Source organism: Pistacia vera, unplaced genomic scaffold (assembly GCF_008641045.1).
Source record: "Pistacia vera cultivar Batoury unplaced genomic scaffold, PisVer_v2 Contig754, whole genome shotgun sequence".
NCBI lineage: Eukaryota > Viridiplantae > Streptophyta > Magnoliopsida > Sapindales > Anacardiaceae > Pistacia > Pistacia vera.
The window spans coordinates 674456-746544 of record NW_022196617.1 but is presented as its reverse complement, the minus strand read 5'-3'; the positions used below and the strand labels follow the sequence as shown (position 1 = coordinate 746544).

The 72089-nt window shown below is 35.1% G+C and overlaps 3 protein-coding genes and 1 pseudogene across 3 annotated transcripts; all 4 read right to left on the bottom strand.

Moving 5' to 3' along the window:
* Positions 1-1820: 1820 nt before the first annotated feature.
* Positions 1821-5227, bottom strand: LOC116115827. Its single transcript, XM_031401960.1, has 2 exons — positions 4830-5227; positions 1821-2000 (listed from the first exon to the last, which is right to left on the bottom strand). Exons 1-2 carry the CDS (start codon positions 5187-5189, stop codon positions 1821-1823), a joined length of 540 nt encoding a protein of 179 aa, XP_031257820.1. The 5' UTR covers positions 5190-5227.
* Positions 5228-8616: 3389 nt separating this feature from the next.
* Positions 8617-10764, bottom strand: LOC116115826. The gene has a single exon (XM_031401959.1). It carries the CDS (start codon positions 10762-10764, stop codon positions 8617-8619), a length of 2148 nt encoding a protein of 715 aa, XP_031257819.1.
* An 8416-nt stretch (positions 10765-19180) lies between these two features.
* LOC116115825 (putative disease resistance protein RGA1) lies at positions 19181-22309 on the bottom strand. The gene has a single exon (XM_031401958.1). The coding sequence runs from the start codon at positions 22307-22309 to the stop codon at positions 19181-19183; it is 3129 nt and encodes a 1042-aa protein (XP_031257818.1).
* A 13777-nt stretch (positions 22310-36086) lies between these two features.
* Positions 36087-41935, bottom strand: LOC116115856 (annotated as a pseudogene).
* Between the last annotated feature and the right edge of the window lie 30154 nt (positions 41936-72089).

Sequence of the window (72089 nt, the reverse complement as noted above, 5' to 3'; positions counted from 1 at the left end):
AATGCAAAGCATGAAGTACAAAATTACAAGTAAACTTCAACTAAACCTATATAGAAATACATGCCAAACATGATGGTGGAGTTCCTTGGAAATAGATGAAGGGGGATTATCCCACCATTGCAAGCTCGAAAATGAAAAATCCAATCGCCATAACATTTCCTTCTTGTAAAATCTGGGAACAATGAACTTGCATACTCTTCATTAGAGAACAATAATGATACCAACTATTATGTAAAGACCAAGGTGTCTGAAAAATCGCAGTAAGATTCATTCAAAAGCATAATAATGATAACCAACAATATCACTATCATTCAATTATATATTTGATTGAATGATCTTACCTCCTCTAGACAGTTAAGTGACTTCTTCCTTCTGGTTGAATAAGAATATTGATAATCCTTTCCCTTGTAAACAACAAAACTGATCAGTTCAAAGACTACAATATTAAACCAAATAATACAAATCTTCTGTGTTTTGTGATTTGTTTCAAATGTAACCTTGATATGTAAGGTGCTCTTTGATTACACAAATTACAAGAGCTTTACCACATCTGGTGCCTCTGGTGATAAAGATGACTCTTCAGAAGAGATACCACATGTATATGACTGTTTTTGTTGATATAATCATTTGATGGAAGGAAGTTGACTCCTCTGGCTATAAGATACCACAAGAAAAAACACATTTAAATAAGATGACGATATTTATGATGGTAGAATCATAACATGTTGTATGAAGCAATACTCCATTTGCTTAAGTTACAAACCACGATGAGTTAAGCAACTCTCTTGTTCTGTTCTGCAGTTATCCATCAAACATCAGAAACAGGATGAATGATTTTCTACTTTAAAATTACAAAATGATAAATGTATTTTTTACAAACTCTCCTTGTTGAATTACAAATAACAACTATAATGAGGGGTGAAAGATTAAAGAAAGGAAAAAAACTAGGTTATATGAGAATGCAATGAAAGTATCTTTGCACATATAAAGATAACAATGAAAACTGGAAATGTTTGCTTTCTCTTTCTACGAATTGCCACTTGCCTCCACTGATTCTCGTCTCAGATGCTTTACCATTATGCTAGCATATTGTAAGTTATCTTGCGAAAAGCATTAACAAAGGCAACAAATTAAAGACACAATTGTAAGTTAGAGATTTACTTAAAGGCACAGTCAATCTGAGTTAGAGATCATCATGCAATTGCAATGCAGCCAGATCTCATTGATGATACTGACCTGAAATTCAAGGCTAATATGCTTGGAAAACACCTGATTGCTTGTATCCAATGCACGCGAGGATTGATGCCTACAAACACTTCGATAAATGTCTGCATTCAAATCGTATTATAGAGCTTGCAACATTAAGAAAACGAGAAAATCTTTTGCAATACTTTAAAGCAATAGCTAAAGAAAAGAAAAACAACTCACTAGAAACTTCCCCATAAAGCCATCTGCAATTCTGCCGAAACTCTCCATTTCACATGAGAGCAAGCACCTATTTCCCCTGAATTACAAACCCTCTTTTCTCCTCACAATCTCCATTCACCAAATCTCAGCTGTCCTCAGCACACGTTTAATAACAATATCTATATGATCCCTTGAGAACCACCCTTGGGTCAGCGAAAACAACCGGTTCATTATCAAGCATTTCTAGCTAAGCTGTCAAAATAAATCTTCATCAATCAAAAGGAACCACACACGGTTCCACTTATGATTTAAAGATGTTAAATACATTTCTATTTTTATACCTCAACACCATACTATAATTACCAAAGAAAACCGTTGCATGTTTTTTTGAACTTCAACAACTAATGAAACAACTAAAAAGAAGAGAAGAAATTACCAGTAGCTGATGAAAATGACTGCTGCCCAGGATATTGCACATGTTCATTACCAATTATGATGTGAGGAATGTGAGAGATTTTGGGCCAATCTCTTTCTTTCTCTTTCTCCTTCTTGTAATGTTCTTCAAGAATAGAGCACCAACTGATGTCCAATTTCTGTAGTGTTGTCGGTTTAGAAAGGATGTGATCTGGCAAGGCTTTTAATTTGTTGCAATCACTAATTTTCAAGGTATGAAGATATGGCATGATACTAATTATATTATCTTCCTTGGTGATATCCCACTCTTCCCATTGTTTCATACGACAGAATTCAAGAGACTTCAACTTGGGGAAGACAGCAGCATTTGTGCCACCGTTTTCTATTCCCAGAAATTCATTACCGACTTTTTTCACACCCTTCATATCCAATAACCTAAGTGATTCAAGGGAGGCTAATTTTCCCAAAGGAGGTAAATGCTCAAACCCTTTCATGTAATTGCAAAGAGTTAAGTTGGTGACATTGGGGAACACAATGTTTTTCGGACGTGAAAATATATTGTGTTCCCTACATGAAAATAAGCAATTCCTAATATCCAATTGCTTGAGCGTTGTTGACTGAAGAATGTAGTCTGGTATTGCCGTTAATTTCTCACAGTATCGAATGGACAATGAAGTAAGACATGTCATGTTTCTATCCCCACTCCTTGTAACCCCAGAATTCCACTCTTCCCATTTTTCCATTTTCCAAATCATAAGAGAATCTAGTTTGGAAAAGGCAATAGATGATGATGATGGTGATGATAGAGAGTCATTCTCTATTCTCAAAAATTCTTTACTTACTGTTTTCACATTACTCATTTGACTTATCTTGAGTGATGCAAGGGATGGTAATTCACCCAGAGTAGGTAATTTCTCACAGTTTATGCAAGTAGAGAATGTTAACGCTCTCAACATGGTTAATGAGACCATCCACGGGGGGGATATAGTTTTGCCTTTGTAGTTATCTATCTTTAATTTCTCTAGATTTTGGGGTGGTTGTAAGGCTTCAAGACCTAATTCATGACGCTCATTTGACCTGGTTTGATTGAATTTTAAACTCAAATCGATGAGGTTTTTCTTATTGTGGAATTCTGCTAATTTGACTTCACTAGCATCTCTCACATTTCTCACATTTCCCAACCCTTCTAACTGAAAAGATCCTTTAGGGTGGTTCAACTTTTTTAAAAATTCAAGACTGGTACATGCTCTCTTACTGTGACCTCCATCACTAATAACAAACTTACTCAGTGTACGAAGATTACTTAATCTCTCAATTCCTTTTGGCATGTAACTCAATGATTTATTATCATAATTTATTAAGTGCCTCAAGTTGATTAACTTTCCTATCCCCTGTGGTAGTTTTTCAAGTCTAATGCAACCATAAAGATTCAAGGTCTGCAAATTATACAAATCACACACCATCTCAGGCAACTGTCTTAATTTTTTATTTTGAGATAAGTTAAGATATCTCAAATGTATTAACTTTTTTATTCCTCCTGGAAGTTTTGTAATTGAACAGTCACTCAAATCTAATGTCCTCAGACAAGTCAATTGATCAAATAATTTGATCAGATCTACTTCAAACACAACATCAAATGTACGGTTAACAGCAAGAAGAAGGCTACGCAATTTTTTCTCACTGCAAATAGCAATAGGAATTGAGTCTCCTAATATCATTAAATGATGAGTTCTTTTGTAAGAAAACTCTAATTGAGACTCTTCATGATCATCAACATTCATGGTAAAACATTCATTTTGCGTTAGAAATTGAGCAAAGTTGTGCACAATATCATGCATCATGTAACTTACTGTGCTACCATCATGTCCACTTCTTTCAGGATCTTGAAAAAAAGAGTGCCTCACTAAGTTTTGAAAATACCCTTCACCAGTTAACTCTCCATCTACCTTAATGTAACCTTGGGCTATCCACAACTTAATTAACTTGTCTTTCTCTATCTTATAATCCTTGGGGAAAATGGCACAATATGAGAAACATTTTCTCAATTCAGCAGGCAAATCATAATAACTCAACATTAAAGCTGGAAAAAATCTTTTTTCTATCTCTTCTAATTTCCAAAGCTCACTATCTAAAACACTTTGCCATTGTTTAGCTTGTGCTTTCAAACTCAATAAACCCCCTAATATCTTTATAGCAAGAGGCAAGCCTTTGCACTTACTTACAATATCTCTACCAATGTCTTCTAAATTTTTAGGCACTTCACTAGTCCTTCCACTAAACGCAATTTGACTAAATAATGACCAAGATTCTTGGTAAGATAACTTTTCTAAACGAAACCTTTGGGTGGTTCCTATCATTTCTGCCGTACTCTCTTCACGTGTGGTCAAGACAATTCTACTTCCTTGACAACCACAACTAAGAGAGTACTTTAAGTTTTTCCAATTGATGGAATTTTTTGTGCAGACATTATCTAGGACAAGAAGAAACTTCTTTCCCTCTAAAGATTGATGTATCTGTTTTAACAAAGTGTCTAATCTCCCTAGACTTAGCTTAGCATGCGTACTTTTCAGAGATTCAAGAATTGCTTTGGCAATCTTAATCTCATTAACACAATCAGACGCAGACACCCAAATTTTAACATCAAAATGGGTATTCATCTCTTTCTCATTAAAAGCAAGTCGAGCAAGAGACGTTTTTCCAATTCCTCCTATTCCTATAATTGAAAGGATAGGAATAATTGGCCCTTCACTACTCTCGCTTAGCAAGAAGGCTACAATTTCTTTCTTAGCATCATCTCTTCCATATATTTTTGTTTCATAACAAAAAGAGGCAGCAGTCCTTGGTGATTCTAGCTCTCTAGTGTCTTTCTTAGAGCTAAAGTTGAACTTATTTTTCTCTGTAGCTAAATTATCTAGCCTTTGATTCAGAATTTTTATCTTAATAGCAATATCACGACGCAAGACAATTTTCTCAGTAGAAAAACAATGAGAAAGGATTTGGAAACACACCTTCTCAAACGTGGAAGCATTTTCAACTTCCATCTTCAACTTATGAATGGCAGTGCTCCACTCATCCAACACGTCATCAATCTCATAGGAAGTGTCGGTAAGCTTATCCAGCCAATGCTTCACATCCATTTCCTTCACTTGTCTGTCTTCTGCATCTTGAAGCACATGCCGGATGCCCTCAAAATTGGTTTTGAGCGTTTTCACTTCTGCATCAGCACCCACGTCCAGTCTCGCGGCTCTCGCCTTGAGCGTTTCGCCTTCGTCTTCAGAATGCACGACGGGTCTCGCCTTGTCATGATCAGTTGGATTCAGGACAAAATCCAATTGCTTCAGGATTGCGGAGACAATCACTTCAGCCATTGTCTAATATCGCAGTTGAGTAAGGGAAGATGAGTTGTTTTATGATAAATTTGGTATGGTTGTGTTGTGGCGATGGCGCCCCTTAAATACTTAAATATAGATATCCAGAGGGGTCAGGTGCCCCCTTAAAATGTAAAATTCATTTTTACCCCTAGTATTTTACTTTTTTAGGCCCCTCTAAAATTTTAAAATTTATTTTTTAACTTAATATTTTAGCCCATTACAAATATGCCCCTCCTGCTTTATTCTATTAATTTTTAAGTTTCTCTCATGTCTAACTCTAAAATATTAATTAGCCTAAATCTTTTATATGTGGTTTTATATTATGTGAATTTATCTTTATTTTATTTTATTATTTATTGCATTTTTTTGTATTATTCTTCAAATTTGATTTAAATTCTGTTACGTTTAATTTGACCAAAAAAAAAAAAAAAAATTTAACTTACTTCCACATCAGTAATGAATCACTTTTACGTTTAATTACATTATAAAATTTAGAACATAATATTTGTATAGTATTATATATAGCTTTGGAGAAAATTTCAAGGAATATTTCAATAGATGGATTAAAGAATTAAACATTTAGCTTTGATACTTGTGAATAAGAAGTTAATGCAGTTTTCTCCAAGCAATTTCCATATTCTTTTCTGCATGTACACTCTTGTTTTGGCCAAAATTAACTTTGATATATGCTAGTTGAAGAAAGAATGTAGTTTTCTCCAAGCAATTCCCATATTCTTATCCTTTATGCATGCTCTTTTTCTTTTGCCAAATTTTGCTTTGATGTTAGTTAAGGAATGTACTTCTCTATCTCCAACTCTCAAAGCAATTCCTATATTCTTGTTTTCCTTTATGCATTCACTACTTTTTCTTTTCAAAATTTGCTTTGATTCGTGAAGTGATGAAGGAGCCATTGCAATGCTTTACAAAGTTGTTTCGGTAATATAAATATTAAGAAGTCAAATTCTAGTGATTTTAGTGGTTTTTGTCCTTCTATTTATTATTATTATATATATATTTTAACCAAGAATGTTCGGACCAGCTTAAGTGCACATCAACTAATCATTTGGACCCTAAAACTATTGACTGAGTAAGAGCTCCAACAGTCACTCCTATTAGGAGCCGAAGTGAATCAAACTTATGACTTTTTAAACAATACACCCAAAAGTCCTAATTGATCAATCGACTATTTAGTGGTGGTTCTGTACCTCTATTTTTTGTTAAGGCAGAAATGGAATTGCAAATATGAAACATACATGCCAAACAGGCTCTTCTTCCAAGGTCGAAAAAGCAAAAGTGGATAGTGGAAATTATTCCCAATGTCCCCAAAAGGTTTGAACAGAATTTTGTTTTAGGGTTTTTCAAAGCATTCCTTTGCGGGCTTTGCCCAATAATTTAAGTACTTTGAATAGTAAAAGCAATTAATTTATAGGTGGTTCCAAGTTCCAACATTCTCCTTTAAGGAATGAATTTATAGTGGTTATAAACTCCTTTGTTAAAGATGCCATTTTTTCTTTGTTAAAGAGCCATTTTTTCTTTGTTAAAGATGATCTAATTAGTTATTCCTCTGGGAAGACATCCATAAAGTTCAGCAAATAATCCTTGTCAAATCATAATAACATAACAAAACCCATAAAAATACCAATTTTTTAGAACTAAATTAAACAAACCAATTAGAAGACTATTTCTATGGTAATAATATATTTTCCCTACATTAAAACCATAATTATCAAGTTTAGGGGAAAAAAATAAAAACTTCATAATTTTTTTTACATATAACGAGTTAAATTAAATTTGTATAAGACAGACCTTATTTACTTATAATCTGAGTATTCTATTTATCTTGTTTTTGAGTTTGATAATTACATTAATAATTTAGAAATTACATAAATTGATTAGGGTATAATTGCAAACTTATAAAACCTTGTGGATTTTTTAAACTTTCAGGGAGGGCGCTGGCCCACCCTGGGCCAGTGCTGGCTCCGCCACTGAATTATAGAAACGATAGAAGCTAAGAGATTTCACAAAATACGGCTGTACCAGAATGGAATGAATCAAATTGATATCTCAATCATTGAATTGGTATCATGTACCAGAATGGAATGTAAGACAATGCATGTTTACATTTTCTTGTTTTCACATATCAGGCGCAACATACCATAAATAATTGAGTAATATGTTTTTTGTATAGTATTATAGATAGCCTTGGAGAAAATTTCAATGAACCTTTATTAGATGCACTAAAGAATTAAACATTTAGCTTTGATACTAATCAAGGAATGCAGTTTTCTGCAAGCAAATCCCATGTTCTTTTCTTCACGCACCCTCTCTTGTTATTGCCGAATTTATATACCTTTGATATATGCTAGTTGAAGAATGTAGTTTCTCCAAGCAATTCCCATATTCTGTTCCTTTATGCATGCTCTTTTTCTTTTTCCAAATTTTGCTTTCATGTTAGTTAAGGAATTGAATGTACTTCCCTCCAATTCTCCAAGCAATTCCCATATTCTTATTTTCCTTTATCCATACATTACTTTTTCGTTTCAAAATTTTGCTTTGACGTTGGTGAAGCAATCGTAGTTTTTCTCCAAGCAGTGGAGTGTTGGTAATATAAATTAAAATAGGTTGAAACTTGATGGGTAATAAATGAGGTTAAAACATTGTTGAAAATAATAATATAATTAAATGTGATTTAAGTGTTTTTTGATCCCTTTATTATTATTTTTTTTATCACCAGGAGTGTTCGAGCTAATTTATATACACGTTACTCAATTAATCTTCTAAGACCTTGAAAGTCCGACTAGGTAATCCTCCGATGACCACTCTTATAAGGTATTCCTTATTTTTGGTTAACGTAGAAATGAAATTGCAAATATGAAATATACATGCCAAACAAGCTGTTCTTCCAAGATGGAAAAAGCAAAAGTGGACAGTGGAATGTTCCTTAAAGGTTTGAGCAGAACTTTGCTTTAGGGTTGCCCATAATTCATCCGGTGTTTTAAAATACTAGAATTTACCCACTCTGAATTTAATAAACATTTACATAATCGGTTAAGTAGGAGGATTTTTCTATTTAAAAGTAAGAGTACCCCTCATTTTGATATTGTTCTAGTTTAGCCCAAATTCTGCTTCCGAACCGTGTCTGTTAAATTCAAAGGATGTATATCCTAGTACTTTAAACTGCATACTGACCTTAAACTAGTAGACCTAAACTCGAGGAGTTAAATACATTTAACTCAGTATAAAAAGATAAAATTTTAATTGATATGTACACCCTTAAAATAGCTAGCAGCAGTTGTTTTTCTGTTTTGCAACAATTCAATCAGTACATGATACAACAACATAACATGAACTGAATACAACAATCAATACATGAAACATAGAAAATTAAGATGTTGAGAACAACACCATAACATGAATTGACATTTTATACCATGAATCTTTCCTTTTCATTGTATTGTTCACTTAAACCCAAATGAGCCATGAGAAGCCAAACATGAGTGACCAACTCTCCTCCTTTCCAAAGCTGTTGAGCATGATCTTTCCATCCACAGCTATTTGCAGCATATGTTAACATTTCAATCCACACTTCACTTATCATCCTCCATTTATCTTCACATTTCCAATGTTTTTCAGATTCCAACGAATTCAATTTTTTAGCTAGCTTGCATCCATCAGATAGCACCGATTGACTTATGGACCTTCTATACACCATTTCAAGCAACTTTCTGCTAATAACATCCATGGAGGCACTCTCTTTCTGATTGTCTTTTTCGAAAAATTGCTTCACATGGGCACATGTATCTCTATATCTTATCTCACCAATCCCTTTCGGCATCATAAATGGACATAAGACTAGAAGATACATCATGTAATTTGATAAGCATTTGCTAATTTTGCCCACTTGGTGACCTTCCTTTGCATCTCCAGGTTTCTCAGCACCTCCAGATTTCTGAGGATCTGCAGGTTTCTGAGCTTCTCTACTTCCCTCAGCATCTCCAGGTTTCTCAGCACCTCCAGATTTCTGAGGTTCTGCAGGTTTCTCAGGAAAGTCAACTTCGTAACAAACAGTAGTAGCAATATGCCAAATCAGAAGGCTGTGATCAAAATCTAAATCAACTGTGCTCCACTTGAATTCTTCAAGCTCATACTTTTCTTCAAGCACGTAATCACCTCTCTGAGCCAAAAATTCCTTGCAGGAATTTATAGTATAGCTGTCTTTCATTTTTTCAGCCTTTTCTTTTATCTGCCCGAAGATTGCTTCTCGCAAATCATCATCGATCTTTTCCCAATTCAAATGGTTGTACTCTTGAAAAAATTGTCTGATGTAAGGCAATTTCTGAAAATCAGCAAACAGGCCTTTTGCTTGCATCTCTTTAAGGCAAAAACTTATCAAGTTGTACTGTGCCATGGATTCCGACCACCTCTTTCGATAGATCAAAACTGACTCCTGTGCTGTGGATTCAGACGATCTCTTTGTATTGATCGGAAGTAACTCCTGTGCCTGTGATTCAGTCCACGCCTTTCGATGGATCAAACGTGATTCAATATAAAAGATAGCCTCAAGAATTCGCTTAGTGAGTGGTTTTTGGTTCTTGATCAGCCAGAGTTTTGTCCAATCAGAGAAAACAAGTTTAACAGACGAGTAAAGCTCAAGAAAAACAACCCCGGCCAGAAGAGTGTAAGTAATCGAGACGTCATTTAGATCAGGATAATCACGCAAATCAATCAAAATTCTGAAGAGAATGAATGCAGCAAGACAAGAAAGGAAACTGATGCAGCGGAGAAGAATCCCCAATCGAGAATAAACAAAGGAGGCCTTTGTGTACAGCACATCATACATAAAACCGAGCTCAATTGCCACCAACGTGAAGGCATCTCTAGCTGACTTGCTGTGAATGATGTTGTAGCAATCCGCCCGTTCACTGAGGCCGAGAAGTAAGTTTGAGAAGAGATACTCCAATCTCTTGAACAAAAAATGAGCGTCAAGATAATGCTGAAGTTCTTTTCTTTCTGAATGTCCGGCTCGGAACTTCCGGATATTCTCGATCTGTATTTTTCTCTCGAAACCTTCGGTTTCCATTCTCATCAAAGCATTTTCTGCAATTGGATTAGCAGAAAGCAAGGCCTCCTTAAACTGCTGGGAGCTTGCAGACCTGAGCGCATAAGTCCTTTCTCCATACTTGACAATTCCAGTAACGAATACCGGAATGGATAAAAATGTAAGGGCTGTAAAGCTCCAAGACCGGAAGGAGACGTAAACTGCAACTCCAACTTGAACAACAAGACTGAGAAAGTGCCTTGACCACAACTCATTGTCTTCTAAAGAGTAAGCCGTGATACTATCTGGACCACCGAGGTTTATGAGCAGAAACGGCGCCCAAAATGCTTGGAGTATGTTATTTGCTTTAGTGACATTATTGTTATTGTCTTCTTGGATGCTTGCCAGGTTGCCCAGGGCAACAGTTGCCACCCAATCTGCTGACAAGTATGCTGACCAAACAGCAAACTTGATCAGAATCCTTGGATCGCGTTTTCGCCGTGTGCCAAATACTACGAGGATGATTTGTACCATAAGGCTAAGTTGAATCAGTACTCGAACTTCCCATCCATTCCAAATTTTGCTAATTCTATCAGAAAATAGACGTGTGATCTTCATATCTTACTCTATGCTGAAACTGCAAGCATGAAAATATTATGAAAAACACGAAACAAAACAAAACCCGAAAATCTGATGTTAGTGTTTAATAACAATATAAAACTCATAATTATGTAACACCCTATAGCAGCATATATAGAAATCAGAGCAGAATATATAGAAATCAAGACACTGGTACCTGGTAAGAAAAAAGGAAAAATTAAAGAAGTTAAAGAAAAACAATAGCTGCAATTAAGGCTTAATCTGCGGTTGCTACATAACTAATGAAATAATCACCGACTCCATAATCTTGTATTTCCCAAAAATGTTTGATAAGCCTCTTCTAACTCTGACATTAACTACAAGCTCAATATTTTGATCTACCTACAAAACAAGAAATTATTACAACATAGCAAAGCTACCAAGTATTACTAAGCTACATTTTACCTTTTTTTTTAATTTGTATTATTAATTCTTAACCATATTGGTTCAATGCCATATTCAATAATGAATTTAAAAGAGATATCAGAGGTGATTATTTTTTATGTCAATTCAGTAGTTTCTAAATCATTGGATTATCAACTCTGTACGTGATATATAGTGCAAAAGAGCAAGTCTTTTTGCATTATTTTCGTAAATAAAACAACCAACTAACCTGGAAATGATTGAAGATACCACAGGTATGTTGAGCTATCCCTGAAGTTGCTTCAGCTAACAACTGAGGCAATTCAATTCTTAAGGCCATTTATAATAATAGAAAAGCAAAAGAAGAAGGAAAAAAAGGCTAACAAACAAGTATTAGAAATAGTACATGCATGGAGCATGGATTATTCTCATTAAAGAATAACTTGTGCTCTGGGGTTGGAACAAAAAATGAAGTGTGGACTTGAGTTTCGAATTAATTTCTACTTCATGTCGTCCAATAATTTTGCCTAGAAGTATCATCATTTTTGGAGTATTTACTGATTTAGTTTTCAAAATACAGTTTTCAGAAAATGCTAGTGGACTATTTGTTGAATATGATCCATACTTTGTATCGGCTTGACATATTATCGACCTAATTAGTAATTGAGTTTATAATTGATTTGTAAAAATTTGGGCCTAGAACGGGTTAACCCAAATAGGATTATGGCTACTATTATATAATATTGTAATAGTAGAAAAAATGTAGTGTGAGAAAAGAAGGGAGAGAAGTGTGAACTGTCGTCATATATATTATATTACTATAGCTTTTTAAAACTTTTATAAAAATTTGGGCCGAGAACGGGTTAGCCCAAATAAGATTAGGGTTACTATTATATAATATTGTCATAGAGGGAAATCTGTAGTGTGAGTAAAGAAGAGAGAGAAAAGTGAATTACCGTTATATATATAGTTCCTTAGTCAGAAATGAACTAAGGTAAATCATGTGTTCTCTTTACTTATATGCTTTAATTGTTCTGTGTTTTTTTGACCCTTTTTCAACAATATTCTTGTTTTGTTGTTTTAAGAGTGTCCATCTTTAACTTTTCCGGATTACAGTTTTATCTTTTTGGGATTCCAGGGTACAAAGAAGTGTTAATTAAAACTTGGAGGAGCTGCTTTAGCTTATGCAGGAATTGAATATTAAACTTCTTACTTTAAAGCTGGATTCTGGTGTTTGAGCAGTGAAAGAACTTGTACTTATGATAAACAAGAAAACAAGAAAGGAATTTCCTTTATCCTTTTTTCTCACTTGTTTTCCCTCGCTTCTCACACAAGTTGATCTCTTTTCACTGCATTTTTCTTTTTCTTTTATTTTTTTTCTCCCTTTCATATTTTATTCCTGTCCATTGGCTTTCCAAAGAGTATGTTATCTTGAACAGTACCTCCTGGATCCAAGGTGTTTGAGAAACTTAGATAATAGTTCAACTACATTTCCCTGTATGCGACATTAGAGTCTCATTTTAAGAATGAATAATTTGGATTTTTTTATTACTTAATGGTCCTGAAATTTTGGATTCTTCTTCAAGGATAATTGATTTCTAAGCACCAACCTTGCCACAAACTACAATTTGTAGTCCCATTTTGACTTTCAAGTTGATATCTCTCAGAACTGGAACAGCTGATTCTGGTTCCCAACTGAATTTCCCTTTGTATTTCAACACATGTGAATTAAGCTCCAAATGCTTTCATGTTTTGTCAGATTCTTCATTACTAAGCTCATTTAACTTGAATAAGCATAGGCATGCTTCTTAATGTTGTTGGGACGGTGAACATAGTCGCGGCATTCCGGGGAGCTCATCTGATTAGCAAACTTCCTAAGAAATCCACAGTGGAGATGATTACTGGACATATCAGATGCATAACACATTTTCTTGGCTTTATTTTATATTGCTTTTTATAGGATTTTGATCCCCTTGTTTATGGTAAAAAATCTCTGGCCCATATCTTCGTTTTTTTCCCCTTCAATAAAAAGCAAAAAGACTAAAGCTGCAAGAGCCCAGTAACACCTAGAAAACTTCAGAGTAGTAATTCAACCTTAAATCTGTGCAAACAATTGTCGCATATCTAAGCTTTTAGTAATTTATTTTGCATCAATACAACAAATACACAAGCTTATTTTCAAACGTCAACTGAAGTAACAAAAGCAGGCAACTAGTATCATTACTTTATTCAATCCTAAACCTGATCTTTGATAATCTTAAACATGATCCACTGTCTTATAGATACGGGTTTTTGGAGCTCATTAAGATGATGATTGAGTGCATCCTTAAAACCCATTTCAACTGCATTTCTTTTCCATGAATCAAAATCCAATAAGCACTGCAATATGGTTTCACCCTTGGCCCAAGGGCTGACCTCCTGTAAAATACAGCCCAACCTTCATCACTTGGACCAAAGCTAAGCATAGTATCAATTTCCTGCATTATAGGATCATTTTCAATTTTGCAACTCAGTTGCGACTTAGAGCTCCACATGCTCTCTAACCGCTCCCAGAAGAACCAAACCATAATGAGGTCTTCCCATGCGTGACTAAGCTTCTCCAAAACAATAATGGCGATTTTTCTGCCAGTTTGCTCTTCATCAGGGTTGCTGTGCCCAATGTAAGTGAGCTCCAATGGAAACTTTGCTGCTTGTGCGACTGCCCGTGCAGCGGTTGAGAATTTCCTAATCCAATCTATGTTTTTTCCTCCATAAAAGCATATGTATTTTCGTTCTCTTACCTGAAATTGCAAAAAATGTACAATCATGGTCTATCATGCACTTTTTTATTCTGTCTAACAAGTTATTCATATGCTTTAATCAGAATTTTGATAAGTACGCATACCCAATTAAGAATGACTGGATCTATACCGTCTATAAACAACTCAATTCACAGGGGAATTTCTGCCGTAGGTGAGTGAAAGGGAATGCATTGCTTCCCCAAACCCAGGCCAAGGGGAAACCATTTTGCAATGCTTAAGAGATTTTGATTTATGGAGAACACATTTGGAGGATAAGGATTTTTGTGACTACACTCAATCATCATCTCAACCAGCTCCAAAGACAGACAATTCATATTTAATATTATCAAAGCTCGGATTTAGGATTGAATAAAGTCTTGAAGCTTTTGTTACTTTGGTTGAGATGTGAAATTATGCTTCTGTATGTTGTAATATGCAATATAAGTTATTAATGCATGTGCTAATACTTTTTCTGAGTAACAAAGTATTTTCTTTGCGACTCTCTGTCCCTTCATTTTCAGATCAGTAGAACAAAGGTCATGTGATTGTTGTACATGATGCCATGTTTCTCGAACATCTTGGATCCAAAGTGATTCTATTCCGGATAACATATTCTTCCGAAAGCCAGTGGAAAGGACTAAGTATGAGATGGTTATAAAAGCATGTGTTTTGGACAAATAGGACTGAATTTAAGTGGTGGACAAAACAGAGGATTCACATTCAGCTTGCCAATACCACCATAGAGAGAGTCGTTTGATCCTTGAGTAAAGCAACTAAAACTTGAATAATGTTATTGGTGGATCAGTTCATGATTACTTTCAACAAAGAAAAAACTGTCATCCCAGTGACTCACCAAGTTGAGTTTCTCACAGAAGCTGATAAATTCTGGTATAAGCCTACTAGTCTTTCCTCGTGCAACTGGATGTTTGGTTATAAATATGAATGTTGAAACCATTTTACAGCGTTTGACTTTAAGCAACTTGTTGCATTCCGAAACTTCCATTGTGCTTGATTGAAGTTGTATGAATGTGAAAATATGGGCTTAGGGGTCCAATATATCTGGGGCTTTGAAGGCTCTCTATGGAGGCCTTACTTAAGTTTTATAGCTCAGTGTTAAGGAAAGAACTTCAAGGTACATTATAAAGTTAGACATACCCAAATCTAATCCATCAAATTAAGATACAAATCAAGCTAGTTGCTCTTGTTGTTGATCTACCTTCTCCATTTGCATGCTAGTTTTTTTTCTAAGTAGTAAGTATTTTCTTTGCGGCTCTCTGTCCCTTCATTTTCGAAGGATACTTGTTCAGATACATAGAACAAAAATCATTTGATTTTTGTATATGATGCCGTACTCTTTGGAAAGCCAACAAAAAGGACTAAATATGAAATGATTATAAAAGCATTTGTTTTGGGTAAGGATAATAAAAAGTTTCAACCATGGTGTCCTTACAAAGATTGGACAAAGTGGTGAACAGAAACAGGGGATTCAGCTTGCCAGGGCACTGGGCAGAGGATGCACATACTGCTTCAATACTTTTCAATGTAAGGTAAATAGTTTCATAAAAAGCACAATACCAACATAAAGAAATTCGTTTGATCCCTATTGTAGAAATTAAAACTTTAATAATGTTATTGCAGGACTGTTTCATGATCATTTTCAAAGATAAAAACTGTCATTCTAGTGATTTATCAAGTTGAGTTTCTCACAGAAGCTGATAAAAATCTGGTAGAAGAATATGGGTCTTTGCTCAAGTTGAGTTCTCGATTATCTCCATGTATCAAAGGGATCATATATTTGCAGCTTGAATGTACTATTTTACATTGAGTGATGCTATGGGTACTAATGGATGAGTACTAATATGTGTACTAACTAAAGCATAGTACATATTAGTACTCATCCATTAGTACCCAAAGTATTATTGTTTTACATTTGCTCTTATAGCTCTTCAGGCTTTGCAATTTACCAGCTGGCCATAGGCCATAGCTATTGGATGTCCACTCCCAATCTTTTGCAAAGCCGAGCCCAAGGATCCACTGGCCCAAATATGCAATGGCTTTTTATTTGTTGGGACTCAAATCTTTTCTATGGAAAACTTCCAATGCCCTCTCAATTGCCTCTAATGTATCAATTCATCTACTTCCAAACGATGCTGTGTCACTATATGTAGCCTTACTAGAAAATGTATATTCACATGAAAAAATTATTTGATGCCAAGAATTTATCAGATTATGGATGCATGTTTAACTAACCCCAAGAAAAAGGTAAATTGGGTTAAAAGATGTTCTTTGCGCAACTATTTCCCTTTTTTTTTTTTTTTTTTTTTTTGAAATTAACTCAAATTTATGTCAAAATGAGTGTGAAAAATGCTAGATAAATTATAATAAAATAAGTGAGTAAGAGAATATAAGAGTAAACACGATATTTTATCTGTGGTTCATTTACAAACTTGACTTATGTCCACACCTCTAAACATTATTATCTTTAAGGATACTATGAAACTTTCAACCCTCTAAATTAATAGTTTTGTGACAGATGTATTTATGATTATTGAATGCAAATTAATGTCTTAAATTGTTGAGTTTACAAAGAAGTGTTAATTGAAGCTTCGAGATGATGCTTAAGTACTTATGAAGGAAGCGCTCTTTAAATGACTTTTTATAAAGCTGGATACTGGTGCTTGAGAAGTGAAACAATTTATATTGGGACCAGTGGTAAAGCAATGAATTGATGCAAAGAAAAAAGAAATGGATTCGGAATGAAGATATGCCAAATCCTATCAACATACATACACATACTAGCCCTTCATGGCATCAGCCAGTGTTTTAAGGAAACAATTCTACTAGAAATTTGCCATATTCTGATGAAAAAATTGTGTCAAAAAAATCATCAAATTGCGTCTTCAAGGTGACGTGGATTATAATTTATAAACTTAAACATACCCAGATCTAATCCCATAAAATTAATTAAGATACAAATCAAGCTAGCTAGTTGCTCTACTAATTATAAGGGTCACCATTTTATTGACTTAGTTTCTCCATTTGCACGCTAGCTTTTTTTCCATCCTGTTCGTTTGCTTGTCTTGGACGAGGCATATCGATTTTCAAAAATGCCTCATCTGGCTCAAAAGAAAATGCCATTTTCAACAATTTTTTTTTTTTTTCCTAAGGTAAATTTAGTACTAAAGATACAATCTGATGCAAAATTTGTTTAATGTTAGTTACGATAATGATCTATAGCTAATTCATTTTAGAAAATCCTAATTAATGACAAAAGATAGAGGGTCAAATGCTTTACAAAGCTTGATCATTATTCTCTCTTTGTATAGTCATAATATGCAGCCTTGTTTGAAGGACATTCACAATAAGATAATTGTGTTATTTCAGAAAGCCTTGTGATGTTATGGATGTTAATTAACTAATCATTGGGCATTTTGAATTGCTTATTTAACCATCTTTTGTTATTAAGTCAAGTTTACCCTGAAATGAGGGTGGATGTATAGAAAAGAAATTATAATGACTAAAAAAGTTAGAGAAAAAAAGTGTAGACACCATATTTTTATCGTGGTTCAGCCATAAACCTGGCCTACATCCACGCCTCAAAGCTTTAAAGCTTTGAGGATTCTACTATGGACCTTCGACCCCCTAAAGGGTCTTTGAATACAACTTACATGAAGCTACACACTCCTAAACCTTTCAACTCTCTCAAAGCAAATAATATTTACCTTTTACACACATTAAAAAAAGAAAAAGAAAAAGAAAAAGAAAAAGAAAAAGAAAAAGAAAAAGAAAAAGGAAAAAAAAAAAGGGAGAAACGAAAAAGCATATTTCTGTCCCACAAAGATTGGGAAATCAGGGCTCAAAGAATGATAACAAGTTTAATGCACTAAGTTTTGAAAACATTTTGAAAATCATTAACGAAGCATTAATCTTATTATCATCTTTTTTAGCCCGAGATTCAGCCAATTTTTACAACTAAGATCAATAAGAAATTTCCTAGGCTAATCTTTACATCCATGCATTTTGCTTTCTTCCAATGCAGCTGAATATCTTCAAGGTCCCTGTTTTTGTTATTGAAATGCAAGTCTAATGAAGAAAGAAAGAAAAAAACAAAAAACATATTCTTGCTCATTCAAACAATCAAACTTTAGTTATTAGCAAATTCCAAGATTGACGTCGGTAAAGTTTAATTATAGATATAGTAGAAGCTCACCGGGCGAATGTCAACTCAAGGAATGACCACTACAAATAATTTTGATTGAATGCATTTCCTTTGTTCTGTGACAGATTTCAAAATTCTTTCTGTTAGTTGGCATAAGACTAGTAAATAAATTGTACATAATTTGAACATTGACAATGCGATGATGCATTTTTAGAACTGAGAAATCAAGAACTGGAAAAGAAATTAGATAGCACTAACAGGGCAGATTGAAGCAACCAAATTGATCTTGAGGGCATGAGATCCATTTGAATTCTATCTAAAGGAGCTGAGCTATGAAAAGATTCTGCGCAGAGCAACTTTAGGGGTCAAATTATTGCTAATTGTATGGTAAAGAACTTGAAAGAGTATATAACAGTTGTAGGGCATATATCAGTAACCAAATTGATTTATTGAATTAGCATCAATCAATAAATCGTTGCAGATTGATGGGGTTTCTCACACCTTAATGATTGTTGCCTAATAGTAAAAAGCACCTTCAAATGATATGTTGTCTGCCTGCTGGATGCTGCAAAAGAAAACACATTGTTTCACTAGAGATGATTTTAAAGGGAGAATAAACACATTACTCATATAGCAAAATAATATTACATTATTATAACTCAAAAACGAAACTCAAAACTAATTATTTATCTTTCCTGTGGAACATAACATACAAAGCAAAACGAGTATTTCTTATAAAAGATGAATAGTGATACGGCGCTTAAATGACATATCAATTAATGAGTTGACTTATTATACTCTACCATTTATATCTTACTGCATCATTTTGTATATATATTTTTGTATGTGCACTTTATAAGTATAGTATTGCTCAAGTAGAAGCAAAAATACATAAACAAGCTGAAATCATTAACTACAAAATTATTGGTATAACTACCATAATAATTGTACTGAAAGATAGTGGAAATATTATTACTGATTGTAAATTAAGCTGGAGGAGATCAAGAAATTACCTCTGACTCTCTGAGTCGGTGGCGGTATTCTTTATTAGATTTCCGTGCACGTATTCAGAAGAATCAATTTGAATGTAAGAGATGTGGGAGATCCTCGACCATTTCGTTCCTGTCTCCTTTACGTAATTTTCTCTTAGAATCCTGCAATCACTAATGAGTAGTTTCTGCAGCGCTGGCCTTTGAAGAAGGTCGTTAGGCAATTTCACCAATTCGGGGCATTTATGAAATCTCAAAGAAAGAAGATTTGGCATAAATCTTCCGTCCAATTTAACATCCCACTCTTCCCATTCTTTGATATCCTCAAACTCCAGATTTATCAACACTGGAAAGGTATACACCGTGGACGAAGAAGCAGATGATATTGTTTCCCAAAATTCATTATTTGCTATTTTCATACCGTTCATTCTTTTTATAATGAGTGACTCTAGGGATGGTAATTCTCCCAAAAGAGATAATGATTTCAATTTTGGGCATGAATCAAGTTCCAAGTAACGAAGACACGGCAAGATTTTAACACTCGTATTAGTACTCCGACCCCACGCCAACTCCTCCCATTCTATCATGTTCCAGAACTTGAGATACCTCAATTTCGGAAACGCAATTGAGGTACCTGATGAAGATGAGCTAGCACCATCAGTATTTATTCCCAAAAATCCATTATCCACCTTTTTCAGACTCCTCATATTGCAGATAATTAGTGATTCAAGTGACGATAATTTTCCTAAACCGGGAAATTCCATTAATTCAAAGCAAGACATTAGCTTTAACATCCTCAACTTGGCTAAATTCTCAATCCAATCCAGGGCCATAGTTTCGCCTGTGTAGCGTTGTATAACTAATTCCTCTAAATTTGGAGGTGGATTAAAACTTTTAAAAACCTTTTCATCGTCAACAATGGTCCACCCATCGAATCTTAGACTTAAACCACAAATATTTTCTTTTTCTTCAAGTTTTCCTTCATTTATCTTTTCTACCTCACTCACATTTCCCAATCCTGTTATACTAACAAGCCCTTTAAGCTGCTTCAGATATTTCAAACACTCCAAGCTACCTTTTTTCTCTTTACTGTTATCATTCCCCACAACGAATTTCATTAATGTTTGAAGACAAGTTAATTCCTTAATTCCTATTGGCATGCAACTTAGACAAGTTCTGTGGTTTAGTAAGTGCCTAAGGGTTCTTAAATTCCCAATCCTGTGTGGTAGCTTTTCCAGACGGTAACAATTACTGAGATCTAAAGTTTGCAGATAATCTAACTCACACAATGTGTCAGGTAATTCTTTAATTTTCTCATTATCAGATAAATTTATGTATCTCAAATATATCAACTTTTTTATATTACTTGGAATTTCTTCAATTGAGCAACAACTCAGATCTAATGTCCTTAAACATGTCAGTTGGTCAAATAATGAGGATAACTCTCCTAGAATCTTTGTGTTGTTTACAACAAGGCTACGCAACTTTTTCTTATTAGGATTAGAAGAGTCGGGAATTGAGACATCTATCCTCATTTCATGTAGAGCTTCTAAATCTTCAGGTTCCGGACGACAACCACCTATTATAGTTAAACATTCTTTCTCCGTAAGAAATTTAGCAAAATCATGCACTTTATCGGGCATTTTGCATCTTATTATGCTTCCATCATATACACTTCTTTCAAAATCTTGAAAGAAATGACGCATTGCTAAAATTGAAAAATACTCTTCGCCCACTAACTCTATGTCATTCCTTTCTGGTACCTTAAGATAACCTTGAGCCATCCATAACTTAATTAGATTATCTTTATTTATCACACAACGTTTTGGAAAGATGGCACAATATAAAAAACATTTCTTTAATTTGGAAGGCAATTCATAATAACTCAATAGTAAAGCTCTGGGAAATGATGTTTTCACTTTTTCTAATTCTAATAGGTCACTGTGAACACTTTGCCACTCTTCACTAGTTTTTGAGTTCAATAGACTTCCTAAAATCTTTACAACAGAAGGCGAGCCATTGCATGTGCTTACTATCTTTTTATACAGATGACGTGTACTTTTACGCTCTTCATGGGTTAGTGTAGAAAACACAAATTTGCTAAATAATGACCAACAATCCACATTCAATATTTTATCTTCACTAGTCTTACTAGAAAACCCAAATGTTCTAAATAATGACAATGAAGATTGCCAATCACTCCCTAGTACGACCATGTTGGTGGTTTCTATCATTTTTGCAGTTATAATTGTAGACGTTGTCACCAAGATCCTGCTTTCTTGAGAATCACCCAAATTCTTCTTAAATTGTTTCCAAATTATGGGAATGTTTATCCACACATCATCTAAAACAAGAAGAAATTTTTTTCCCTCCAGACATTGATGTATCTTTCCTAACAAAGTTTCTAATTTATCTAGATTTGGTGCAACCTCCTGTCCTAGAGATTTAAGAATTGCTTTAGCAATCAGAATCTCATCAAAATATTTATGGAGATACACCGTTATTATAGTTTTGAAATTTTCTTTCACCCTATTATCTTCAACAACTAATTTAGAAAGAGTTGTTTTTTCAGTTCCTATCATCTCTACTATGGAAATGATAGGAAAAGTTGTTGTTTGTCTACTCTTAATCAACAATTCTATTATTGTATTCTTATCGTAATCTTTTCGAGCAACCTTTGGTAAATAAATAACAGGGCTACTTGGTTGTTTTTCTACTCCTATGCCCGTTGTCAAGCTAAAACCGAAATCATCTTTTTTCTTAACAATTTTATCAAGAGTTTCAATCATTGCTTTTATCCTAGTAGCAATATTGTTTCGATGCAGAAAATCTTGCCAACCAAAGATATGAGAAGAGATGAGACAATTACGTACCCTTTTCCAAAGGTTGGGAGCGTTTACAATTTGTGATTTTCTTGTCGTGTTCCACTCGTCCAACACATCGTCTATGTCATAGGAGGCGCATTCAAGGTTACGTAACCAATCCCTGACTCTGCTGTCCTCCACTTGTTTTTTCTCCACATCTTCAAACCTCTGTTGAATGGCCGAAAGATTTGTACGCAGCTTTTCTACTTCTTTCATGTCCACCATGGATTTCATTTGTTCAGAGTCCAATTGCTCCAAGATTTTAGTGACAAGCGCTTCAGCCATAGTGAAAGTTAGTTAATGATGAAAGGAAGATGACGATTTGAAATATTTTGTGTGTGCTTAATTGTTTTTTTTCTTTTCTTTTTTATACACAACCCATAGAATCTGTCACCCTGAAGGCTCAAAACAAAATTTTACTTTGGTGTTACTCAAGGTACATAGTTTTCTCCAAGCAATTCCCATATTCTTTTCTGCTGACGTATTCAATTGCTTTGATGCTAGTTAAAGTAAGTAGTTCTCCAAGCAATTCCCAGATTCTTTTCTTTGGGCATATTAATAAACATTTTTCTTTGACCAATATTTCAAGTCATCATCTTCCTTTCATCATTAACTATCTTCCAATATGGGGGAAGCGCTTGTCTCTAAAATCTTTTCAAACGCAACCCATAGAATCTTTCACCTTGAAGACTCAAAATTTTTTTTTACTTTGGTGTTACTCAAGGTACATGGGCTTCGTTTGGTTCAAAATTTGGGGGTTTTGAGAAAAGTTTTTTGAAAAAAGTTAAAAAAAATTGAATTGGGCGGGTATTACGATATAAGATTTATAAATTAATAAAATGTCTCCTATGTTTATTTTTTTACAAAATACCCCCTATAATAAAACATTAAAAGTTAACAAAAACACTCCCAATCCACCCTCAAATATCCCCAGCCGGGCACTGCCACCGGAGGTGGCCGGAGTCACCTTATCGGCGTATGACCGGCTGGATCTTGCCGGTCATGCGCCGATATGGCCTTTTCCGACCAGATCCACAGTGGAACTGGCCGGCAAAGGCCAAATCTACGGCCAGATCTGGTCGTCAACGGCCAGATCTGGTCGTCAACGGCCAGATCTGGCCGTATTTGCTCTCAACGACGACCGTTTGATTGATTTGATCGAAAAATGCCAGATCTACGGCCAGATCTGGCCGTATTTGCTCTCAACGACGGCCAACAAACGGTCGTCATTGATGGTCAACGACGACCGTTTGTTGGCCGTCGTGACCGACTGTTACGACCAAAGATCTAGTCGTCAACGGCCAGATCTTTGGCCTTAGATCTGGCCTTTTCCGGCTAAATCCATCGTGGATCTGGCCAGAAAAGGCTAGATCGACGCACTACCGGCCAGATTCAGCCAGTAGTGCGCCATCCTACCAGATCCCGGCCATTTTCCGATGGTGGTGACTGGAATCTGGTAAATGTGGATTGTTGGGGTGTTTTTGTAATTTTTAAAAAAATGTTTAGTGGTATTTAATTAAATTAACAAATTTAGAGGGTTTAAAAAAAGTTGAACAATATTGAAAGTAGTATTCTCAAAAATGAGAGTTTTTGAGGATTTTACTGTTTAACTTTTTTGGGAATACTAAAAGTAGTATTCCCAATTTTGAACCAAACGAAGCCATGGTTTTCTCCAAGCAATTCCCATATTCTTTTATGTTGTCATATTCAATTGCTTTGATGCTAATTAAGTATGTAGTTCTCCAAGCAATTCCCATATCCTTTTCTTTGGGCATACTAATAAGCATTTTTCTTTGACTCTGGTTAAGGTGGTTGTTTTCTCCAAGTCTATGTCCATTTATTTTTCTTTCAACAAAATATGTATTTATTTTTCCGTCCATATATTTTTTTCAGGGATGCTTTAAACCCAGAGGTTTGCCTAAAACTGAAACCCCTGTGATATGGTCATTGACTCAAAGCCCCTTGCAATTAATACACATTCTAGTTAGTTTTAACAGCATAGAGGATAAAAACATAAAAGATTATAATTGTTTATATAATAATTAATGAAAATTCAATATATAACTTAATTATGAAGTGATTAAAACCTCATTAGAGATTCAAGCTAAATAAAAATTGTTTGGTCAATTAGAAAACGAGAGAAAATGGGAGAAAGAAAGAGAAAATCTGTCTCCTCAGTTACATTTGGGGTTAGTTATAGACAAATTTTGGGCTTACTTGACAGTTTTATTACCCTTCGCAGTTCGCAGTTCGCACTTGACAGCTGGATCCAACTATAGGTGCATGCTTGCTTATTATCTTCAGAAGGCCGAACGACTTGCGTATGCTCAAGGTTTTTCGAAACGACGAATTGATACTTAAAAAGTTTAGAAATGATAAACAGGTACCTTCCGTCATGTATTGTTAGTGATTTCTATTTGTTAATAGTAAAAAGACTAAAATGCCCTTGGAAGTTTGATATTTGAGTTTTTTTATAAATTTAAAATTTTCTAAAAAACCCCCTAAGTTTGCTAATTTAACTAAATACCCCCATACATAAAAAGTTTGTTAAATGACAAAAATACTCCCACCACCCGCAGTGCCAGATTCTGGCATCATCGCCAAAATCTGGTCGAAAAATTACATTTGATCTGGCCTTTTCCGGCCAGAACCGTGGTTGATCTTGCTGGAAAAGGCCAGATCTGGCCATCGAGGCCACAAAACTCCATTTGCAACTTCGACGGCCAAATCTGGCTGTAGATCTGGCCTTTTCCGGCCAGATCAACCACGGATCTGGCTGGAAAAGGCCAGATCGACGGGTTACGACATAGATCTGACGGGTCTATGTCATAACGCAATTTCCCGACTAGATTTCGACGATGGTGCTGGAATTTGGCATTGCGGGTGATGGAGGTGTTTTTGTCATTTAACAAACTTTTTATATATGGAGATGTATAGTTAAATTAGCAAACTTGGGGGATTTTTTAGAAATTTTTTAATTTATAAAAATTTAAAATACCAAACTTTCAAAGGTATTTTAGTCTTTTCATTATTAGCAAACAGAAATCACTAACAGCACATGATATAATATACTTATGTATTATTTTCAAATATTTTAGGTATCTGCGGTAAACTTTGGGTATGCGCAACTCGTTTAGCCTTTTCAGAATTTATTCTGCTGCACTTACAGCTGTCTCCAGTTGCCACTTCTATACTGTGTCATTTTCGTCATCATATGCTCTTTTCTTCTATAACGTCTCTTATCTGTCACGCTTTATTATTCTTCTTTTGTCCTTTTCCTCCCTTTGCACTTACTGCTGGTGAAGAAAATCTTTCTTCAATTGTTGTTCCTACAATAAATAAATATTATTCACAAAACTTATTCCAAATGCCATATCCCAAGTTATGGCTATGTTTGTCTGGTTGCAGTTCTGAAATTGTTTTCTTCAAATTTATGTTGTTTTGTGTACTTTTGTGGGTGTTTTGGTTTTCTCTTGCGCAACTATTTTGTGTGCTACTGTTATGGGTTAAATTTATGCAGTGGTTGTTTTGCTGTGTGGTGTTTGTTCTGTTCTGCGATGAGCTAGTCTTTTGTGGGTATGCGCAGAGCAAGGACTTGGGCCAAGGTTGGTATTCGATGGTTGTTAGTAGTGAGCAAGGAGGGACCCAGCCCCTTTGAGGGTAAGCTCAAGCCTATCTTCACAATTTTTTTTTTTTAAAAAAAAAATTGTTTATACAAGCCCACAAAAACATGCCATCTATATATCCTAGTGAAGCAAAGGTTATTTGAACACCTAGGATTCTAAAATTGATGATGCAAGTGGCAGCATGTGATTGGTTGGTGAATATATGACAGCATGTGATTGGTTGGTGGATGAAATCTCTTCACGTTTTCACTGACACAAAGTACAAACCGTAAACCTAATGGATAGTGCATGATGAATTAGATGCTATATTCTAATGAGAAGTCCTACTTTCATGATTATAAAGTTATATGATATGAATTGCTCTACGTTATTTTCTATTTATAGTTGTAATTGGCAGTTGACTGAGACAAAACTAATAGGTATCTACTAAGTTGATAAGTGCAGTGATTTTATTGAGAGTTTCTCAGCAAAAATTACATTTTTAAGATGTTCTACATTTGTGGTTTCAGGCAGGTCCATTTGAATTGGTTAAGGGATTTCAATAAGAATGAAATAGTATATATTTGATTCAATTTTGAAGAGATATTTTACCTATTCAATTAGCAGTTCCAACTGTGTTATTGAGCATATTCTACTCTCATTTATATTGTCAAAGGGTTTAAATCTATTCTACATTTGCCTAAATGACTTAAACTAGAGAAAATAAAATATATGTTCCGAGTTTAAATGTTTCGTGTTATTTGCATAAGCTTTAGTTATGGGCTTAATTGGAGTATGGCATGTACAGGGTCTTAAAAAAGCTGATCAGCAGACTATACTCGATGACTTCAACAAACATGGTCCAGCAACTACGCAACCTTCTATTACACCATCAGTTGTTCCGGCTGTACCTGCGGCTCCTGCAGCTCCAGTGATTACAAATAATGCTTCACTTGGTTTTATTGCTTCGTGAGAATACGCGCTAACCAGAGCAGCTGCACTTGGACAAGAAGCAGCCACATCGGGATTCAAGAGGTTCCTTGCTCTAACCGAAGCCGCCAAAGACAGGAAGGATGGACCATTCAGGAAGCTCTTTAACACATGATATTCTCAAACCATGTCTGTCAATTTTCATGCAACAGTTGATCTTCTCAGTGTTGTAAGTTCACATTCTTAATTCATATTTACCAAAACAATGTTATGATAAAATACTGAGAAAGCAAAATTGTGAATAAAATTATAGGGGTTCAATTCATACTTGGGCAGCAACAATTGCCTGATTCATGAAACAGACTAATCAGTTGCTTGCTACTACCAATGCTATTAACTCTGTCATGAAGGTTCGTTTTTTCTTTTTAACTTTTTTTATGGTATATATTGTTGGTTGTGGTTTTATGTATCCTTTGTTGTTGTTGTTATCTGCTTTTCGTGTTATCTTCATTGGGATCCAATGCAAAATTGTTGTAAATTATATGAAATTCTTCTGATTTTAATATTTCTTATAGGTGATGTGGTTCATGTTCATATCAATGCGATAAAACCCTTGCCTTTATGTGTGCATCATAGATTTGTGGTGAGAAAATTTATAATTGAGATCTACTCTGTGATAGATCCTCATTTGTGATTATATTGAGGGTTTGTGGACCTTGATTTTATATTTACCTACTTCTACTTTCCTTAGTCACAATCTTTTATGGTCATGTGCCTTTATTTTATAATGGACCTGACTTTGATGATGCTGATTTTTTGTCACTTAACAGAAAAGGGTACTGATTTATTGATGGATGCAATGAATGGTAGCATGCAAGAGTCCTATTTGAATGAGAAAAGAATTGAACTTAAAATTCAAACTTTGGCCGCTACAATTGCCTGATTCATTAAAGAGAATCAGTGGCTTGCTACTATTAATGCTATTAACTTTGCCATGAAGGTTTGTTTTTTCTTTTTATTATTATTTTTTTTTTATGGTATATATTGTTGGTTGTGGTTTTATGTAATTTGATAGTTGTTTGTTGGATTAGAAGAGTTTAATTTGGAGATGTATGGCGTGATCAGGAGTACTTTAGATGTTAATGTTACAGTGGTGTTTGGTGGAAATAGATAAAAAATTTTATGGATGAACCATTTGGCTTATTGCTTTCTAGAAAACGGTTTTGGAGTAAGAAAAGCGATTAATAGTTATTCTTTTGGAAACAGTTGAGTTAAATAGTATTCTGAGAAGTTTTTATACATTTTTTTAATAGCATTTTTTGAAAATATTTAGATGGTTTTTAACCCTCTAGGTTTGATAATTTAACTAAATACCCTAACAATAAAAGTTTATAAATTAGCAAAAACACCCCCACCCGCCCATATTTGTTAGATTCTGATTAGCACCGTTGGAAGGTAGTTGAAATCTGCAATAATGGGACACTATCGGCTGAATATGGTCGGTAGTACGTCGATCTAACCTTTTTCGACTAGATCCACCATGGATCTAGCCAGAAAAGGCTAGATCTACGGTCACTGGATCTGGCCATCATCACCGGTCATATCTTGGCCATCGTTGACAGCTAAACGATGGTCAAGATATGACCGTCGTCAATGGCCTGATGTGGCCAGATCTAGCCATCAACGGTTATATCTAGCAGCCGTTGGAAAATACTAGATCGGCGCACTACCGGCCATATCCAACTGGGGTGTTTTTGTTAATTTATAAACTTTTATTGTTGTGGGCGTTTAGTTAAATTAACAAACTTAGAAGGTAAAAATAATCCAAATATTTTGAGTTGAATAGAATAGTATTGTATTTTGAAGAGAATTCTGAATATTGAAACAAATATGTATTTGTATATGATTGGATAGGATATTGGAATAGGATAAGGTAAAAATAGTGAACCAAAGGAGCCATATGTTTCTACATAAAGTGCTTTCTGTGAAGTTCCTCTGTAGGAGAGAACGAAGTATATAGGAATTAGAATGGTGGAGGGAAGATTACTTTGTGTGTAGGAAAACAAAATCTATGTCTGTATATAAGCACAGTTAACATCTTCATATAAGCGAAACTCCTTTCTGTTTGGCTTCAACTTTTCACCTTTACCCTATTCTGATAGCTGGATTATTCTCTATCGATTTCTGTGTTGGGTTTGTTTTCATCTGATCCGAATCAGCTCCCAAACACAAAATCACTTATTGGGTATTTCGGTTTATCTTTAGTTTCTACTATTGATTTCATATTTGATCTTTGATGGGTTGTCTTTAATTTTGGTAAAGGCATAGATTTATCACTTTCTCTGAGCATATCGAGTTCTATAGGTGGGCATGAGGCGAGGTCAGAGATAACACACACGTCTAGGGGTGAGCGGTTCCGGGTACCCTGCATTTTTCGGGAGAACCGGAACCGGAACCGCACAGTGCAGGTTCCCAAAAAAAGGAACCGAAATCGGAACTGGAACCGCACAGTACAGGTTCTTCAATTCAAGAAACCGGAACCTAAAATGCAGGTTCCGGTTCCTTTCCAGGGTACCCTGTAAAAAATCAATTACCCCCTATTAGTTTAAAAAATAACAAAAACACCCCTAACAAATTTTCATTATTCATTCATTTGTGTCCAATGTAACTCATAACCTGTAATCTCTAAGCAACACTTGAATTGTTAATCATTTAATTAAGTATTGTAATATTATTTATAATAGAATGTTATAATTAATTAAATAATCATACCATAAATTTATAATATAATGTTATAATAATTTGATTAAGTATTATGTAAATTAGTAAATTACTGATGTTTATAATATAATGTCATAATCAATTAAGTAATCATTTAATTATGTAATGTTATATTAATTATATGATTATACTATAATAGTATAATGTAATGTTATAATGAATTAAGTAATCATACTATAAATCTATAATTTAATATTATAATTAATTAAATTTCAAATCATTTGATTAATATACTAATGTTTATAATGGAATGTTATAATTGATTAAGTAATTATATTATAAATATATAAGGTAATGTTATAATTAATTAAATTTTTAATCGTTTAATTAAGTAATGTAATAATATAGTAAATTAGTAAATTACTAATGTTTATAATGTAATGTTATAAATTCATAACTAATTATGTAATTATGTAATCATTTAACTATGTAATGCTATAATTAAGTAAATGATCATAATATATAATGTAATATAATAATATTATAATTTAATTGAGTAATTATTTAACTATAATGTAATGTTTAATTAATGTTTATAATGAAATGTTTATAAGGTAATGTTATAATTAATTAAATTTCTTATCATTTAATTAAGTATTGTGCTAATGTNAATCAAGAGATACAACAAGAATAAACTGGCAGCATGTTTAAGTGTCTCATACCATAAATGGTGAATCATTAAGTTTCAGTGAGAATTTCAACCAAAATGACTTCAAATCTTTTTTATGCCTTTCAACTTTCACATGACACTTCACCCACACAGGTGGCAGAGAGTATAAGTGCATCAGTACCCAACATCCTAATCTTCCAAAAATATCATATCCTTAAATACTCATAAATATTGCTCTTTTTATTTGTTGGTTTTCAAATCACCAATTTTTTTATTTATTTTTTTTTTTTCAATAGGTTTAACTCATTGCTTTTGTTCTTTCCATTTTTCAATTCCGCTTTCAGGCCAATTAATCTAACTCGAATGAAATTGCAAAATTAATGTCATTGTAAAGCTACAGAATGCAGAAAGTCAGCTGGTGCACCCAAAAATCAAAGGTTTTCCCTTTTGGGGCAGATCATTCCTAAGAATACGATCCCAAATAGCAGACAAAAAGCAGTTCTTTTCACATCCTTATGAGCTATATGACAACTAATTACTTCTGCAAAAGCAAAGGACTGGACACAAGAAAAATCCTCTTCCAGTCTATTGCAATTGCCAAGGATTAATGGATGCTTTTGTTCAACAAGAAATTATCCAGCCACTGAAGTGTACGACAGTTTTACTATTTTCTATAGGTCAAATAAGATGAAATGCACATTCTTCAAATGTCCTGCACTTACGGGCTGTTGAAGCTGCAATTAATTAAGGTCATCTGAAGGCTGTTGAAGCTACAACTAATTAAGGTCATCTGAAGCTGTTTCAGATGGAAACTATTAGATAGAAGGATATTTTTTAAGCATTAGAAAGACACCCAATTTTAGAGCACCTCAATGTTCAAATTCATTTATGGCACTTCTTCATTGATATCAATACAATCTACGATCATAATTGAATGAGCTGAAAAATATTCAGACAAGCCAAGCATACAAGTGCACCAGAATGCAGATCGCTATGATCCATTCACGTTATAATATTTTTAATTATGGATTATTTTACCCCAAAACTTCATAATCACATAAGATTTCCCCAAAAAGGAAAGAAAATTATTGAATATGTGATGACCTTGCATAAGAATCCACATAGGAAGTAGTAAATTGTTTTCAAGTCTTATAAAAATATTTATTTAAACGTCCTTCGACAGATTTTAAGAGCTCAAAAGTATTATATGCTCTCAAAAGCAATATTACACATTCCAATAGAGAAAACCAAACAATGCCTACAAAAGTGTAAACAAAGATCCAAAATTCACAGCTTCCGAGGCAGAAATTGACCAATATACAGAAGATTTCCAAAATATATGAGTGATTCTGAAGTAATATAATGCCAAGTGGCAAGCATAAATGACCTGCTAAAAAGAAGGCGTTATTTAAAATTTTTGAGTTCCATATATGACCACTTTAATTTCCAATGTATTGGGAAAACGAGATTTCCCATGTATTGGGAAAACGACTCAACAGACCTAAGACGCCCCAGCATGAAGCATCCATTACAAATAAATTCTACTACAATTGGCATCACAGTTCGAGTCCATCTAATGTTCAAGCTAATCTAAATGATCCATAGTACACAGAAAACACCTAAAATATTTCAAACCTATCAAAACATTCGCACAACCGGTCTTAGTACACTATAAATCCTAACATGAGAATGAAACCAGACAATGCCACCTCTATCTATGTATTCTTTAAACATTACAACAAGGCACCATAACCATCCAATTTCCAGACCCTAATCAACCTATAAACCTTAAATCATCCCTTACACAGCCCTAACTCTAACTCATCAAATTAGCAACCGCAAGAAAGTTTCCAAACCCATCCTCCCAACTATGCAGTATCACACAAAAACAACACGTCAAATTCATCTTACAACTAATCAAATTTTGTGCCAATCTAAGAATTAATAGGATCATTATACCCCGAAAAACACAATTACGAACCAAGCCCCTCAACCCCATTTGAAAAATTCCCTTATACACCAACACAAACACTTCCCCAACAAGATAAGCAGAAATCATTGAAGCCAAACTTTTTGACCCAACAAAACGACAAATTTAATCCATCAAAAAAAGGGAAAAAATTAATAAACAAGAATCTATATATATATGCATACACACATATTTGTAGTGTTTTTAATTTATACTAAACGAAGGAGCAAGCAAAAACCAGGAGTGTTAAAAATAGAAAACAAAAAACAGAAAATAAAAGAAAATGATATGGGAACTAACTAACCTGTTGCCCACCAACCAGATCTATCCTGCAACACAAATCTAACTTACTAAAACCCTTTTAACATAAAATTCTTTTGAATTCTCCTCTTCCCAACCTTTTTGCTTTTGTTTTTGTTTAGAAAGAACGAGAATCGCGAGCGTGATGGTTTGGCGAAGGTGGGGGCGTGGCTAGAATTTTTTTTTTGGTTAGGAGCAATATCACTAAATCACTTTTATTATATCTATAAATTAAACATAGTTAATATAAATTATAGATTATATTTAAAGAGTCAAATTTTATTTTTATCCTAATTTTAAATATAAATTATAAATTTTTATATATTTTATTTATGATTTATCTCTTATTATTAATTTTTCTTAAAAAATATATTCTCTCCAAAAATTTAAAAATTTTATTAAATTTAAATAAAATTTTTATTTTTTATCTTTAAAAATCAATAAAAATATTTTTTATTTATACAAAAATACTCTAAAATAAAGAATACTGTTAAAAATGTATGAGAGTGTCTCGTGTGGCGAAGTGCGAAGAGTGGCCACTCGATTGAGTGTTTGTGCAATTGGGATTGGTTTGCTTGATGAAGTGACACGTGGGGTCTGGACGTCACTTATGAGGTTAATATCCTTATTTCCATTGGGATCTTCTCTACATTTAAAAGCCCCCCTATAATTTGAAAACTATCGTTCACAAGTCATATTTCTAATCTCTTACCGCTCGCTTCTTCAAAGTTGTCCCTTATTGTCATATTATTATAACGTAAATTTTAGACAAAATTTTTCAATTTTCAACTGTTAATTTACATCAATACAATGCAGAGGAGGAAACCTTAATTACAAATAAATAATAATTTGTATAACTAATTTATGCTACAATAATTTAATATTTTTTCTAAGAAATATCCCTAAATTTTAAGAGAGGTGGTATAGGGACATTAGTGATCATTTTCAAGGGCAAACAACGTGCACCTACCCATAGTTTGCCGTAAAGATAATAAGATACCCAAAAAGTTTGAAAATAACAAATAGCTATTTTCCGTTAGATTCTGTTAAGGATTTCCGTTTGCTAAATATAACAATGATATAAAAAACTAAAATGCCCTTTAAAGTTTGATATTCCTTTTTATCTTCATCTCTGTCTCTGTTTTCATCTCTTTATCTCCCTCTTTACTTTAGCAGCCAATAATTCCCTCTTTCTCCGTCCCTAATCCACAGCCATCGTTCGTTTCTACCCTTCCCTAGCACTACCTCCAACGCCTTAAATTCCACCAATCCTCCTCAGTTTCAAATCCCGCCAACGCCTCCCACCCTACCACTACCTCCACTCCACTTTATTCGCCGGCCACAAATATTAATTCACTCTCTCCTCCCTCAATCAGCTACCATTGTTTTCTCCTCTATTAATCTCAGGGCACAAAGATCTCCATACCCCTTCTTTTTTCCTTTTTATTTTCTTAAAAAAAAAAAAAACCCAAAAGAATTGATTGTGACTACTTTGATTTTTTACTGAGGATTACGGAGCTGCAGGTTGTTTTGGGCGGTGAAGTGGGTGCGGATGATGTCATTTTGGGGTTGTTGGGCGGGCTGATAGGTTGCTGGACATGGGGAAAGGGTGAGGTGTGGGATGGGAGCAAGGTGAATGGGGTGGGTGGGTTTGCTGGGTGAAAGAGGGAATTATTGGCTGCCAAAGGATGGTGATATTGGCTTCTGAAAAAATTCTTCAAGGTTATGAAGATGTGTTTGTTGGTGGTTTTGAGAAGTTTGCAACGGTGGAGGATGGGNTTTTGGGGTTGTTGGGCGGGCTGATAGGTTGCTGGACATGGGGAAAGGGTGAGGTGTGGGATGGGAGCAAGGTGAATGGGGTGGGTGGGTTTGCTGGGTGAAAGAGGGAATTATTGGCTGCCAAAGGATGGTGATATTGGCTTCTGAAAAAATTCTTCAAGGTTATGAAGATGTGTTTGTTGGTGGTTTTGAGAAGTTTGCAACGGTGGAGGATGGGGGAGATTGGAATGGACTGTGAAGTGGTTGTGTTGATGATTTTACAAGAAAGAGATCTTGTGAGAGGTTTTAGGAAATTTAATTTTAATTAGAGTAAACATAATCAATAAAATTTATCCCTTTACCATTTGAATCTTGGCAAAATCCAAGGGAGAAGAAGAGAGAGCAAAATAAAGAGATGGAAGAAAACAGAGAGCAAAAAAGACGAAGAAGAGAAGATAAAAAATTTCAAGGGCATTTCAGTCTTTTCTAGCATTATTATTCTTAATCAAACGGAAATCTTTAACAGAATCTGACAAAAAGTGGCTCATTTTCAAACTTTTCGGGTACCATATTGTCTTTACGGCAAACCATAGGTGGGTGCATGTCTTTCGGCCTAATTTTCAAAGTATAAAGAATAGTTTAAAATTAAAAGTTTAACCTCGACACTAAAACTATGGAAAGCAGTTTTACAGCGCATGGAAGTTGCATGTGGCACACGCTCAGGTGAAACCCTATTTAACACTACAGCTGGTATCGGATTTATCGATGGAATTAGCAGGGCCGTCTTTAGAACATTTGTGACCCTAGGCAGGAGTTACTTTGGGGCCCTCTAATAATATAAGCATATATTAAAAAATTATTTCTTTTTTATTTATTTATTTTTGCCTCTTGAGATGAAAAATCACTAAGAGAGGTGAATAGCAATCGGCAGGCTAACAAGGTTAGATTGGTGAGGGGTTTTGGAGAGTAGATGTTGGAGAAGTGATGGGTGGTGAAATGAGTGATTTCCAATGCCAAGATTGATAAGAAAATGCTTGAGAAGTCACGACCCAAAAGGTATCGATGGTTGGCAATTAACAAAGTAAACGGATAAGGTATGATAGGGGTTTTGGTGAGAGGGCTGAAGGGAGGAAGATGGTGGTGTCGGGGAAGGCCACCAATGTCGATTACATGCCAAAAAGGCTGGAAATGGTTGTCGTGTGATGGAGTTGGGTTGCGAGATTCATTAAAAATTAGTCAAATCAAGGGCTATCAAGGTTGGGAAATGATAAAATGATGATTTCGGTCGATTTTAGTGAGAAAATCGACCGGAACCAAAATTGACCGAAATCAACTCCAAACCACTGGCAGTAGAAGAGAGCTGGAGATGATTTATGTGAATGTTAAATTTTGGGATTGAATTGGGGGTGAGTAATTTGAGATATATAAATGACTATTTTAGTCTTCCATTGTTAAAAGAGATTCAATGTGTTAATTTAGGGGTATAAACTAGAATATATAAAACTAGAGGTACAAACTTGTTATTTTGTTAAACTTTAGGTGGGAATATATGTAAAAAGTTTATAATAAATTTGGGCTTTTATGGCTTTTTTTTTTTTTTTTTTTTTTGGCCCTTGGCTTGATAAAAAATTATAAACCATTTTCATTTTTGTAAGATATTCAAAAAAAAAAAAAATTTATACAAAATTTGGACCCCCTTTTTTTGGGCCCTAGGCAGGTGCCTCACCTGCCTACCCCTTAAGCCGGCCCTGGGAATTAGTATGATATTATTATTTAAAAATTTTTGGGAAATAATAAAATATTGTTCTTATAATTATAGGATTGTGAGGAAATGCTGTATGAATAATGAATAACACTGGCTTCGAATCCAGGTGTTTTTCATAAAGCATGAAAATGTGAATTTTATCACTTTCCAAAGTTCCTCACAATTTTATTTACTTCAGTATATGTTGATATGTAGAATCCAACAGTCCATAATAAAAAAAAAATAATTAGATTTTAAGATTTTTTAATTAATTAAATTCAAAATATTTATACTTCCTCAACATTTAACTAAAGTTTAGAAAATTTGAATTTACAAGTAATGGCACAAAGGCCATTGCATTATCAGTAGCTTTCTAAAATAGGAAATGCATTTGATTTTAACCTCTTTGTCAAATTCTGCTGCATTCACCTGCCACATTGCAATCCAATATGTTAACTGCATGCATTTCTGTTGTGCGCGCATGTGTACGAGAGAGAAGATCGAAAAAGAAGAGGAAGAATAGAGTGAACTTTGTATGCATATTTGACAACATAAAGCCTTATTTTTTTTTCAATTCTTTATATTACTGTCAAAATATTGATTTTGATAGAAAGAATAGAGATTACTATCTCACATTCCTACACTAGCTTTCGACAGTTGTTTCAATGCATTCGCGATTTCAGCCACCTTCGCATTGGCGTTTACGAATCCGATCAGAGGACTCTCTTTCGGAACAATGTCATCTCTTGGTTCTGCGGTTCTCAGTAATTCCCCACAACCTTTTTCCACCACGCCTCTCTGATCAAGGTTTATGAGCTCCGGAAATCAACTCCTCATAATCAGTGTCACCGCTTTCACCAAGAACCACAAACATATTCGTGACATTCACATCTCCAACGACGACAGTACCTAACAACCAATTCATGCAATATTTTAGTAGCATGAACTCATTTCTAACATAGCCAATTTCTGTACTATTCAGAAATGCTCTGAAAATGTCCTATACCTGATGCCTGTGATCGAAGCAGGAGAGTACAATTTGAATTCTCGTAGAGTTCCTGCAATACATTAGATGGCACCGGAGACCTCGCATCCTAGTTTCTGCCTCAAATCATCACGCGTCTTACCTGTGAACCAGCCACCATTAGACCCTGCCCAATCCCTCAGAAGTAAAACTCATGTTTTCCTTACCTACTAGCACTTTTTATCAAGAAGGAAATACAGTTTGCATTGCTTGATTTGTCATCTGCCTCGATGACGCCGGAAGATTTACTGGATTCGGGTCCACCTTCAGGTGTATTCTCAGCTTCCAAATAGTTTTCTTTAGGCCATCAACACCCCAACGGTAGTCAATATATATGCATAGTCTGGATCCGGAATAAGTTTTCCATCTTCTGTATAGCGCCTGGGTATATACTTCACCTCCACTACTGCAAATCAAAGCATCAAATTCATTTACTTGAATCTTTGCTGACTTCAAGAACTCCGTTGTCTCTGACCCTCCCTGCTTTTGATTATAGCAAATCCTGAGACTTTTGCAATTTGACTGTCAGACCGCATAGCTTTAAAACATATCTTGCACTATCTGAGCACCATTTTCTTTTCAGAGCCCCTTTGCTGTCATAGCAGTCAAGTGCAATACATTAATCTGCGTCGCCGCCTCAACATGGGATCACTTGCTCGCCACACTGTCAAGTGTTTTCTTCCCAACTTCTTTATTATTGTTGAATCAGATTCTGGTTTCTTGATCTGTTTGAACGTGTTTCACTTGATCTTGGACAGGTCAGCAGAAGCTGGAGCCGTGTAGTCGAGAGATCCATTTAGTAATGATTTTTTCTCCATCAACAGAGAGCCTAAGTGACATATCCTGCACCCTAAGTGAGTCTAAGAGATGACTCTTCTTGAGGAATCTCATCCAGCGGAGTATCAGTTTTGCCACTGTGGGTGCCTTATTCGGCAAGCAGCCACTCTAGTCAAGTAAGTGCGGCAATGCTCAGGCCACGAGTAAAGAGGTATGTTCTTCCAACCATTCTTTCGACATTCATGCCATAAATTCCTATCTGATACCAACGTAAGCAGCGCATCTGCAGATGGCTTCTTTGTTGTGAGGATCCACCACAGACCGTTGTTCAGTGCCTAAAATCATAATAAGACAGCCATTGGTTACATTTCAACCAATAATCCTATAAAATCAATTTTAACCCTTTTTCCTGAGACTTCTAATCGTACAGTTCATAACAAAAACTCTTATAATTTCGAAATTAGACTAAGGTCATCCTACCGATGATGTCAACTGGTCCTCCATTTTTAGTAGCCACCATCGGAAGCCCGTGCGCTGCTGCCTACACATTTCAGAAAAATATAGATCAAACTCATTTTCTTGCATATAAGTTATGGTTTCATGGATCTAGTAATGCCTCGGAAACAACCTCAATCAAAGTGAGCCCAATGGTTCTACCAATGCAGGATTTATGAAGACTCCCTGCCAAATTGTTACCAACTTAGATGATCCTCAATGTAAAACCATATAAGCAAGTTCTAAAATCATGATCATCTTTAATAATTAAACCTTTGTTTTCGCTGCAAGCCGGTTATGTCTGGAACATCGTTTGCTTGTGTGATCTTTGGGTAGGCAACTTGACCATAGAGATCATACTTATCAATCATTTTCAATACTGTTGTAACACGCTAGCATTCCACCAGTCATCTCTTCTATATCATCCCTGTTCCCCATTATCAGTACCTGTATAAAAGCATTATTACCAGTCCCCAAGTACTCATGTAGTTGAACAGAATCACTTACAATTAGCAAGCTCTCTTAAGGAACGACACTCTCCAAAGGCCCTCAAAAGTGTTGTTATGTTCTTCTTTGGTGCAGGCCTTGATAAAGCCAAGATATTGGCTTGTGGGGATTTGCAAGGAACCGCATTACCTGCCGAAAGAGTTCAGCTGTTAAAAACACAAAAGTTTAAAATAATACTGTTCCACAGAAACAATGCTAGCAAACAGGGCACTCACGTCAGCCCATATTGCTGGAATGTGCCTTTGGAGAAGACCCATCAGTACCACCCGTATTGCGGCGAGGTCCCCATCAACCTCAGGGGCATCTTCTTGCACCTCACACAACACTGCTGAAGTCCATGCCAGGAGGAATAACCTGAAAAGCGTATTTAACTTGAACTTATAAGCATATAAACTGAAATTTAAGTAGATAAATTCAAATAGAGAAGGCAATACAGTTTTCAAGTGAGAAGCAGGAAAACAGCTATAGTTTATTCTTACCACCATCCTTGGCATGTATCGGCCATGGCAATTGACGCCACGTCTAGCACGAGCACGTAAAACTTTCTCAAGCTTCACATCAAACCCATCATAAAGTCCCCATTGCTCTTCAATCTCCTGTTTGGTACTTGTGATAACAATTCTGCAGCATCAAGGAAAGCTCTTCAGCTTCTATCCTTCTCATAATCTTATATGTCGAATTGATATCTTCCTTTGACTGCCGTCCCTGCTTAAGAAGCTGCTCAAGCTTGTTTCTTCCAAGTGAATGTCCAGTGAGAACCATTGGGACATTCAAAACCCGAGAGAGAGCGCACTATCCCCTGCATCCGCGTAATGCCTGAATGACATATGGCCAGACGGGCCGGTCCCCACCAATTTGTTCACCTAAAACCTTTGACATATTAAAATGTGAGCTAGAGCTCCATCTACAAATTCTTGAATAAACGGCCAGAGCAATTCTTTCCGAAGATACTTATCCCGCGGACCAAAGGGATCCTTATAATATATGCTCCGCTGCTCTCTCCCATTTCATTTCCATTTCCATCATCATCTTCAGACACATATTACTCACATTTCTGTAGGCTCACCGTAACTCCAATCAACTTCAGGCGAAGCGACTTGCGTGTAAAAAGATCTACCCTGTACACGCCAGGCATCCTTGCAAGTGCCCGAGAAAGCTCTACCACATATTTCACCTAACAATTATTTGTGTAACACAACAGCAATGAAATGAAAAAGATTCATTAATAAACATGTTAATATTTGAAGTGATTGGAATAGCTACCTGTCCACCAGTGTCGGAATCTCTACCAAGCTCCATGTTTTCTCCCCGGATCAAACCATGCAAACTGTTCATAAAGATAACAAAGACAGAAAGCAAATCTACATTATAACTACACCTGCTTTGTTCATAGCTTAACACTGACTCATGATTGCCAAAATGTATGATCCTAAGAATTACGAGTTAATTACATTTAGAGTCTTTGAGGTTTTTTTTTAATTAACGGTCCAACATTTTCCACCAATTAAAAATTTGTTAAAATAAGAACCCGCCTAAGAAGTTTTGGAAATTACAAAAAGAATAAAATATACACAAATAATAATAAAAGAAAAGAAATTACAAACCAAGCCACTCTCCGCGAGTCGTCACCACATCACTGGAATCAAATTAGAACCCTTTACAAATCAAAAGCCTAGGAACAGACGGCGGTGGCGGTGGCTACCGAGCTCAAGACCAAGAACCAGCGGCTGCCACGCCACGGCCCGGGCAGCAATGGCCGCTGCACCCTAGCTCATGCAGCGGCTGCCACCACGCCTAATAGGTTTTTAAATGTTTTTTTTTTTTTTTTTTTTTTTTTTTTTTTTTTTTGTTTTCTTATCGTTGGGAACTTTTGATTAATAGGAAGAGGAGGTAGCTTGAATCTGAAGATGATTTTCTGTCTGGCTCTGTTGATCAGTTGTTTCCTTTTAGGTGTTTTTCGGTCTTTAATATTTTTAGAGAAGGATTTCCCTTTTCCTTATTGCTCCTTTATCTTCTTTTTTGTTGGTTAAAAAGGGATCCAGTCATACAAATAGATTTTAACTTTCCACAAGATATAAATTTCCAGTTTTGTGGAATATTGGTTGAAGTTTGATTAGTAATTTCATAGTATTTCAGCTGCATGCTGTTGGAAGAGCTCAGATGGTGGCACTATATATGACTATGCTGGCTATAGAAAGAAGAAGATGGACTTTTTTAATGGTATTTGAAAATCTGATGAAATAGCTAGACGTTTTTTATTGTGTTTGTGTTTGTCGTGTATGTAAAATCTCACATGGAGATGTTGTCAAAAGGTGTCGTGTTTTCTGTTTGCTTATGTGCAGGAGAAAGATTATAGCCTTTATTCGTGGACAAATTTGTTAGTTAAAAATAAATTTTCCTGAAAGTAAGCCTGAGATTCATACCTGATAAGGACAATGTAGAGTTTCTTTTCCTTCTTATCATCAGACCATACTTCCAGTTCGACAAGTTTCGCTGGAACCTTTTCCTTGGGTCTCAGGCTGCGCCAACTCTCCCAAAGCATCTCCTTTTTCTCCTTCTGATAGGTCCTCTATGTCTTCAGTCACATCCCGCCGCCTTGTTCCCGCTCCCATCTCCGATGACCCAACCGCTGTCCTTCCTCCCACTCCAGCTGTTCAAATATAGCATGCCAATTAAATCAAATCATAATTACAAACAGAAACTGAAATTTTCATCTCATATTAGCTTCCTGCGCGACCCCAAGCAAGCTAAGATCCATGACCATAGTATATTGTTCTCACTATCTTTCTTTCATAACAGGAACTACAATAGTCATCTCACAGTGTTGTGCACATTCACCACACTAAATTTGCAAGATTTAAGAATTTGCTAAACTCAATCTTAAGTCTAAACCTTTCAATGTCTAATGTACAAATACAACCCCGAAAATTCGTTTTCCACAATTATTCTAGGACATATAACAGATCCCGGGCCATTAACTTTAACCAACCAGGACATTATCTGAATGAATCATCCAAGAAGCTACACAATCCACACCAAATATCCAGGAAAACCTCAACAAATGGAATCGACCGACATGTTTGCATGCATTCATACATAGTATAGAGAAAAAAGAAAGAAAGACCTGCTTCTTCTTGCGGGTGAGGTGCCAAATGCGCCAGCACATGTTCTCAAGCCTGGAACTTCGCTCACGTGGTGTTTGCGGGTGGCAACAACCTTGAGCCAAGTCCGGTGAAGATCAGTCTCATCGACTCGGTACCACCTCTCCCCAAATAACTTAGTCGGGTTAAAATGATGCCCCGTTTCTCTCAAATTCACCGACACCGGCTTGTGTTCCTCGATGGCCGTGGCCCCCGAGCCCGTGTCCAATATCGCCTCCAAGTACCCATTAATCCACTCGTTCCCCGCCATTATGTCAAGCTTTCTGGATTATAATGGTTTTGTAAGAAAATGGCATGCAGAATAAACGTAAATGTTGTTGAACAAGAAAGAGAATGTTGGAATTATGGTTGTTTATTGGGAGTTGGGCTAAGAAGAGTTTGAGTAGTAGTAGTAGTAGAAATAATGGGGAGAAATAAAGAACGAGAAAGAGATGGACAGGTGGAGACGGAGAGTGAAGTTAGGGAGATCACAATCAGGATTACACCAGGTGGTGGTCGTATTTGTTTCACCTTTTCCAGATTGTCCGCTTCCCGATGCGATTTGCCGCTTTCTATACTTTTAGCTCTTCGTTGAGTGACCTGGCTGTGACTCAGTGTTGTGTCAGGTATTTTTTTTTTTTTTTTGGCCCTTTTTCTTCTATGGTAGAATACAAACAGTTACTTCAATAATACGTTATTAAGAATGTTAATAAGTATTATAGTAATTATATTAAAAATTTTTCCACTTCAATTCAATCTCACCATTTTCTTTTACAATGTATAACTCGTTATCAGTTCACAAATGAATAGATAAAACTTATTTTACAAACTGAACAATGATAACTATCACGTGAGTTGTGAGATTTAGTTATAATTTAGCATTACTTTATTTTCACCATCTTCAAAATAGAAGTTTCAAAATATTATTTTTTTTGTAAAACAAACTCAATCAAATCCTTGAATTACCTTTAAATTAGATTAAATAATTTGTGTTACAACTGAAAATTAATTTATCTTTGCTTTTATTGAGAAAATTTAATTTGATACTAATTAATAACATTCTAATATTTGTTAGTGACTGGAGCTGTCTAATGTCTACTAATTAAGCATAAGATTAAGATAATATACTTTATTAATGCACATAAAGATTACCAAATAATTATACACATACCTATAATAAGATAATAAAACCCACCAAACATTATTTGGAATGTGGAGATTCTGACAATTGAAAGTCACTAATTTTCTCAATTGATTTTGCATTATCTTTTACATCTGTCTCAAAAATAAAATTAAAAACTAAATGTGATAAGCTCTCCCATTATTATTCTTATTAAAGATTTAAAAAAAATGAAATTATCTTTTGAATAGATTGAAATAAGTAAGTTTTATTCTCATTCTGTTTTTGAGACTTAATTACGACATATGGAAAACTTATTGATTTTCAAATTGATGAGATATCTTTTGATTTTCAAATATAAGAGAAGATTAAGAAAAACACCTTATCTACACGTAATCCAAACATTAATGAAAGTAAAAAAGATAGAATAGGTATAGTTATTCTCTAATTAGTGGTTGTGATATAAATTTGGTCGAAACCATATATATCTACCGTTTGAATAATCATACTGGATTAAAATTATTTTTTACAACCCATATCCAATGGTGTATATGCATGACCCCAATAAATTTATATTAGAACATTTTGATAAGAGAATTATATATATATATAACTCCGCTATTGATATTAGTAACTAATGGCATCGGCTTGTTAATTAATGTCTTTGATCTTATATAATTTAAAAATTAATTAATGAGAAGTTACAAAAAAATGTTATTTCATGTGCAATTTTATCACTTTTTTAATCTTTGAATTGTGATTTATCAATGACTATAAATCAGTATTTTAAATTTACTAAATAATTTAAGTTACTGTAACCTGACGTTATATATAATATACTGATATTTTAGTAAGATATATATCATTTATTACTGATATGGCATTAGAAAGATTTGAAATATCAATCTCTTATTAAGAAATATTGTTATTTATCATTAATTTATTAATAGATTAATAAATTTCAATTAGTTTATTTAATATATGTTATATACATATGACTTGTATAAGTTCCTCTTTATTTATATATCAAAATTGGACGAAAACAATTATAAATATATTGATTAATTGTTTAATATATATATGTTGGATGTGGTTTTTTAATTTAAATAATGTTGGTTTCAAATAACAAAGTTTAAAATTGTTGTTTTTTTCTATCTATACGTTACAATAACCAATAGTTAGTCCAAAGACTTCCAAAAAATAATCCAATACATCACCAAAGAGTATTATAATTATTATTATTAATCGTTAATTCTTTCTTTTTTTTTTAATGGAAAAATATATTGAAATTTCAGGAAGGAACAAGTTGAGGCACGGGACGAATTTTGCCTCTTTCAAGCAAGTTTACCTGCCCATTCCCAGCCTCAAATTTCAAGGATGGAGACTGTAATAACTCTTTCTAGCTAATATACTTTGAGAAATATAATATGAAATCACTAAATATATTATTGAAAATATAAATGTATTTAAGTACAACATAGTGGGCCCAAAAATTTCGTTACATTAACAAAAGTATCATATACATAATCTTAAAATACAGTGGATAGTAGTGTCATTCCCCTCCGCTTCTCGACGTTCCATCCACCCGCTACTCACATATTTCCTGAAAAAACATTGAAAACAACGGGGTGAACACTAGTTGCTCAGTAAGTAAATCCGCTATGCTATTCTTCCATCTCCGTTGCTCATATTCTGAATTTCTTTCCTTACATCACACTTCTCTATTCTCTCTACTTTTTCTCTGTTCTTTCTCTGTTTCTAATCTCTCACTTTTCACTACTCATGATAGTTGGCATGGTATCATGCTTAAGTATGATGCAAATGCACAAAATGCATAAGACATGCATTTTCTTTTCTGCTTTCTCTCTCTCTTTCTTTCTTTCTTTCTATTTCTCTTCTTTCTTTCTGTTCTTTCTTTTCTTTATATTCTCTCTTCTCTTTCTATTCTTTTCTTTCTTTCTTATTCTTTTCTTTCTTTCTTTCTTATTTTTTTCTTTCTATTCTTTATTCTCTTTCTATTCTTTTCTTTCTTATTCTTTGTCGATCAGACTCTGTTGAGGTATGAATTCAGAACCCTGGCCGTGTGAGTGAGTACAGTCCTCATCTACATGCATTTCTTATGGACTATACAAATTCTTCTTCTTATTCTTAGGCCGCTCACTAAAGGCAGCGTGCATGTAGGTATATTTTTCAGGGTACAGTCCTCATCCACATGCACTCTTACGGACTGTATAAATTCTTCTTCTTATTCTTAGGCCGCTCACTGAAGGCGGCGTGCATGTGGGAATATTCTTCTTCTTATCACTCATGGGTTCCTCATCATCCGAGGCATCACCGTCCGTACCAGTAAAAATGATGACACTTACTGATGCAAAAATTGATGTTGGAAAATTTGAAAGGGATAAATTTGTTGGGTCAAATTCCTTTAGTATGTGATAGTGTGAAGTTGAAGATGTCATGTTGATGTCCTATACCAATAGGAATGAGAGGTTGTCATTGAGGAAGAGAATCCAATTGATATGAGGGATGTTGAATGGGAGATGATCAATTGTTAGACATGTGAGATAATTCGTTTGTGTCTCACTTAGGAGGCATTTGCGTGGAAACTTTGGTAGAGTTTGGAGGAAAAGCATTTGGTGAAAAATACTGAAAATGTACTTTATTTGAAGTAGCAGCTTTATCGATTTGATTTTCGGCTAGGTATGTCCATGAATGACCATACCAATGCTTTCAATATGATGTTATGTTCCTATTGAATATGAGCACTTAACCACCACTTTGATTCACGGGAAAGATAAAGTGTCTTATGAATTTGTTTGTAATGCCTTTTTCAAATGTTTGTGAGGCTGAAATTGAGGAAAATGAGTCAGTTTTTGTTTTGATTGGTTTCTTTTGTATCTCACTAGTGGATTATAGATTCGGGTTGCACTTATCATATGAGTTTTCTAGCGTTAAGGAACTAGCTGGGGAACAAGTTTTTATGGGCAATGATAGTGCTTATAAAATAATGGGGATGGGTAGGGGTGTTCAAAAGAATCGTTCGGAACCAGAACCGTTGGGTACCTGGTGTTTGGTTCTAGTTCCTACTCAGAACGATCACCAACGGGTAGGTTCCAGGTCTAAAAATCTGGAACCGACACTGTACAGTTTCGGTTCTGGTTCCTACAATCAAGAACCGAAACCGGAACCGAGAATTAGGATTGAAATGAAATATTATTAAAGAGTGGGGGGGTTATGTAATTTACCTGTCACATATAAAAACTTCAGATTAGGGCAAAAAAATTCATTTTCTTTCTTCCCTTCTCATGATCTTCATCTGCTCTTGCTGCTCTCTATCCACTCACTTCAGATTAAGGTAAAAACTTCAGTCTTTTTTTCTTTGCAAAAAAATTCATTTTCTTTCTTCCTTTCTCACGATCTTCATCTGCTCTTGCTCTCTGTCCACTCACTTCAGATTAAGGCAAAAACTTCAAGATTTTTTTCCTTTCATTTGCTTGGTTTTGTGAAACATGATCCTTGGAAACTAGAAGAAGACACTAAAGCACTCCAATTTCTTAAGGTAATTTCCATTTCTTTCTTTTAATTTTATTTTTGAATTTTAACTTGATCTACAAATCTAGAGTAACTTCATTTCTGCTGTAGAGTAACTACAGATCTAGGTTTGTTCTTTTTTTGTAAGACCATGGAAGAGTTAAGATTTAATTTTGGGAAGAGTTAGTTTATACGGTGCGTTTATACGGTGTGTCTGATAGCACATATTTGGATGGAGTTTGTTAATGGCTATGTAATTTGCGAGATGATAGTATTAAAATAAAGTAGTTTTTAAACATATATGATACAACAGGATTGTATACTCCGCTTGGATTTTGGAAGAAAGGTGTTTTTTTTTTTTTTTTTTTTTTTTTAACATTCTGGCATTGAACAATACTAGGTAAACGTGTTTTTGAGACTTTGTAATTCCTCCTGAGAATAAACTTCTTCGTAAATTTTAGGTTTGTTGCCAGAAATTGGTTAAAGAGATGGGAACTTTTCAAGTCTATGAGAATAATATCAATGTCCATATGTATATAGTCACGAAGAAAAGAAAGGAACAAACGAAAATGAGAAAAGGGAAAGTTCCCTTAATGAATTGCCGATCTGTATTATAGCTTTTATGTCATTACGTGTTACCTTCTAATTGCAAATTGTAATTTATTTTGCCATCTAACCAAAAATTCCTTATAATATAGACAAGTAGTTGGTTGTCTATCTCTTTTTGGTTGTTGTATATGTGTGTCCTGTACACTTTTTCTTTTAAGTGATTGTGATGATCTAGCATTTCATATGAAGGCTGCTAAGAATTTTCTTTGGCTAGATCTTAATTTCTACTGAAGTGACAAGATATGTGTCCTTATGAGACTTCATATGCTTTTTAACAGTGTCCTTATATATATGTTTTTTAATTAAATGGATGCATGTCTTGGATCCGTTTTCTTTTTTTTCTCAAAGGAGAGAATTAACAAGTACAAGATTTTATAGATAGCATATTCTGAATATTATAACAACATCAGATTTAATAAATTATCCCTGATTTGTTTGGTTTGGTATTGTTGGGGTGCATGCATGTCTACAATTCTTGAGTTTATAAATGATGGTGACTATAGGTTTAAAGATTCAATGAAGTCGAAGAAAATGAGATGCTAAACACTAAATCAGATTTGTATTTATTGATGGCATAATATCACATAAACAATATGTTTATTAAACATTATATGTATTTTATATTCTTTTGAAGTTGAAGTTGGCAAATTTTTTGTAGGAACAATGTCAATAAATAGAGAGAACATTGACATTAGGGAGGATATGCCAAATATTGTTAGAGAGTCTATCTCAAATATGCGTGCTCAACATAAGCAATCTGACATGTGGCAACACTTTGAGAAAATTTTCAATGAGAGAATCGGCATAGCAGACAGAACGAAGTGTTCGTATTGTGGAAAGATATTGGTGTATAACTCGATTAATGGAACCTCTTCTGTGCATAAGCATTTATCCAATTGTAAGAAATGCCCAAGCAATGTAGATAGAAGCCAAACACTGTTATCATCTTTCAAGACCATAAACGAAGAAGGAGAGGAAAGTAGTACAATTAACACATGGACATTCAATCAAGAGGTGTCTAGATAGTTGCTTGCTGAAATGATTATTATTATGGAAGAACCTTTTCGAATGGTGGAGCAGCCACTGTTTAGGAGATTTCTAAATTCATTGCAACCTTTGTGGTTAGGACTGTAATCTCCGTCACCATCTCTGATCTCGGCAACCGGAAAAGGAGGCCCAACACTCTGAAACTTCCAAGTTTGTTTGTTTTATGCTTTATTACAAACTGACATTGTTTTATGGATTACTACAATTACCGTGTATCTTATTTTTCAGCTACAAATTGACATTGTTTTTTTATTTGAAGATTTCTTGTTAAGAATTTTGCCTGGTGATGAGAAGAAAATATCATAAGCTTTTTCACTGTTTAATGCAGACACGTTGGTAAAATATTAGTTATAGGAGGCCAAAAAAGTGCTTATAAGGGAGAATATTTGCATGAGTTATTCATTGAGTGATTTTGTAAAGGATTTGTCTGGGAGGTTGCTAGCTCCTCGAACTGCTAGCTGGGGTTTATTATCTTTATCAATATATTTCAGCTATTACATATTTGCTTATTCTGTGGTTGTCATCTTGAAACGGTGAGTGTTCAATTTGCTGGATGTGTGATTAAAACCCAGGTCTGTATCATAGGACTATGCAAATTTTCTTTCTTCTGTTTCTGGAAAAGAGAATAATTACAGGAGATATTCGTTTTGTTGAGGAGAACAAATTTTAGAAGAAAAGTAGAGGTTGCTCAAAGTTTGTGATTTGTCCTTAAACAAGAAGCTGGATGTTAAATTTGCCGCAGTCTTGATAAGCCCTTTTTAAAGTAACTCTAATCCATTCTCTGGACTCTTAGAGGGATTTCTGTGAAACTAAGCCTCTCTATGAAAGATCGTATATTTGTTCATTTTGCTATCTGAAAATTGCAATTGAAGTCTACTCTCAAATTTGAAGGAAAATAAAATGATATAAGATATACATAAAAGTCAGTGATGATGATAATGTGACTGATGATTTTAGGGCCATATTTGTTTGATGTAGGTTTATTTTCTTTTTGTAAAATTATATATTGTTTGAGCCCGGTTTATGTTGTATCTAGAATTTTGTTACTAAGAGTTATAATGCAATTCCAAATAGACTAGTTTGTATTTATTCTGCTACAGAAAGTCAAATATTTTTGGGATTTCAAAAGAATTGAACAATTTTCTGCATATCTATGTGAAGAAACTGTGAATATTATTTTTCTCTGGGAAAACATCCTTTGTTAGAATCAATGGTCACTATAGCTCATTGACAGCTCCAGGTGTAATTGTTACTGTTGTCAGAGGTATATCCTCTCAAATTATATTGCATAGTTCTTCTTCACAAGTTAAAATCTATGGCAAGCAATTTCTGTTTCTCAAATTGCAATTTATGATATTGTCTAACAATAGTGGTTAATTCATTTTTCAAATATAGGTATGGCATCGAGAGACAGTTCCTCAAGCACACCTACATTGGATGACGTCGACGATTGTGTTACGGTAAGAGCAGTCGATCGATGTAACATTTATGGAAGCTCAGGTGGTACCGAGCAAAGTGTGAGTAGCCCCAAAAATGTTGAGAATGATAATCAATTAGAAAGGAAGAAGAGAGCGAAGACATCAGTTGTGTGGTCAAAATTTACAAAGGTGGTTCTCCCTGGTGGTATAAGGAAGGGAGAGTGTATTCATTGTAAAACAAAGTTGAAAATCACTACCAGTGGAAGCACAACACAATTCAACAGACATTTGAAAAGGTGTGCGAAGAGAACAGCTCACTTAAGGCAACAACAAATAAATTTCCCCCCTTCCAATTCTCAAGGTGGCTCTAATGTCTTGCCTACTCTACGGGGCCAATTCAGTATGCTGAAGATGAGGGAGTTTATTGCACATTGGGTGCTGATGCATGAGCATCCATTTTCTATTGTGGAGGAAGAGGGGTTCAACAACATGATGAAGTACGGGATTCCTGAATGGACTCCGATATCCCGTAATACTTGTAAGAATGATTATATGAAAGTGTTTGAAAGTGAGAGATAGAAGTTGCTGACCCTATTGAAGGGTCTTAGGAAGATAAGTCTGACCACAGATCTATGGCATTCAGGCAACCAGAGGATGGAATACATGGTTTTGACTGGGCATTGGATTGATGATCATTGGAAGTTTAATAGACGGGTGTTGAACTTTATTCATTTCCTTCCTTCCCGTTCTGGTGTTGCCATTGCTGATGCAATTTTCAAGTGTTTGATGGATTGGGGAATTGAAGCTAAGGTCCATACGATATCGGTGGATAATGCTTCAAGCAATGATGTTGTAGTAAAAGTGTTGAAAGATAATTTCCAAGCTATGGGGAAGCTCATATGTGGCGGCAAGATGTTTCATGTGAGGTGTTGTGCACATATCTTGAACCTGGTTGTTCAAGATGGTCTTTATCAGATTAGACACATTATTGAGGACATCCGTAATACTGTGTCGTATATCAATTCATCGGAGAGTAGACTAAAGGTGTTTGCAGAGATTGTTCAACAGCGCCGATTGCCATTTCACAAACTTATTCTTGATTGCAAAACGCGATGGAATTCAACATATGATATGTTGACAACGGCAATGCAATTTAGGCGTGTTTTCCCTTGTTTGAAGGAGAGGGATTTGAGTTATCAACATTGTCCCAAGGAGGAGGATTGGGACAAAGTTGAGAAAATTTGTCCTATTTTGAAAGTGTTTAGTGCTACGTCGAATCTGATATCGGGGAGTGATTATCCGACATCAAACTTGTTTCTAAAATAAGTTTGTACAATAAAAATTATGTTGGATAGTAAGAGTCGGGATGGAGATCAGTTTATACAGACCATGATTTGGAAAATGAAAGAAAAGTTTGACAAATATTGGGGAGAATGTAATCTATTGATGGGTGTGGCTGCTATTTTGGACCCTAGATTGAAGATGAGGGTAATTGAATGGGCGTTCCCTAAGATGTATCCTCAGGCTGAATCGCGAGCAAATATGAATGTTGTTCAAGATGCCTTGTATGAGGTATATAGGGAGTATGTTGATGCCAGTAAAGCATCGACAGCTGCCCGCGCTTCTACATCTACATGGGGTGCAATTCAGGAGGTTGGTGAGGGGTCAGGGGCAGCGGCAGAGATGGCGGATAATTGGGATGATTTTAGTGAGTATCTGGATGTGGTTGAGACGGTTGAGCCAACGAAATCAGAGTTAGACTATTACCTGGGAGAGGGATGCCATAAATGTGTTGGGGACGCTACGACATTTGATGCTTTGACCTGGTGGAAGGCTAACTCAACAAAGTTCCCTATCTTGTCTACCATGGCTCGTGACATATTAGCCATTCCTATTACTATGGTTGCTTCTGAGTCTGCTTTCAGCGCCGGCAGTAGGGTTATTGACACGTACCGATCGTCGTTGGCTCCCAACACGGTGGAGATGCTCTTATGTGGATGTGACTGGAGCAGGACATTGAATGGGGTGAAGAAAGGATGTAAAGTAGGTTACATACTTATATTGAATATTTTTTTTATTAAATTTAGTTATTACTTTATATTTATACTAACTAAACTTAAAATACTCCTCCTTTGTCATTTTCAGGAAGAGCAGCAACCGTTGGAGATCAACCTTCCTATCCCGTAAGTTTCTGGGATTCAGAGCATGGATTGACTGTGGTAGGAGGCATGCATAGGTAAAACTTTTATTCCTTTTGCTTTTGTTTCATGATTATACATATTTTTTTCTTGTCATAGTTACCTTAAAAAATACTTATTAAATTGAACATTTTCTAGAGGCAGGGGGAAATTGTGGTTTTCATCGAACACAGGCCTACTGCAGTCCTACTGGTGGATAGTGATTTTGATTGGTGGATTGTATATGTACTCCTAAGAATGTTATTTGTATATATTCAGAACTGTTTTTTGATTTTGTAAGGTAATAGACGTTTTGTAATGCTCGGAACTGTCATGGTTAATTCAACATTGGATGTTAATATGAAATGTTGTACGCAGGCAGATTGTTGTAAAAAAGGGGAACTTGGCTCGATCAAACCCGGATAAATGGTGATTTGATCGAGCCTTAACGAGCTCTAGCTCGAGAACGAGCTCGCGAGCCTTACCGAGCTCGAGCTCGCGAGCCTTATCGAGCTTGAGCTTGACTTGAGCTTGAGCTCGAGTCTCAATTTTGAGGCTCGTCAGGCTCGAGCTCGAACTCGAGCTCGACACTGTTGTAAACGAGCCGAGCTCGATAAGTCAAAAGCTCGGCTCGGCTCGGCTCGTTTACACCCCTATTTGTGGTCAAATCTTTCGCGCATCACATTGGCTAGGGATGTTGTGAAACGTTTTGATTATGAGAAGGTTTTACTGAAAAAGTAAGTTGTGGTCTCTAAAGTCTAGGATTGCTTTGACTACCGATATATGGACTTCGATTCAGAATATTAGCTACTTATGTCACACTGGTCAGTACATTGATGAGAATTAGGTTTTACATAAAAGAATTCTCAGTTTTGTGCCTATTAGTAGTCACAAAGGAAGGGAGATAGGCGAAGTGGTTGAGAAGTGCATTTTTGATTGGGGTATTGAAGATAAAGTGTCTACTATAACAGTGGATGATGCTAGCGCTAATGACGTGGCAATCGCTTACTTGAGGGGCAAATTAGCACTACTTCTAGATGGTGAGTTCTTCCATATGAGATGTACTGCTCATATTATGAATTTGATCGTGAAGGATGGTCTTAGTGAGACAAAAGATTGTATTTGCCGAATTCGTAATTCGGTTAAGTATGTGAGGAGTTCCCCTGCTAAAGCCGAAACGTTTCAGAGATGTGTTAAAGAAGAAAGGATTGCTTATAAAGGTGGTGTGTGTCTTGATGTTGCTACTAGATGGAATTCCACCTATTTGATGTTAGATGTTGTAGTAAAATTCAAGAAAGCTTTTTCAGAGGTTGGAAGATGAGGATCCCAACTACATTACGGATTTGTCACATGATACACCTTCTGATGAAGATTGGGAAAAAGCAAATGTATTTGATAAATTCCTCAAAAAAAATTATAAAGCTACAAAAAAAAAAAAAAAAATGTCAGGGTCAAACTATGTGACTTCTAACACTTACTTTAAAGAGACAATTGGTATTGTGCTTTGTTTGAATGACTGGGAGAAAGACACAAATCCAATACTTAACAACATGTCAAAGAAAATGAAAGAGAAGTTTGATAAGTATTATGGAAGTGTTGATAGATCGAACATGATGGTATTGATTGCAGCGGTTTTAGATCCTCGGTTTAAAATAAAATATGTGGAGTGGGGGTACAAAAAGATTTATGACAATGATTTGCAAAAGGTTGGGTTGATGTCTAGAAAGTTGAGAGATTTGTTACAGCGGTTGTATGATTTCTATGTGGGGGTTGTATCAGGTTTCCAAGAAAGCCAAACTTCTTGTTCTTCCCAAATTACCGGAATTGGCCAGCCTTCAGTTACTGGTGTGAGTTGTGATGAGATTGCGTACGACCGCTCCTTAGATGAGTATGAGGAGGAGATGGAGGTAGAGATTCATGATATGACCAAATCAGAGTTAGACATTTACCTCCAGGAGAAATGTCTACCCGTGAAGTCCAACTTGAACATACTAGATTGGTGGAAAGCAAATGCTGCAACGTATAAGGTTCTCTCGTATATGGCAAGAGATGTGTTTGCTATTCCGGTATCTACAGTTGCTTCTGAGTCAGCTTTCAGTACATCGGGTCGTGTACTTGATCACTTTCGGAGTTCTTTAAGTACACCCATTGTGGAAGCATTAGTTTGTGCACAAGATTGGTTGAGATATGCATATACCCCAACTACTTTTGAGGATTACTTGATGGATGCAGAAAGTTATAACTCAGGTAACAAAATAATATCAATCTTTTATATTCATATTTAGTTAATTTATTACCAAATTATTTTGTTCAATATTTTGAACTTACTAATTAATTTTCTTGTATTTGTTTTGTAGAAATTAATGCATATGAGGCGAGCAATTTTGAGCATGGAGCGTGAGATATTTTTGGTTTTTCATATTTGGATGTTGTTAATTGTTATGTTACTAATTTTATATGTTATGTAATTTCATCATTTTAATTTTGGAGTTTATAATTTTGAATTTGTGATTTTCAACAGATTATTGTAATATTTTAATTTTGAATTTGTGATTTGAAATATGAAATTTATAATTTTAATTTTGTTAATAAGTGCCAAGTGGGGGGTATTTGTAAGTTTTTAAGAGTTTTTTGTCATTTTAAAAACTTTAGGGGGGGATAATGAATTTTACAGGGTACCCAGAACCGGAACGGGAACCGTTTCGGTTCCGGTTCCTTCCAAAAGTGTAGAGTACCCAGAACCGAACACCCCTAGGGATGGGTATAATCCATTGGAAATTCTTGATGAATCAATTAGAGTTCTAACAAATGACCGGTATGTTCCGGGTTTGAAGAAGAATCTCATCTCATTAGAAGTCATTGAATCTAAAGGACTAAGTGTTAATATGCGAGATGGTGTTCTTAAAGTTATATCAGATGCAATTGTGGTAAGGAAAGGTGTCAGAAGAAATAATAAATTGTACTATTTTCAATGAGATACAATTATTAGATTAGCAGCTACAGTCTCTTACAAGGATGTAGATTCAGAAGCAACTAGATTATGACATATATGTTTGGGACATGTAGGAGAGAAAGCATTACAAGGGTTGGTGAAACAGGGTTTGTCGAAAATCCCGTAAATTGGAATCTGTGAGCATGGTGTTCTGGGAAAGCAGACAAGTGTGAGGTTTTGGAAATCTTCTTAATATGGAAAAAGATGATTGAGGCTTTAGGAGAAGATGTTGTAGCAGAATGGGGTGGCAGAATAGGGTGGCAGAATGCATGAATCGAACTATACTGGAGAAAGTTTGATGTTGTTGTCCAAGTTTTGGGTTGGGCAAAGAGATTTGGGCTGAGGAAGTTGCATATGTGTGTCATCTCATTAATCGTCTACCATCAGCTGCAATTGAAGGCAAGAGGCCGGTTAAGGTATGGTTTGGAAAACCTGTTTTTTATTATGACGCTTTACATGTTTTTAGTTTCATTGCTTATTATCATATGAAAGAGTCTAAGTTAGATTCTAGAGCAAAGAAAGCAGTATTCGTGGGGATTACCTTAGGTGTGAAATGATACCATCTTTGGTGTCTAGGTTCGAAGAAAATACTGTTTAATAGGAATGTGACATTTGATGAGTCTTCTATGTTAGAGAAGAAAACAAGAAGCCAAATGAAGGTTAATAGTACTCTGCAGAAGGTGGAGCATACTCGGCAACAGGTGGAGTTTGAAACAACAGTTGAACCAGATAGTGTCCACAAGACAGAAAGTGATTCTAAGGTGACTGATGTGGATACTATAGATGAAGAGGAGATTTTACCCCAAGAATCTCCGCAGCAACAAGAATCGATTGCATACAATAGGCCAAGATGAGAAATTCGCAAGCCTGCTTGTTTTGTTGATATGGTGGCTTATACACTTTCAATCGTAGGTGATGATATTCCTACTACTTATAAAGAAGCAGAGGTGGAAAGTTTGGGCCGGGTTAGGCGGGTTAACCCTAACTCGGCCAGGACAAATGCAGGTTAAACCCGGACCACCAAGATGGCGGTCCGGGTTGACCCTAACCCAACAGCAACCCCCGAGCGGGCCGAGTTGCACAATGGCAACTGGCAACCCGCAACCCGGTGAGTTGCTGTTTTGTCTTTTTTGCAAGAGACCCGGCAACCCGTCTAGTTGGCTATGTGCAACCCGGCGAGTTGTACGTTACAACCCACCGGGTTGCAACAGCCAACCCAGCGGGTTGGCCGAAAAAAATAAAAAAAATAAAAATTTTTATTTTATTTTTCAAATTACCCCTTTACCCTTGAAATATAGCCGTTGGAGGGGTCTTTTTTGTCATTTTTCTTTCCCATTTTTTCCTATAAATTGGCCCTAAACTCTCACATTTTTCTCATAACTCAAATTCTCTCATTCTCTCATATTCTCTAATCTCTAATCTCTCAAGTCTCAATTATTCATTTATTAGTTTTTGCAATTTGCTCATATTTTAATTTTTATTAGTTTTTGCAATTTTTAATTCATTTTTCCAATTTTCCAAATTCCAATTTCCATACTCCAATTCTCTTTCTTTAATTTTTATTTCTCCTACATCAATTTTTTTTTTCAACTACAATGAATAGATATTTCTCTCCCATCAATTACAATGATGACGAAAACTACTATCCTAGTCCTAGTTCCGCTGATTTTACTAACATAAATGCAAGAGGAGATTCAAATAGTCCTGCTTTCCCATTCTCAGAATCTGATACACCTCAAACTATGCCCCCGATTCCAGCAGCTCCCGGTGGTTCTAGAAGTCTTCCTCGTAATCGTCGTGCTCGTCAAACTTCATCTCAAGCTGAGGCGGGATCATCAACTACCGTCGAAAGCGAAGACAGACACATATCAGACGTTTGGGCGCATTTCGACAAGTTTTTCGAGACAGAAAATGACGTTCAAGTCAAGAAAGCAAGATGCAAATACTGTGAAAATATTTATAAAGCTGATTCAGGTAATGGTACTAGTACTTTAAAAAGGCATGCTAATAAACATATTAATCATCATGGAAATAGAGAAAGCAATCAAACTCAAATAACTAATATGGGTACTAATTGGCGTTATAGTTCTGATGTATATAAGGAATAGTTAGCTTTATATATTGCTGCAACTGATCAACCTATTAATATGGCTGAAGATAAATATTTTGAAAGATTTGTTCAAAATTCATTTTTTCCAGGATTTAAAAGTTATTCTAAAACTTCAACTAGAATTGATTTAATAAAATTGTTTAAAAAAATGAAATTAGAATTAAAAAATAAAATACATACTTGTCATATTAGTGTGGCTCTAACTGCCGATATTTGGAGTGGTATAGCTAAACAAGATTATATTTGTGTGACTAGTCATTATTTTGATAATGAATGTAAATTAAATAAATTTTTATTAAGATTTAGATTAATGGATGTTGATCATAGTGGTGAACAAATTTATAATAAAATTATTGAAATTTTAGAAGATTATGATGTTGTTAGTAAAGTGATAAGTTTAACTTTAGATAATGCAAGTTCTAATAGTAAAGCTATAGATTATTTTCAAAGTAATTATCCTTTATATAACAATTTAAAGTTTTTTCACCAACGTTGTGCATGCCATGTTATTAATTTAATTGTGAAAAGTGGTATGAAAACAATTAAAGAAAATATTAATAGAATTAGAGATTGTTTAGCTTGGATTACTAGTAGTAATAAAAGAAATGCTGAATTTCAAGAAGCTTGTATAAAATCAAATATGTCTCCTAGAACTTTTGCATTAGATATGCCTGTTAGATGGAATAGTACTTATTTAATGCTTGATTCATGTTTACCTTATGCTAATATAATTAGTTATTTTGTAGCAAATAATAGAGGTCCTCATCATTTGGTAGAAAATGATTGGAAGATAGCTAAAGTATTTCATTCTTTTCTCAAATGTTTTTACCAAGCCACTTTACAACTTTCTGGTGTGTATTACCCTACTAGTCCATTGGTAATACATGCAATTATAAAAATTTCCGAGTTATTTACAAAAAACAAAGATGATGAAATTTTACATGCACCAATAAAGGCAATGGAAAAAAAATTTTTGAAATATTGGAGACCCGTTCCTTTTCTTTATTGTTTAGGTGCTATATTTGATCCTAGAATTAAATTAGCACGTTTAGAAAATGGTCTTGACAATTTAAGTGAAAATTTACAAAACGAATCATATGTCAATCAAATAGGAGAGGTAAAAAATAGTCTTTTCGAAGTATATTTCCAATATGAAAACAGGTATGGGAACCCGCAGTCGCAAAGAGGCGAAATATCCAGAGAAGCTGTAGCAGAAGAAACAAATGAAGACTTATTCTCTTGGAATGCACTGAATAGGCCGAAGAGGACCCGAGTCCGAAGCACAGCCTCCTCTTCAGACGCACCACCACCAACAACAACAACAACTAATATGCTGTCCTCCATGGAGTCGCAGAGTAATGAACTTCAACAATATTTGGCAACCCCCGAAATGTTTTCAACAGGTCACTTTGATCTCTTAGAGTATTGGAGAGCCAGAAAATGTATTTTTCCAGTATTATCAAGACTTGCCTTGGATGTTTTCGCTGTTCCTGTCTCAACCGTCTCATCCGAACAAACATTTAGTGCAAGTGGAAGAATTTTAAATGAAAGGAGGACTAAACTTTCACCACAAATGATTGAAGTCCTCACATGTCTTCGAGATTGGGAACGGTCGCGCCATCAAGGTCAATACGAGGTTGTCGACGATACTTTAATAGAATCATTTCAATTTTGTAATATAGATGATACGGATGAGGGAGGTCCTAGTGAACCCCAAAATTAGTTGTTTTGTAAATTGTAACTTGTAAATTAATTGTCAATTATTGCACTCTTTTTTCCTTACCAAGTTTTTGTCCTATTGGGTTTTTCTTGGTGAGGTTTTTAATGAGGCAATAATTATTGTAATTTCTTATTTTATTTTTTAATAAATGAATAAATTTAATTATTCTTATATTACAATTTTAATGTATTAAAATTGAATTAATATTTGGAATGTTAACAAAAAAAATTAATTTAATTTAATTATTGATATTTGAAAAGAAATTAACAATTAACTAAAAACAATTACATTTATAAATTGTTAATTATTCATTTGAAAAGTTAATTAAACATTTAAACTTAAATAAAACAAAACAAAACAAAATAAAAAAAAAAAGTCAAAAAGCGGGTTAACCCGCCCAACCCGCGCCTAACCTAGCGGGTTAGGGTTGGAAGTCTAGGTTGGGCCAGCCAATTCTCTAATGTTGGCGGGTCGGGTGTCGCCGAGCGGGTCAAGACCGACCCGCCATTTGCAGCAACCCGTCGTGGGCTTGGCCGGGTCGGGTCGGGCAGGTTGCTTTTCCACCACTATAAAGAAGTAGTTAAGAGTTCAAATTGTGAATCATGGAAACTAGCCATGAATGATGACATGCGACCCTTATATAAGAAGGCAATTGGGTGCAAATGGGTGTATGCAAAGAAAAAGTGATTTCCTAATAAAGAAGATGTTCAACACAAGGTTAGGTTGGTAGTAAAGGGATACACTCAAATGGAAGGTTTTGATTACAGTGAAGTGTTTTCTCTAGTAGTGAAGTATTCTTTCATTCTGATTTTGCTAACCTTGGTGGCATAATTTGATTTTGAACTAGTTCAATTGGATATGAAAATCATAGTTTCACATGGTAGTTTCGAAGAGGAAATCTACAAGACTCAACCAGATGATTACGGCGTTGCTGGAAAGGGAAATTGGGTTTGTAGATCGAAGAAATCGCTATATGGATTGAAGCATTCACCAAGACAGTGGTATAAGCGATTTGATCAATGTATGATGGGTCATGGGTAAATAAGGCCTGATATTTCACAAGTAGTTAGTATGGTGAGTAGGCAAATGCATGATCCTAATAAAGGATATTGGCAAGTTGTGAAATGGTTTCTACGGTATATTTGAGGTATTGTAGATATTGGTTTTGTTTTGAACGAGATAATGATCTTAGTCAGTTTGTTGTTAGTTATGTATGATTCTGATTACATCAGTGATTTGGATAAGCGTCATTCAACTGCTGGTTATTTGTTTACAGTTGCTAAAGGACTAGTGAGTAGGAAGTCTACTCTACAGTCTACAGTTGCTCTGTCAACCACAGAAGTAGAGTACATGGCTATTTCAAAGGCTGCAAAAGAAGGATTTTGGCTTCAAAGGTTGCTTGATAACTTGGGAATTGTTTTGAAACAAATTAGTGTGTATTGTGATAGCCAGAGTGCTATTCATTTGGCCAAGAACCAAGATTATCATACACGTTCGAAACACATCGATAGTCGGTTTCACTTTGTGTTGGATTATATTGAAAACGGGAGATGATTCTTCAGAAGATTGGAACGGAAGATAAATCCTACAAATATGTTGATAAAGTAGTGACAAAGGTCAAGTTCGCTCATTATTTGAGCTTGATCAACATCCTGCAAGTTTGATTGCGCCATTTGGTGCATTCGAAGGTATTGCAAAATTTGTCAGAAGAATATAAGAAACTATTTGAAAGATAATCTCATCAAGGTGGAGTTGAATTGTGTTTTTCGCCAAGGTGGAGATTGTTGTAAAATTGGCTTAAACACTTAAAATAGTGGTTTGTGCTTATATCCCACATTGCTTAGTTAACAAAAGGCTAAAGCTTTTGTTAGCTATATATAGGGATGTTAAGCTTTGGTTTGAGTATCCAAATCCATTTTTGGATCCCCACATGTTTGGAAGTTTGTATTTGAGAGTTTCCCTTTGTTTTGGGTAAATTGTTTCTGTGTCTATATAGTTTGGGTACTTGTTGTATTGCCTAAATGTTTGTAATGTTCTTCTTTGGAGATGGTGGAGTTTCTTTTGCAGTGCCCGAGGACGTAGATTACAGTACCGAACCTCGTTAATTCCTGGTATTCTTTATTTTTTCATTTATTTTGGTCATTTATTTCTGCTTTACTAGTTGTTATTATTATATTCAATAGCTAGTGTTAAAGTTTCTGTTTCCATTGCACAACAGGTTTGTCCTGAGATTCTTTCCCCATTGATTTGATTGGGTCTTTTCATGTTCTAATAATTTAAGTTCTTATCATTTATTTGTTAAATAATAATATGGCACAAACATTTTATTTGGATTAAATAAGGATATTCAATACTTTTTGGAAATCGTTATAATACTTAAGATTTAGTTATCTTTATAGGGCAAATGAAATTAAACATATTTATAGCATCTCCAATGGTGCTCTTTATTTTAAATAGCGTCTTTTATGTAAATAAAAAGCATTTTCATTGATTTTTAAATATAAAGAACAAATTTTTTATTCAAGTCCAATTGACTCTTCAAATTTTAGGAGAGAGTATATGTTTTTTCAAAAAAGAAACTTAATAGGAGAGATAAATCATAAATAAAATGTATAGAAACTTGCAATTTATTATTTAAAATTAGGATAGAGAGTGAAATTTGACTCTCTAAATATGGAGAATCAAACTCACTCTTTAATTTATATTTAAAGAATAAAAAGTCAGTTGGACTCTTATTTCTATGAATAAACTCTTTATAATAAATAATTTTGATCATATAAAGAGTTATTTGAAGATCTTATAATTCATAAAGTGAAGTTGTTATCCTTCTACAATGTTAAATAACTTTAACACTAACAAAAAAACCTAACACTTGATTAGAACTTTTATGAAGGTTTTGTAACTTGTATACTTAGTTTGTTATTGAAACTGTACCTTAATTGATAATATCTTATTTTATTGTATTATTAACCTTATGTATTTTATTATTATATAGCTTTGATTTTATGTTGTAACTTTGAGATAGTATAACTCTGCCTGCTAATTATTAGTCTCATTCCAAAAGATAACATGTGTAAACTTCATTGATCCTGTTATCAGAAACTGTAAATGTTATGGGGATAATTTGGCAAAGTCCTCTTTAAAACAGTCGTAAAGATCACAAAGCTTACCACAAAACTCCAAATAAGTGCATCTAGTACCAACTTGTATTTCGGACCTCAAAAATGCTATACCCACCAAAAAGTTGCACCGAAAAATTGCACCGAAACACGTGGAAGCCGCCACGTTGGACCGATTGAAAACAGACATAAGGGGGACGACCGTCCAAATTATCAAGACGAGCGTCCATTCCATATAATATGTTGGACGGGCGTCCATAGAGATGGACGGCCGTCCTTCTAATTTGGACGCCCGTCCCCCTATATGGGTTGGCCGTCCCTAAATGATGAACGGTCGTCATGCTAATTTGGACGGCCATCCCCATATATGGACTGGCACGGCCGTCCCCCTTAGAAGGACGGTCGTCCATCTCTATGAGGACGGCCATCCAAATTATCAGGACGGCCGTCCAAATTTTAGGGACGGCCGTCCTGATAATGATGGACGGCCGTCCCCAGTTTGTAAAATTTTTTTATTATTAAATTTTTTTTTTAATATAATGTAAATATGGACGGTCGTCCCTAGTATATGGACTGGCGTCCATCTACTAGGGACGACCGTCCAAACTACAAGGACGCCAGTCCATCTACTAGGACGGCCGTCCAAAATACATGGACTGGCGTCCATATTTGTTAAATTTTTTTTAATTAATAATAACGAATGGCTTGCCTAATACGCTTCATTTAAGCGCCAAATTTTTTTCTTCTCTTTTCCTTTGTCTCCGTCATTTGTTTATCTTCTGTTCTTCGTCTGCGCCATTTGGTTTTCTTAGCTTCTCCTTCTTGCGTGTTGTGATTCCTTGACGCCGGTTACTTCCTCAACAGCCAAGCACCAGCAGCAATATCTCGTCCAAGCACCAGCAGCAATATCTGTACTACGGAGATAACTTGAAACAAAAGTAAATATCAAAACTGCTAAAGCTAGGTGTTTGTGAAGGTAAAGAATTTTTGACTATTTATATTCTATTTAGATTGAATATATGTTTGAATGGATTGAATACATGTTTGATAGATAATATTTGTTGGTGAGTTGTGAACTAGATTCGTGAACGTAAAACTGGTATTAGTTGTGCATGAATAACTGAATATGGAAGAGTCCAGTTTGCCTCGTTTCAATGATGTTGAGGGAAATTGTTTTAGAAACTTTTTTAAATATGGTGTATTGTATGTGTATTATGATGCGTTTACATTCTAATTTTATTTATAAAACCATTGAATAGGAAAATGATGTGATGAATTAGAAGATACGGGATGTGCAGAGGAAGAAGTGAGCCTCATATTGGAATGGTGTTGATTCAGTTGATGTTTGGTGAAGTATTACAGAGGTATGGGAATAAAATGGGTTTTGAAGCAATGATAAGTACGTCAAAGAAAGGGATGATGGAATATCGATACGTGACAGTGGCGTGTCTTGTTCTGGGAAGGAGAGAAGTAAAGCGAATACCCTGAAAAAACAACCTGTTGCAAAAACAGATTGTAAGAGTCGGATTAGTGCACTTTGAATGGGGAATACAAATGGGAAATTAAGTCAGTGTGGAACATAACCATGATCACAAGTCCGACGAAAAAAAGATATTTCAAAGTAAACCGAAGATACAGCCTTTGTGAAAAGGAGGCTGTTGAGTTAATGATCAGGCTGGGAGTTAGACCGTGTAAAAATTTTCAGTCATGTTCAGTTGAGGCAGGAGGTGTAGAGAATTTGTCATTTCTACAAAAAGATTGTAGGAATTACATTGAAAAAGTTAGAAGGTACGACTTGGAGTTGGAGATGCTTCGGCAGTGCTAGGTATTTTATGAAAATGCAAAAGGAGAATTCCAATTTCTAGTACATGATTGATGGTAGATGAAGAGAGTCGATTGAAGAATGTGCTATGGGTTGATGCTAGTGTAGGGCGCATATAAAGATTTTGGTGATGTTGTGACTTTCGACCACAAAGATATGACGAACAAGTATGAATGCCATTTGCGGCTTTTGTGGGGGTTGATCACTATGGACATTCGACCTTGTTAGGTTGTGGGTTAATTTCACATGAGGACACAGAGACATTTGTATGGCTTTTTCGTTCTTGGCTTGATGCATGGATGTTGCTCCTAATGGAATTATCACTGATCAAGATAAGGCCATGAAAAATGCAATTGAGATTGTTTTCCTAGTACAAGACATAGGTGTGGTGTTGTGGCATATAATGAAGAAACTGCCTGAGAAGTTAAGAGGGTATAACGAATATGAAACTTAAAGTTTAGTTACAAAATATTGTATGATTCGTGGCACGTGAAGAGTTGAAGAACGGTGGAACAAATTCATTTATGGGTATAACCTTCATGAGAATGAATGGTTATCTGGATGATAAAGAAAGAGTACGTTGGGTGCCTGCATTTCTTAAAGATACATTCTGGGCAGGTATGTCTACTACCCAACGTAGTGAAAGTATGCATGCATTTTTCGATGGATATGTAAATCCAAAACAACATTGAAACAATTTGGTGGAACAATTGATAATGCATTGCGAGTAAATGGAAAAGGAGAGGGAGGCTGATTTTAGATCTTTCAAGTCTTGGTACCATGCATAACGAATTACCCCATTGAGAAACAATTTCAAAATGCATACACAACCGAAAATTTAAAGAGTTTCAGAGAGATTGGGGGAAGATTTATGTGAATTATATCTTTTCTGAAAAAGTCCGATTCGTATGAGGAGTATCAGGTTTAGAAGATTTGGTTTGGAGATAGTAATCGGCGTGTTCCCTTTCTGGTTTACTTTGAAGAAATTTCATGTGATATTCGCTGCAATTGTCATGTTGAGTCAAAGAGATTTATGCAGACATGCCTTATTGTGTTGATTCATAAAAGGGTTTCACACATTCCAGATAAGTACATTCTACGGCGTTGGAGGAAAAACTAAAAAGATGTCATACGAAAATCAAGGTAAGTTATAATAGGTGCAGCACCACGTTGAAGGACAGTGTTTTGAGAAGTTGTCTAATCTTGTTGACAGTAGCGATATGGCATCAAACAATGAGGAAGACTGTAACATGTGATGGAATTGATTACTGAGGTGAAAAATCAGGGAGCAGAAGGAAGATGAGGGGGGGTTTGTTAGTAAAGAGGGGGATCCTCGAAAGAGGGGAATAGTCTAATAATAGTCCACGGGTAGCTGCAGCAAAGGTCGTCCTCCATGCAAAAGAAAACAATCGAGGTTGACGAAATTGTTCGTAGAGCTAAAAATCAAAACTCCGAAAACAAGACTTGGTATGAGTTATACACCCATTCTGACATGATATTTGTTTTTAAGATTATTTACGTATTTGAAGTTTTATTAATATTTACTTGATTATTAATGTGTTATGCTACTTTATAGGGAAAGAATCATCAGCAGACCGAGCCAACATTGCTAAACTGTATTGGAACTCAATGTGTGCAAATGATATTGTGCTACTCAGGGTATGTGTTATGTATGTTGGATAATTGTAAAAACCTTGAGTTTTCTATAACATGTGCAAATTGTGGTTATTAAACATTGACAGTTGTCCACTGGTCCGGTTCAGAATCTTGAGCAATAGTAATTTATGTCCTGGACAGGAATATGTAATGATGAACATGTTTCGTTGGGAGAGAGTATATCGTCCACTGGGTGGAGCATTGTTGCATTTGTATTCGGTAGAAATTACTTGCGTTGTGGTTAATTTTGATGAATGCAGTTGAGCTATATGCCGAATCAGTTGTTGTTTTATTTCTTTTCGTTGCTGATTGGGTAGAGTAGACTGTTGGTTGTAGGGTGTTGAATTCATAATAATATAGAAATGTATAATTATCCTTATTCGGAATGTTTTCAGTATATATTCGTTATATTTCATCTCAGTTATTCTACATTTATTTCAGATTTAGGGTATTGTATTTCTTTTGGCATCAGTTGTTTTATTTTGATTATTTCTGTTGCTAGTTGGGTAAGAGTACACTGTTGATGTAGGGTGTGAATTCATAATAATAAACGTAATGTATAATTATCCTTATTCTGGATGTTTTCAGATATATTATCGTCACATTTTATTTCAGATTATTCTACATTTCATTTCAGATTATACTGTGCCACATATAATCTTCATACATAACATTTATACTAAAATTAACAGTCATATGAATTGGAGAAGTTCAACTAATTGAGAATATATTGTGAAATCAAACTTTATAATTAAACTATTCTGTACATACGTTCAGTATTTGAAACACATAATTACAATTAACATTGATAGTCGTGTGCCCCAATTACGATACAAATGTTGAGAAGAAGAGATTGTTCAGTAGTTCTTCATCCTGTGTAGGGGGTGGAGGCTAACTGGAGGAGGATGAGGCTGGTGAGATTTCTTCTCATGTGGATATTTCTGTCATGCGTTCCCCAAGGATGTCAACCGTTTATTTTCTTGATGCGAACGAGTTGAAATCACTTTGCAACTGATCCTGTTGTTCTTGCATTTTCCTCTCAATACGTGAAAAACTCTTTTCTGAACCTTCATCCGATCATTCTGTTTACTATTTCATCTAAGGTTTGAGAAGACATTTGTTCTCAATTCTGAGAACCAGGTTCCATAACTCGTTCTTCTTCTTTTCCGCACATAAACTCGTCCTTCATTTTCCCCTTCGGAATAGGGACACCTCCCTGCACGTTGCCTTTCCCTCATTTCATCCCTATCAACACCATCTCCTCACATTCTTTTAATCAAACCCATTTTAGACAATGGACATCCCAACAAATTATTTGCAGAAAACATTATTTATTGGCTTCATCTAAAGGGGTGGTCTGAAAACCCAACTTCTGACATATTAGCGTAACATCATCCCCCAATAAAGTCACCTTTTTCTGCTTTAATCTCTCCCAACTTTTAATCATAAATGAGCTGAATTCACTTGCTTCCCGTTACTGCTGCTTCCATCAACAATAAATCCTTCACTGTCACATTCCCATTGTCTCTTTCCTGCCATTAAATGTGAATGTCAGAAATCTGTGAAAAACTCTCATGGCAGGATTTCTTAACTTCGTAGATTTACACCGTGGATGATAAACCCCTATCCAGAAACATCCGTCCAAGCTTGTCGGAATCCACGTTTTGGGAACGCTATCCAAACCTTCAAAATCAATCCTATCCAGTTTGCTAAGTCCATGGCCTTACTACACAATTCTGATTCTTTAATCTAAAAACATTGTATACGGCGGTAAATCATCAGTACTTGCTCCACAACTTCAAACTACTATAAAAACCGTAAATCAAATGCTTATATCCGTCATATGTAATACTCGCCAACTGCTCCCATTTCAAATTACGGATCCAACCATTAATCTCATCACCTAAACCCAATACTTATAAATTCTATCAAACTTCTTCCAAGACAAATATCTCTTTTCGCCATCTCTTGATTGCTTTTATGTTGCTTGTCTCGAAATTGGACTCTAGATGACGAAGCGCTGCATCCGGAGTGCTTGTGTTTTTTGCTCTTACCATTTTCTGCTTCCTTCGAAAACCCTGCAAAAAACATATCCATAAGTACTATCACAAACACATACACCATAACCATGTATCCCACTTTAACAGTATACTATCAAAATTAATCCACATTCTTGGGATGAGTCATATTAAGACTGTTTGATTTCGTATGGGTTTGAATGGGATTTCTTTGGTTATGGGTTATATGATGCATTTTAATTTAAAATCCCAGCCACCTTTACCTGCATAATGTGGGCAAAAATGCAGTCACAGAACAATGAATTGAGGGCGGATTACATGGTTCTGGACTGCATTTTTGCCCAAATTATGCAGGTAAAGGTGGCTAGGATTAATTAAAATCCCAGCCACCTTTACCTGCATAAATTGGCCAAAAATGCAGTCCAGAACCATGTAATTCCAGCCTCCAATTCATGGTTCTGGACTGCATTTTTGCCCAATTGATGCAGGTAAAGGGGCTGGGATTTTAGCCACCTTTACCTGCATAATTTGGGCAAACATGCAGTCCAGAACCATGAATTGGAGGCTGAATTATATGGTTCTGGATTGCATAATTTGGGCAAAATGCAGTCCAGAACCATGTAATCAACCTCCAATTCATGGTTCTGGACTGCATTTTTGCCCAATTGATGCAGGTAAAGGTGGCTGGGATTTTAGCCACCTTTACCTGCATAATTTGGGCAAACAGCAGTCCAGAACCATGAATTTGAGGCTGGATTACATGGTTCTGGACTGCATTTTTGCCCAATTATGCAGTCCAGAACCATGTAATTCCAGCCTCAATTCATGCTTTATTCAAAAAAAATGCAACCATAAATGCATATAAAACCAGCCACCCGTACATGTAAATTTGGGTCGACATAAAAGTCATAAACTGTGGAACTCGGCACTCCACAGATCTCTACTCAACTTAACACACACACACAACTCAAATGCGACAATACAATATAACCAAGACACAATCAGCAAGATTCCAACACCAAATCCCACAACTCAGATAATGGAAAATGCTATATTGTAATGGTAAAGGTTAAGGAAACAAAGGTTGATGAATGAAACAGTAACAAAAAACACCACTTCAATTCAAATCAATCCAACTCAACTTATTAAACCTGCAGCTCAACTCAATCCACTTCAAATTTGAACATTAAACTTCAGCAAAATGCTTTATAATCCTTATTTCCAACTTACTCAATCAGTAGGAACAACAGCAACAAAATAAATAAATAAAAAATAAACGAGTGTTTGCATTACAGTGTCTACTGACAAAAACATATGTTTAGCCTGCATTGGTAGTTCAAGCTCCCACCTTGATTGTTATAACACTTGACGTTTGTAGGCTTAATTTAATGTAAGCATATATTGAAAAAAAAAAATTAAAAACGAAAGTGTAGACACCACAACAACAAACGGCCTTCACAGAGAGCAGATACACAACCAAACAAAAATGTAAGCATTTCAAGCCAAAACACTCAAACAGAACACTTCTATTTGTCAATCACACAAACCAATCCCACCAAATGGATGGATTTCTCTTTATCAAATCAACTCACTCAACACAAATGTAAATCCAACTTCTTCATCCCACAAAAATAAAAAATAAAAAAATGGAACGAAGTATCTATTACCACGGCTGATTTGTTTTTTTTGAGATGAAGAAGACCATGAACCAGAGCGGCAGATGGGATGAAGAACCAGATGAACCAGAGCTCAGTGGAAGAAAGAAGAAGAAGACCGCCACCCGATTTTTTTCAAACGATTTCCCTAAAAGTGCAAAAAAACCTAAAACGTTTTTAATTCTAATTTTTTATTTAAAACTTTTAATTTCTTTTTTATTTTAATTAGAGGTGGGACGGTCGTCCCATTCCTTAGGGACGGGCATCCTTAAGTATGGATGGCCGTCATACTTAAGGGACGCCGTCCCTAAGGAGGTGAGGGCGTCCTTAATTATGGACGGCCATCATATATAAGGGACGCCCGTCCTAGGAATGGGACGACCGTCCAAATATTTTTAAAAAATTTTAAACTAAATTATGGACGGGCGTCCATTCTATACGGACGCCCGTCACACATTAGGGACGCCCGTCCAATTTGTGACGAGGCGTCCCAGATTTTTTTATTTTTTATATTTTAAAACCTGTCCAAAATAAAGGACGGGCGTCCATTAACATAGAATGCCCCCCGTCCAATGTTTATGGACGGCCGTTCATGACCTGTGAACGGCCGTCCCTAATTTTTTTTAATATTTTTTATTTTTATTTAGCAATGGACGGGCGTCCTCTAAATCAGGACGCCCGTCCATAGTAAATGGACCCCGTCCATATAATATGGACGGGGGTCCATATGAGTGAACGGCCGTCCATATGTTATGGACGGCCGTTCATTAGATCAAATTTAATAACGCTAAAACACGTGGGATGATTTGGATGGTTGAGTCAGCACACACGTCAGCCGGTACAAAATTTCGGTGTAAAAACACCAATGTCTGTAGCATTGTTGTTTCGGACCTACTCGTTTAAATGGGGATGGTTGTAATGTAAGACCCTTAAGGACAATAGTTGGTTTGACAAATTTGTAAAGGTGAAATCATAACCACCGTCCCATCATATGAAAGTCTACAAGTATACATTAAAAGAGAATGCATTATTCATGATTCATTTACAAAATCTGGGACTTGAAACTTTTCATCTAAAAGGGAGAAACATTCTTCCCTCATTCTCTTGGATTTATTAAAATCATTGAGTGAACTGTAGACTGACTTAAGCGTCAGTCAGGACCATGCAAATGAGCAAACTACAAGAAGTTTCCAAGGGCCAAGATGTGACACGTGACAATCCAATAAAACCATCTGTTCTTGCTGCAAGAACGCAAGTGACAATGCATCTGTACTCTTAGAGCCCTTAGCTTTTATTTCAATAGTAAAATTTATGTTATATGTTTTTGTCTTCTCTATGTATCATAGTCACACAAATTAAAATCAACCATCAAATACAATTAACTTTGCTTGAAACAATTGATTAAATGTTCATACAACAAATGTTACACCAAACTGAAAGTTAACTTTTTCAAAGATCTAATAATTTAGTTGTTTTTTTTTTATTTATTATTATAGTAAAATTTTAATTACTATATAAACATAATGTAATAAAATAGTTGTCATTGCTTTTTATATCTTTATTTTATTTTGATTTTCATAATTTGTAATAACATAGTTATCATGCATGTAAAAATATAAAATTAATTTTATAAGAATATATGTGTTAAATCCAATACTTATAATCAAATGAAGAAAAAGATAAAATAAATATATTGACCGGATTTGTTAAGTTAGAGGATGTTTTTGTTAACGAAAAACAAAAGTGTTTTTTGCTTGTTAATAGATCATAACTATATAAATGGAGTTTGGTTCAAGAAATATTGTATTACTAAGAATGCTATATTAATATTACCTTTAAACATTATTAGAAATATTATATTAAATATATTTAATTAGATTAAAATAAATTTATTGGTATAAATAATTAATATATTTGATTAAAAAAATAAAAAAAATTATGTGAGAAACCTTTTACTAATTGACATTCTTTTTTAATATTATTATTATTATTATTATATTATTAATAATATTAATTAAGAATAAAATTGTAATAGTATTAAGATTGCCAATTAATTTTAGGTTACATGAGAAATTAATAATATTCAGATTAATTCTTATATAATTTACGATAATTAGTATTGGTATTAAAATATTATCAAAAAAATTTATTATTTGATGATAATGACAAGCATAATAATGACATTAAACACGACTAAAATACTTCCAACAAATTCCTCCACCGACTTGTGAGCTGGGTCCCCCCATGTGTCCATTTTTCTTCTTTTTGACTTCTTGGGTCGGCGGCGAAAGAAAAAGAATCCGCATGCGCTTTACATTTACGCTGTCCTCTTCTTATAAATAACCACTCACAGCTTAAAAGCTTATGGAAAATACTAGAGACACCACATCAAATCTAAATCGAATGATGTAATACAATTTTAATCGTTTATTAATTACTCAAACCTTATATATACCAGGGTAAGAAATCCAAAAGATTGAAAGAAGAAAGAGAAAGGGAGCAGGCGGCGATCTTATAAGGTGATTATTAAATTCTCTTAATCAATGTTCATTAAATCTTTGATAGAACTATTAGTGTTTTCTTCTTGTTTTCCTACTCTCATATTGTTGAAATCCTGGTAATATATCCGCTGATCATTCTTCTCTACGTTATCTTCTATAGTATGTTATTTCTGACCTCTTAACATAAAGAAAAAACAAAAAATATGAACTTTGTGTTTCGAATAATTTAGAGGGATGTCATGAATTTGAAGATCTCTTCTTGTTTAGTTGGCTCTGAATTATTTTTTACTCTTGACGAGATCAGGTTCCAAGGATCAATTAATACTGTCCTCAAAGATGTCTTCGCCTAATGGAACCTTTTCACGTGCTGAAGCATCTGTATTTTCCGTTATCAATGGCAGGGTATGTTTTATTCTTAGGCTTATCTTAAATCAAAATCAGGATTAGAAGTTTTGGTTGTTTGTTTTTTTTATCAAAATCAAATTGTCACTAATTTTTTTTAAAATTTCACTATATAGAAGAAGTGGAATCTAAAATCCGTGAACTTTTTATAAACACATAAACATGATGACCTAAAATGCCTCAATATAATCCCAAAAAATTGACTTAACGGTCAATGAGGTTTGGTCACTTCTTTGAGTTTCTAGGTTCAAACATTGGGGTCACTTACCACAATAACATGGTTTATCTAGTCATTTGACTTGTAGAATGTTTAATAAATCATCACCACATGTCCAACCGTGAAAAAGCTAGATCTTTGGCCGTGATCCAACAGTCAGATTGCCATGGATCTGGCCATTTCTATCTTTCGATGTGGCCGGAAATAGCCAAATTGGCTCATGGCCGGCCAAATCCCGTCGGCTGTAGTCCAATATGGCGATTACCATCAACGGCCGGCGGTGGTCATGGGTGACTAGGGGTATTTTGTTA

What these genes read in the sequence shown, in the direction of transcription:
- LOC116115825 (XM_031401958.1), bottom strand. Translation starts at nt 22,309, where the DNA reads ATGGCTGAAGCGCTTGTCACTAAAATCTTGGAGCAATTGGACTCTGAA.
- LOC116115827 (XM_031401960.1), bottom strand. Translation starts at nt 5,189, where the DNA reads ATGGCTGAAGTGATTGTCTCCGCAATCCTGAAGCAATTGGATTTTGTC. An exon ending in ATGCTTCCACGTTTGAGAAG is followed by an intron (nt 2,001 to 4,829) that starts GTGTGTTTCCAA and finishes ACAACACTACAG; the next exon opens with AAATTGGACATCAGTTGGTG.
- LOC116115826 (XM_031401959.1), bottom strand. Translation starts at nt 10,764, where the DNA reads ATGGTACAAATCATCCTCGTAGTATTTGGCACACGGCGAAAACGCGAT.